This window comes from Acipenser ruthenus, chromosome 7 (assembly GCF_902713425.1).
Source record: "Acipenser ruthenus chromosome 7, fAciRut3.2 maternal haplotype, whole genome shotgun sequence".
NCBI lineage: Eukaryota > Metazoa > Chordata > Actinopteri > Acipenseriformes > Acipenseridae > Acipenser > Acipenser ruthenus.
In genome coordinates, this window is record NC_081195.1 from 30,143,837 (window position 1) to 30,215,925 (window position 72,089).

Here is a 72,089-nt window from a genome sequence, read left to right on the forward strand (position 1 = left end):
CTAATCTTTGAAGACAAATAAGTTTTGACCTGTGGCGATCTACTTGCATAGCTGCGATGACCTCTGGTGCTTGCCTTGACGAACTGTGTGCAGTGGATTATCACCTCCCATTACCACCCTCATTCACTTTATTCATTGTTTTCATCTAAATAAATAAAATGAATTGTTTTCACCGCAATTTGCTAGGCTGTCTTGCATTATTTCCATCCATCCTGTCACATTTACAGTATCGTAGATACAGATAATGCTTTAGAAGGCAACTCCATATATAGGAGAGTTGTATAGCTTTGCTTTTAGGAATGTGAGGTTTGTGTAATATAATGTGTGATATTAAACAGCATGCAGCAAATATTCTGTGTTACTTTTTGCCTAAGCTGTTACCCAGTGTATTAACATTATTTAGAAAACAATTGAGTGCCAACAGCCAATCAGCTTCCAGATCTAGCGGTCTTCAATTTTGCATAAATGCCCGCTAGAACGTTGAAGTGCTTAACTGTGAATTCAATTTTAAATCAGTCTGCACATCGACGGGCTCTATCGCTTAAATATATACTTTTCTATCACAAACAAATGTACAATGAATTTTAATTTCTAAGGAGACTTGTTTTATTTCTTTTATAATGGAAACTATAAGATATAAAGAGCCACTGAGGAAACAGTTTAATAATGTATTTATGTGTGTGTTATTTAGTTAAGAACATAAGAACATAAGAAAGTTTACAAACGAGAGGAGGCCATTCAGCCCATCTTGCTCGTTTGGTTGTTAGTAGCTTATTGATCCCAGAATCTCATCAAGCAGCTTCTTGAAGGATCCCAGGGTGTCAGCTTCAACAACATTACTGGGGAGTTGGTTCCAGACCCTCACAATTCTCTGTGTAAAAAAGTGCCTTCTATTTTCTGTTCTGAATGCCCCTTTATCTAATCTCCATTTGTGACCCCTGGTCCTTGTTTCCTTTTTCAGGTCAAAAAAGTCCCCTGGGGCTGCAATTGCATTTAAAGTAGGGCTGGGACGATAGTGTTTTTTTTTTTTTTTTTTTTTTACTATCGATGCATCGTTTTCATAAAGACCGATGCATCGTTTTTTCATAACTCAAAAGAAACGTGTAAATAATATCTACATATATTTTCATTAAATCTAATCACGAAAAGTAAACATTTCTCCAGTTAAACTTAAAACTACACATTTATAATTATTTATGCCTAGTCACACTGTCGGCGAGGTTCCCCACAAAAAGTTAATAAAACATTAAAAAATATTACTGTTTTACCTTAAGATGTCTTGACAGCAACTGGGGGGGGGGGGGGGACTCCAATGGGGAACACAAGAATAACTATTTAAAGTAACAAAGTCTGTGCTCTCTCCAGAGCTTATTTTCTGTTTTTATTCAGATATATACAGCATCCACATTCCCCGGTTTCAAAGAATGGAGTTTGCTCACAAGCATCCCTGCTTTGCTGAACTCTCGCTCGCTCGGGATTGATGTTGCAGGGATACTTAACATGCTCTTTGCCAAGGCTGCTAGGTTGGGAAAGCGCGTCTGGTTATTTTTGCACCAAATCAGGGGATCTTCACTGATATTTAATGGCGTTTCAGAAGCATAAATCGTCATCTCTTGTTGGATTAAGGTTTCCTTGGAAGTAGTGTGTGTTTGTTGCCGTCCACGAAGTAACAATTCCATTGCTTGTTCGGTCTTCGTTTTCTTTTTAACAGGTAAGTCCTCTGTGCTGCACTCACTTGTACAGGCACGATTTCTGTCATTTTCGAGGTTGTCCTTCACCAGCCTCACTAGTTTTGGAAGACTGTGCTTCAGACATGCAGGCTTTGGCTTGTTCGGATAGGAAATCCAGATGGCGAAATCGTGGGGTCAAGAAATGACACAAAAAGCAGTGGCATAATTTCATTAGTTGGGTCATTCAGCTGATGTAAACAGAATCGCTGAGACAAATTACGCACTAGCTTATCTCTCAAACTCTGTGCAACTGGAGTTGGCAAATCAGTTTAACTTGAAGAAGATGGTGTCTCCTCTTCATCAGGAACTTCGGTCAGTCTGTGTTTTATCCCTGTTGCAAGTGGGTATAAAGAACTAGCCGTCATGTTTTTCTCTGCAATCAAAAGTACTGTAGCCAGTTTGAATGGCTGTAGTAGAGGTAGTATCACAGCCATTAGCTTCCACTGCTCAGTCGTGAGATCTAAAGTAGCTGCGTCAGACTTTTTGGACAAAACAATGGCCATTTTAATTCAAGAAGGCGTTCAAACATATAATAAACCGTGTTCCACTTTGTTTGTACGTCCTGTATTAACTTGAGTGGTGCTTTTTATGTGTTCAGCATTTCTGTTTGTTTCCTATTTCAAGTGCTTGTTCCTGTCTCACTCTTTTTAAAATGTGCAACCAGTCTCCTTGCTGCTGTCACTAACGTATGGACTTGCCGTACATCCTCCAAGCTTTTCTGAACGCAGAGATTTATATTGTGCCCTGCACAGCTCACACTTGCCACGCTACCAAAAAGTAACACAGCGCGCTCGCGTGCAGAAAGCAAAGACATTGCTCTGCACGCGCTGGCTGTGTTGTCATGAACACAAGCTATTACTTTTGTAGCCACTTCAAACTCTGTGATTAACTGATTGATCGCTTCTGCTAAATTCACAGCTGTGTGTCTCTCGTGTAATTTTAGTGTCGCTAATACTTTTGACTCGAGTTCCTAGTTTTGTTAATGTAATGGCAGGTGATGCTTCTTGTGCCATGCTTGTCCATACATCGGTAGTGATGGACATTGAATTACACTCTTGACTTAAATCCTGTCTAAGCTTTTCCTTTGCATGTTCGTGATCCAGAGTTATGAATTTGGAGATTGTCTTTCGACAGGACATTTCATAGCCCGGAACAAGATTCGCAATCAGATTTTTAAACGCAGCTCCCTCTACTATACTAACAGGTCTGCTATCTTGTGTGACAACATCCACTATCAGGCCTGTTACTTCTTTTGCTCGAATGCTTTTTAGATCACCTTTCATTTCAAAATAAGCTGTCACTGAATGTGTTGATTCCTTTTGTTTTTCTACTTATGTTCCCGTTGTCGTATTTTGTCGGGTGCTGTCTTACTAAATGATCCCGCAGGTTGGTGGTATTGCCACAGAAGCTCATTAAAACAACACAAACAGCGCATTTTACCTTTCCATTTTGTTCTTTTGTAAAAAAAAAAAAATTCCAAACGTCTGACAGTATTATTTAAAAATAAAATTGACAATTTTACTAGCAAAATCTGATCCTGAAATACGGCCTACCTCTAGTCTCTTCTCTAGTTTTTTTTGTTTTTGTTTTTGTCAGGCTTATTACTCTGAAAACGTACCTGCTGCGTAGGGGGCAGGGAGTTTTTTAAAAAATTATTATTTAAAGGAACCAAAGGAAAGGCAAGGAATAAGAGTGTAGATTTAAATTTTGCCGGTCCTAATAAAAAAAAAAGCAGTCCTATTAATGAACTGATAGACGCTTTCCATAGGTTTACATATAATAGAAGTCAGGCTTATTGGTCTGTAGTTACCTGGTTTGGTTTTGTCTCCCTTTTTGTGGATCGGTATTACGTTTGCAATTCTCCAGTCTGTCGGTACAACCCCTGTGTCAAGACTGTTGCATGATCTTGGTTAGCGGTTTATTAAAAACTTCTTTCATTTATTTGAGTACTATTGGGAGGATCTCATCCAGCCCAGGAGATTTGTTTATTTTAAGAGCTCCTAGTCCCTTTAACAATCGTTAATAAATTTGCTATTTTTTCTTTTCATCTATGATTTTGCCATTTGTATTTCTGAGACATTTTATAATATTAGAAAAATTTGCTGTAAAAAACACAACTCAATCTTTTTAGTCTCTAAAGGGGATGGCCTAGCCCCTGCTGGACAGGGGGGAGGAGCCAATGAGACCCGGTCAAGCCCACAAAGAGAGGGTGGGTGGAGTGTGGTGCAGGTCCTGGGTTCAAATCACAGGTGGGACACTGGCGGTGTTTACATGCAAGTTTTAATCGCGCTACTATAGTGCATTCATGACGTGTCACGCGCAAATGACGCATGATTGTGCCCGTTCCTAAAGTGCACGGCAAAAAAGTGTGTGAGTCAAGTGTCATTACACTTTGGTAAAGCACGGTAAAGTGCGCGCTAATTGGCCTAATCAGTCCCATAGCAACAAACTCCACAGTCATGCAAAATACTTGATAGACTTTTAGACTTTCATGAAATAACACCATACCTCCGCCACTTCCCCTATGTAAAAGAACGCTCTTCTCTGGGATACGGTATTTCTGTCCTCTGTAGCGTAAGTAAGATTTTCCTTATCCCAGTCTTACTAATACAAATCAGTTAAATATACATCCATCCATTATTATCAATCCGCTTCTCCTGATGAAGATCGCGGCTAAATTATATATAAATTGCATATAGAGATGTTGATTTTATTCCATTATTTATTAATTTCAGTGTCAAAACTTGGCATTAATATACCACACCTCGTCACTAACAAGAAAAGTCAAAGTAATACAGTAAAATGTGCATGACCAGTCCTTATTCAATATTGCACTTGCCCTGGCTGGATTGTCAGTAGGGGACGTGGTTCCAATCTCCTGCCACCCCAAATTTCAAAACTGCTCAATTATCCCTTTCCCCAACAGGGGGCGTGTCACAAAGACGGCCAGAGTGGGTGGCGTCAGACCAGACAGGAATACACAGACAGAGACGGTGGTGATGATGAGCTGAGTGCAATGGCTGCACTCAGCGTTTATTAACAAAATAAAAAGGTTTAACAAACAGAACACAAAACAGGACACGGCACTTGAGCCAAAATAAACAGACAAACAAAACGAACTACACAGACAAACACGGTGAGCTTCTTTTACTATTATTATTTTTACAATACCCTCCGTCTCCTAACCCGTTCTCCACTCACCGAACACCAACCCCCAGTGAGTGAAAACATGCAGCTTTTATGCAGTTGTACCGAGATTCGATTGCTAGTCAATCATTCAATTGGAATCTCGGTACAACTGCACGTGAATTAATTAAAGTGCAATTCCCCGTGCTCACATATTACTTTTTACTTGCACGTGATGTGATGTGCCATCCCCGTGCCTAACTACAAATATACAATTTACACACACGTGAAACACAGACCGCTTATATCCCGTGTACCAATGCCTATACACCAACATTAACATACGCACGCATACATACATACACAGAACACACAAATGCACACAGGGGCGGGGCACTGCCACAGGGCGCCACTCCACCACTGAGTCCAAGCCAACAGACTAATAACACCAAGCCTTCCCCAAAGTCAATTGAGTTTAGAAAGAATGTTTCAATCTGCAACCGAGCAGGGCCTCCAGTCTCGATCTAAAATAAGATATTGCACACGACACAGGTTTCCTAATAAAAATAAAGCAAAAGGTCAGTGCACTACAAGACATTTCAATTCAACTACTAATTTATACAACAAATTAAAATAGTATAATCAAACCAGAGAGATTACCATTAAGCAAATTACTAATTAAAATTAATCACAAACACATATCTATAACCATATATCAATACACATATCTAGATCTATGTATAAATACAGTATAATCTAGTAACAGATATAACCTAATAGCATATACAACCTAGCAGCTTTATGTAGTTTAGCAACAGATACAGTCTAGCAGCGTTATATAATTTTAGCAGCAGATACAATTTAGCAGCATTGTCTAGTGTAGCAGCCAAGTATAATCTACCAGCATTTGTAGCAGTAAAATACAGCCCTGCATCAGTTTAATTCTGGCTGTAATGTAAAGCAGGGAACAGGGAAAAGACTCCGCTGATAAGTTATAATAAAAAGTAACAATAACTCAATGAAAAGGTGTGTGACTACTGCAGTTCGAGCATAATGCACCACAACAAAACACTTAACTGGTGGATGACGACCCACAACTCCCAATCCAGCGTCTCGGGCAGCTCTCGCTCTCAAAGTGCTCGTGCTTTTCACTTCTCTCCAACCAACGCCGCTCAGCTGGTCGTCTTCAACTCCTCACGTCCCGATTTCTCTTTAGTCTCGTTCCCAATACACCAAGTGTCCCGTGCTGCTACCTGCAACACTCCGATCTCCTTGCTTTCTTTAGTCTTATATTTGTTTTGTTCTTTTCTCTATCCCCGCGTTCTGCTTTCTCCCTGTCTTATTTCTTCCTCTTTCTTTTCACCTTGTTCTAACTTCGTTTATTCACTTTGTTTTCTGAACTCGTTTTTTGAACTCATTTTCTGAACTGCGTCTCTCTATATCCTCTTTTTTACTCCCTCTTTGTAGTGAACAGCTGATTAAATTATTGTCCACACCTGCGATCCAAACAGTGATTTCAAGCGGTAGACACCGGTGACGTTGCCATAGGAACAGGTAACACAGCGTGTGTACGAAAACGTAAAAAACAAAATAAATCAATACATCAATAACGTGCTTAAATTAAATCATTCCAACAACACAATGTGAAAAAAAGGAAAAATGAATAAAACATTCTAAAAATCACAACAATATAATTCAATAAATCACATACACTTTTGTCACCCGTGACACATGAGAACTACTAGATCGTTATGGCCAGCATTATTATCATAATAATAATAATAATAATAATAATAATAATAATAATAATAATAATAATAATAATAATAATAATACCAATAATGTAGCTTTTTTCCCCCTAGGATGTTTCAAGCTTCCACCCCTTCTGACAGCACGCAAAACCAGGACCTGGGGGTTATAGATGAACTGGATCGACCTCGCCAAATAAATGCCACCGTTTTCACCAGTATTACCGGTGCTCTGGTTGCACTTGATATAAATAGAACGCTCCTGCAAGTACGAGATAAATTCAGGGAATTGAAATATCTGTACCTGCAGGAGAGAAAACGCCTGCAGTCCTGCGGTCAAAGCTCGAGGTCCCAATTTCGGAAATGCACTGGTTAATGGGTGACCGGCCAGTGGCAGTGGCATCGGACCATTTGCTGGAGTCCTCAACATTCCAGACGTCCTGTGAAATACCAGCCCCATCAATACAATATGGTAATTGCGCCAGCCATCATTTACTTTTCTAAACTAAAATATGCTAGCTCGGTAAAGTTAGCTTGACGTTTGATATTCGTTTGATATTCGACTCAATCTAACCCGAAATGAATGAAAATGGCTGTATCTCGCCAACCACAGAAGCTAGAGTGCTCAAACCAACTTTAATTTAAAGGAGACCAATTGTGAATTGTGTCACAGTCTCTGTTTTACATGTGAGTCCTAAGACTAATTTATGGAAAATAATAACATACTGCACATACGCACACTTAGCCTCAGCCACGCGTAAAAGGGCTTTATCTCCTCAACCACAGTAGCTAGAGCGTCCAAACCAACTTTAATGTAAAGAAGACAAATTGTGACCTGTTGCACAAGCTCGCCTTGTGAAATCATGTGATACATGTGAATCAAACAAATACATTGTGAAAAACAATAACATACCGCATGTACGCACACAGCCTACCTGACACGCGTAAAATGGCTTTATCTCCGCAACCACAGCAGCTACAGCGCTCAAACCAACTTTAATTTAAAGGATGCCAAATGTGAATTATTTCACAGTCTGTGTTTTACCTGTGAAGCCTAAGAATAATTTGTGAATACAATAACATATCGCATAAACACACCACCGTCCCAGCGTCAATTAAAAGTGCTTGATATCCCCAACCACAGCAGCTAGCGTTTTCAAAACAACTTTAATTTAAAGAAGACAAGTTGTGAATTGTTTCACAGCTTCTGTTTTACATGTGAATCCTAATAATAATTTGTGAAAAAAAAAACAAATGATTGGGGATATCAAGTCATTTTACGCATGTCGGGCTAAGTGTGTGCGCATATGCGATATGTTTTATTTTTCACATATTATTCTTAGGATTCACATGTAAAACAAAAGCTTTGAAGCAATTCACAACTGTTCTTCTTTAAATTAATGTTGGTTTGAACGCTGTAGCTGCTGATCCAGGAGCATCGTCTGATCAACAGCACCAAGAGGTGGTTGCGTTGCACGCCGGATTTCTGCGCACAATACGATTCCTTTCCTGCAAACCCATTGCATGGGACTGAAGGAGTTCTTCCCATACAAGACTTAATCTAGCCAGTGTTTGTCTGCGTCTTCTCCATCCATCCATTTTTGTTGCAACTACGTTGTAAGTAGGCCTATGATTTTATATACCCTTATAACTAATTAACAAATACACACACATTAGGTATTTATTATATTAACAGCGTTTGTGTAAGTTTCCACATTTTCTGCATAATTAATTTTAATATTTCAACAAAGTACCTGTGTTTGAAACCAACACATCATGAGCTGTTTTTAATATATTTGTTCCACATTAACGCATATTTGTGATTATTGAACGCATAATACTTTTATTTAGCACATTAACAGTTACGCACTTGGCTAAGACTAATATATATGGGTGTGTGAAAGGACATCAGTAGCCTAAGAAGCATAAGAAAAGCAGTAATGGGAATTGGCGAGTGCTGTCGGTTTTTGTACACATGCTACGTCTACCATTTCTAGAACAACTAATTCTAAACAATAATAGTAATAACTATTAGTATTTTCTTCTTCTTGGCAGCATGAACCGTTTTAACTGCAAGCCTTTTGCATTCTAGACAGATGGGGGTAACCTTCTCTTCATCTCTGCTAGCGTGTAAAGCCTCATGTAAACCCCTACGCATTATTTGAACGATATCCTTTATCGCGCAGCATCTCTTTTCAGTGCGTTTGGTGATTTTTAAATAAACCCTCCTATTATTTTATTATTAATGAGGTTGTTTGCATTTGGACGACTAAATTCTCTCTCTAAAATAAACTCTCATGTAAACGTGGAAGCAGAACTGTCATGATCATAAAAGCGCGAGAGATCTGTTGTCACGCTTTTCAGTTTTTATTTGTAAACTGCCCCACTGAGTAAAAGACCAACTCCTCAAAATAAGCCTGGAAGTGGGTTTTTTAAATAAATAATTGACAGGTTTAGTGAAGCGTATTATACAACAAGGCAGGAGCCTATGTCAATTCCGTCAGACATCCCACCTATCAATCCACCAGAATACCAAATGGAGGACTGTGCACCTAAGTGGAAAGAAATAGAGCAAGCTGTGAAAAAAGCAAGGGCTTCATCATCTCCAGGGCCTAATGGAGTTCCGTACAGAGTGTACAAGAGTGCTTCAGGAGTTCTACGAATTCTGTGGAAATTGATGAAAGTGGCATGGGAAAAACAGGTTGTACCAAGAGCATGGCGCCGAGCAGGTGGAGTCTTTATACCTAAAGAAAAAGATTCTACAAGCATCAGTCAGTTTCGTCCCATTTCCCTATTAAACGTAGAAGGCAAGATTTTCTTCAGCATTATTGCTCAGAGATTGTCAGCTTACCTATTAAAGAACTGCTTCATTGACACTTCAATACAAAAAGCGGGCATTCCAGGTTTCCCAGGTTGCTTAGAACACATCAATGTGATCTGGCAACAAATTCAATCAGCTAAAAAGGAGAGGAAGGAGCTCCATGTGACATTCCTGGATTTGGCTAATGCATATGGTTCAGTGCCACATGAACTACTTTGGGCAGCATTTGATTTTTTCAGTGTACCGATGACAATAACAAATTTAGTGAAAGCCTATTTTGGAGATTTGCAATTCAGTTTTTCAACTTCAGAATTCAGCACTACATGGCAATGCCTAGAGGTTGGAATAATGGCAGGATGCACCATTTCTCCGCTGGCTTTTACCATGGCAATGGAAGTAATCATTAGGGCATCAAAATGGGTAGTAGGAGGAGAGCGCTTGGCTTCTGGAATGCGACTACCACCAATTCGAGCATACATGGATGACATGACAACCATGACTACAACAGTAGCCTGCACTAATCGATTATTGGGCAAATTAACCAATAACATTGAATGGGCACGAATGCAATTCAAGCCCACTAAATCAAGGAGCATCTCTATAATTAAAGGCAAAGTAGTAGATAAAACATTCTTCATTAATGGTGAGGCAATACCAACAGTGTCTGAGAAGCCAGTGAAGAGTCTTGGGAGATGGTACGACGGGGATCTAAAGGACACAGTTCGTGTGGGAGAAGTTAGACAACAAGCAGTGGAAGGGTTGAAGAGCATAGACAGCAGCGCTCTACCAGGTAAACTAAAACTCTGGTGCTTTCAGTTTGGTCTACTGCCGAGGTTGCTGTGGCCACTGACTGTGTACGAGGTTTCTTTGACAACAGTAGAGAAGCTGGAAGCTTTAATCAGTTCATACATCAGGAAATGGTTGGGAGTTCCACGCTGCCTCAGCAGAGTGGGACTTTATAGTAAAGGAATACTGCAGCTACCAGTCTCTGCTCTAACCGAGGAGTTTAAGTGCGCCAAGGTCAGATTGGAAATGACATTAGTAGAGTCACGCGATAAATGCGTAAGGGAGGCAGCACCTGTGTTGAAAACTGGAAGAATGTGGGCGGCAAAGAAAGCTGTGGAAGATGCAAAGGCTGCCCTTCGAATTGGTGATATCATGGGGCAAGTTCAGCATGGAAGAGGGGGTCTTGGTTTCAGTTCAACTCCTCCTACATGGCACAAGGCGCCCCCAGCTCAAAGAAGGAAGATGGTAGTCAACGAGGTGCAAAAGCAGGAGGAGAGGATGAGGTGTATAAAGGCCATTTCCCAGGCCAAACAGGGAGAATGGATGAGATGGGAGAGTGTGGAACAACGCAAGATTGGCTGGCAAGACCTATGGTCAATGGAACAGAGCAGGATCAGTTTCCTCATCAGGTCAACATATGATGTTCTCCCATCACCACAGAACCTAAACCTCTGGGTAGGAGAGGATCCCTCATGTCCTTTGTGTTCATCACCTGCAACATTAAGGCACATTTTGACAGGATGTAAGGTGGCTCTTAGCCAAGTACGGTTTACTTGGCGCCATGACCAGGTGCTGCGATGTTTGGCCTTAGCATTGGAAGACAAGCGTAACATGACCAATAAGTTGCCACCTGTTCCATCAAAACATTACACACAAAAGACAACATTCCTCCGCCCAGGAGAGCAACCACCAAGAAAAGGTGTTAAAACCAATCCTCGCCCAGGACAACTGGAAGCTGCTAGAGACTGGAAAATGCTGGCAGATGTTGGTCAACGGCTTATTTTTCCACCTGAGATTGCCACCACTAACCTTCGACCAGATATTGTCTTGTGGTCTGGATCAGCACGCCTTGTTCACCTGGTAGAGTTAACAGTGCCATGGGAGGATGCTGTAGATGAGGCGTATGAGAGGAAGAAACTGCGGTATGCTCAACTAGCCACTGAAGCGGAACAGCGAGGATGGAGAGTTCGGGTTTACCCAGTGGAAGTGGGTTGTCGAGGATTTGTGGCACACTCTACAACCCGGTTTCTCAGAGACGTCGGATTCAGTGGCCAAGAGTTGCGTCGCACAGTGAAGAACTTATCTGAAGCAGCAGAGAGGAGCAGCAACTGGCTGTGGTTGAGACGGAAAGATTCTGGCTGGGGACAGGTAAGTAAGCTGGGCTGAGTTGAGTGGGGGACGGAGGGGGGTGATGCTGGGACGCCAGAATCACCGTCGAGCCCTCTTGAGGTGTCGTGGGCTAGTCGACGAAACACTGAGGATGGAAGGTGCCCACTTGAAAACCCCAGAGATGTACCCTACTTAGCTCAATCCAGACGGTTGTCATGCTGATGCGCTGGGGAGGCCGCACTTTGGTTGATCCCCGGAGCCAGCATCGCAGCCGTTGTGTGTGCTGATGCGCCAGGGAGGCAAAATAAGCTGATCCCTGGAGCCAGCATTACACTTCAGCCATTAACACCAGTCAGAAGGATATCTACATCATCATATGGAAGGAAACGTAAATGGATGGAGACGCATATGGATCACATTAGTTTACTGTAAAGCTACGTCTTAGTTGGTGCTTATCTTGGCGAGAGCCGGGTTCAAATCAGCATGAAGTTTAACATCTACTCTCGTGTAATGGAAATCATAACAAAGTATATAACTATAAAAGTAATAATGTGAAAAATAATGCTTGTAATAATAAAATTAATTTTGTTTGTTTCTTATGTTCTTATGTTCTCCCTGGTGCATCAACACACACTACAGCCACGATGCCCTAAGGAACAACCAAATACAGTGGAGTGATTAAATCTAATCAAATAGGTCACAGAAGGCAATACATAACCATACAAGTGTCTGGCATACATACAGTCAGATTAAATCGACTACATAAGAACATAAGAAAGTTTACAAACGAGAGGAGGCCATTCGGTCCATCTTGCTTGTTTGGTTGTTAGTAGCTTATTGATCCCAGAATCTCATCAAGCAGCTTCTTGAAGGATCCCAGGGTGTCAGCTTCAACAACATTACTGGGGAGTTGGTTCCAGACCCTCACAATTCTCTGTGTAAAAAAGTGCCTCCTATCTTCTGTTCTGAATGCCCCCTTTATCTAATCTCCATTTGTGACCCCTGGTCCTTGTTTATTTTTTCAGGTGAAAAAAGTCCCCTGGGGCTGCAATTGCATTTAAAGTAGGGCTGGGACGATAGTGTTTTTTTTTTTTGTTTTTTTTTTACTATCGATGCATCGTTTTCATAAAGACCGATGCATCGTTTTTTCATAACTCAAAAGAAACGTGTAAATAATATCTACATATATTTTCATTAAATCTAATCACGAAAAGTAAACATTTCTCCAGTTAAACTTAAAACTACACATTTATAATTATTTATGTCTAGTCACACTGTCGGTGAGGTTCCCCACAAAATGTTAATAAAACATTAAAAATATTACTGTCTTACCTTAAGATGTCTTGACAGCAACTGGATGGGGGGGGGGGGGGAGGGGGGGGGGGGGGGACTCCGATGGGGAACACAAGAATAACTATTTAAAGTAACAAAGTCTGTGCCCTCTCCAGAGCTTATTTTCTGTTTTTATTCAGAAATATACAGCATCCACATTCCCCGGTTTCAAAGAAGAACGGAGTTTGCTCACAAGCATCCCTGCTTTGCTGAACTCTCGCTCGCTCGGGATTGATGTTGCAGGGATACTTAACATGCTCTTTGCCAAGGCTGCTAGGTTGGGAAAGCGCGTCTGGTTATTTTTGCACCAAATCAGGGGATCTTCACTGATATTTAATGGCGTTTCAGAAGCATAAATCGTCATCTCTTGTTGGATTAAGGTTTCCTTGGAAGTAGTGTGTGTTTATTGCCGTCCACGAAGTAACAATTCCATTGCTTGTTCGGTCTTCATTTTCTTTTTAACAGGTAAGTCCTCTGTGCTGCACTCACTTGTACAGGCACGATTTCTGTCATTTTCGAGGTTGTCCTCCACCACTAGTTTGGAAGACTGTGCTTCAGACACGCAGGCTTTGGCTTGTTCGGATAGGAAATCCAGATGGTGAAATCGTGGGGTCAAGAAATGACTCAAAAAGCAGTGGCATAACTTCATTAGTTGGGTCATTCAGCTGATGTAAACAAAATCGCTGAGACAAATTACGCACTAGCTTATCTCTCAAACTCTGTGTAACTGGAGTTGGCAAATCAGTTTAACTTGAAGAAGATGGTGTCTCCTCTTCATCAGGAACTTCGGTCAGTCTGTGTTTTATCCCTGTTGCAAGTGGGTACAAAGAACTAGCCGTCATGTTTTTCTCTGCACTCAAAAGTACTGTAGCCAGTTTGAATGGCTGTAGTAGAGGTAGTATCTCAGCCATTAGCTTCCACTGCTCAGTCGTGAGATCTAAAGTAGCTGCGTCAGACTTTTTGGACAAAACAGCAAGAACTGGCCATTTTAATTCAAGAAGGCGTTCAAACATATAATAAACCGTGTTCCACTTTGTTTGTACGTCCTGTATTAACTTGAGTGGTGCTTTTTATGTGTTCAGTATTTCTGTTTGTTTCCTATTTCAAGTGCTTGTTCCTGTCTCACTCTTTTTAAAATGTGCAACCAGTCTCCTTGCTGCTGTCACTAACGTATGGACTTGTCGTACATCCTCCAAGCTTTTTCTGAATGCAGAGATTTATATTGTGCCCTGCACAGCTCACACTTGCCACGCTACCAAAAAGTAACACAGCACGCTCGCGTGCAGAAAGCAAAGACATTGCTCTGCACGCGCTGGCTGTGTTGTCATGAACACAAGCTATTACTTTTGTAGCCACTTCAAACTCTGTGATTAACTGATTGATCGCTTTTGCTAAATTCACAGCTGTGTGTCTCTCGTGTAATTTTCGTGTCGCTAATACTTTTGACTCGAGTTCCTAGTTTTGTTAATGTAATGGCAGGTGATGCTTCTTGTGCCATGCTTGTCCATACATCGGTAGTGATGGACATTGAATTACACTCCTGACTAAATCCTGTCTAAGCTTTTCCTTTGCATGTTCGTGATCCAGAGTTATGAATTTGGAGATTGTCTTTCGACAGGACATTTCATAGCCCGGAGCAAGATTCGCAATCAGATTTTTAAACGCAGCTCCCTCTACTATACTAACAGGTCTGATATCTTGTGTGACAACATCCACTATCAGGCCTGTTACTTCTTTTGCTCGAATGCTTTTTAGATCACCTTTATTTTCAAAATAAGCTGTCACTGAATGTGTTGCGTCCTTTTGTTTTTTTTACTTATGTTCCCGTTGTCGTATTTTGTCGGGTGCTGTCTTACTAAATGATCCCGAAGGTTGGTGGTTTTGCCACAGAAGCTCATTAAAACAACACAAACAGCGTATTTTACCTTTCCATTTTGTTCTTTTGTAAAAAAAAAAAAAATAATAATAATTCCAAACGTCTGACGGTAATATTTAAAAATAAAATTGACAATTTTACTAGCAAAATCTGATCCTGAAATACGGCCTACCTCTAGTCTCTTCTCTAGTTTTTTTTTTTTGTTTTTGTCACGCTTATTACTCTGAAAACGTACCTGCTGCGTAGGGGGCAGGGAGTTTTTTTAAAAAAAATTATTATTTAAAGGAACCAAAGGAAAGGCAAGGAATAAGAGTGTAGATTTAAATTTTGCCGGTCCTAATAAAAAAAAAACAGTCCTATTAATGAACTGATAGACGCTTTCCATAGGTTTTCATATAATAGAAGTCAGGCTTATTGGTCTGCAGTTACCTGGTTTGGTTTTGTCTCCCTTTTTGTGGATCGGTATTACGTTTGCAATTCTCCAGTCTGTCGGTACAACCCCTGTGTCAAGACTGTTGCATGATCTTGGTTAGCGGTTTATTAAAAACTTATTTCATTTATTTGAGTACTATTGGGAGGATCTCATCCAGCCCAGGAGATTTGTTTATTTTAAGAGCTCCTAGTCCCTTTAACAATCGTTAATAAATTTGCTATTTTTTCTTTTCATCTATGATTTTGCCATTTGTATTTCTGAGACATTTTATAATATTAGAAAAACTTGCTGTAAAAAACACAACTCAATCTTTTTAGTCTCTAAAGGGGATGGCCTAGCCCCTGCTGGACAGGGGGGAGGAGCCAATGAGACCCGGTCAAGCCCACAAAGAGAGGGTGGGTGGAGTGTGGTGCAGGTCCTGGGTTCAAATCCCAGGTGGGGCACTGGCGGTGTTTACATGCAAGTTTTAATCGCGCTACTATAGTGCATTCATGACGTGTCACGCGCAAATGACGCATGATTGTGCCCGTTCCTAAAGTGCACGGCAAAAAAGTGTGTGACTCAAGTGTCATTACACTTTGGTAAAGCACGGTAAAGTGCGCGCTAATTGGCCTAATTAGTCCCATAGCAACAAACTCCACAGTCATGCAAAATACTTGATAGACTTTTAGACTTTCATGAAATAACACGATACCTCCGCCACTTCCCCTACACTGTAAATAAATGCTGTATTTTTAGGTGGGATTAACCTTATTTTTTACATACATTTTTCAGTTTTTTTTAATTAAATGCAAAACATTTCAATATTACTGCAAAATACTTTTTTAAAAAATATGTACTATTAATTTTACGGAAATATACACTGAAAAACATGTACGTATGTAATTTGCTTACAAAATGATAAATTCCGTTAAATTAAAGAAGATAACTTTTAAAAAACCGCACAAGCTGTATTTATAACGACACAAACTTTAATGTTAATGTATGTAACTGTTATTTAAAAAACTGTAAATTACTGCTAAATTAATTATTTAACAGGCTTATCTGAGTTGAATTAAATAATGAAAAAAGCTAAAAGTGTTTACTTTTCAATGTCGTTCAGATTTGTTAAAATGAGTTGTGCTTTAGTTTTCTTCCTAAAATAATAGGTCTACTTAATTTCAATGACTGGAAATAAACAAGAAAAGCTGCACATTTTAAACTCAATTCCCGGAGGTCCGTGTGTAGCCTACGCTTTTCGTTCCACCCAAGTCCTCAATGACTTAATTTGATTAATTATTCAATTAGCTAGATACATTTAACACCTATCCAGGCCCCAAACTAGTATATGAGGATCGGCAACTGTACCTTGAATCAAATCGAATGAATAATAAGTCAATTAAGTAATTAAGGATTGAGGACTTGTGTGAAATGAAAACTGAGTTTGACACTCCTCTTTTAAACCCTTCGATTTAAAAAGCGCTGCATTGATAACAAGCCAGCACTGCTGCACAGCCTCACTGACAAAGCCGACGAGCTGACGAAGCTCTGTTCACCACCACCCTGTTATCAGTAAACTTTCTTTTTTTTTTTTTAAATGTCATATTGATGATTAATTCATTCATTTCTAATATTAATTAATTATATATATATATATATATATATATATATATATATATATATATATATATATATATATATATATATATATAGTTGTATTAGTTGAACACTTATAAGAGAAGGAAATATTTCAAACTGTATCCCTCTACAAAGCGGAGCATGTGCTCCCTTTGCCAGACTACTAAGTACAGGCCTAAGCAATTTTATTTGTTGCATCAGATCTACATTAATGTAAGTGTGAAAGACTGACTAACAAGCGGCATGTGTGGAAGTAAGACTTAACTGCACATTTTTATTTTTCTTGTGTACAAAATTTTAATGTACGAATACTGTCAGCCCAGGAATATTTGCTAGCCTTTTATTACACGAATTTGACATCTGAAACATTTTTGGCGCGAATAATACTATTGTAAATGCTTTCAGGATAACAGGTCGTCTTGTGTAATTCACCAGATATTATGGCCACGATATTTCTGGACTTACAGTATTTAAATTTTACCCAATGAAGAAAAAAATACTACTGTGTAGGGCATGTTAAAAATTCTTGCATATTAAAAAAAAAAAAAAAAAAAAAAAATCCTAATTTTAGGGAAATTATTTTTAGAATTTAAAGTGGTCAAACTTAGGTAAGTATATTGCCATGTCGTTGTAATGTGGGTGAACAATACATAGTAAATATGAACATATTTTAAAGTACAACTATTATTACTCTACAGAATGTTCTTGGGGATTCACAGCAGCGTTGGAGGTGTAGTACTTTGATAATCTTGTTCAGACAACGCCATTTTCTCTCGCGGCATGTGCTCCATTTTGTGGGCATATTAGGAATTCTTAAACTCTTATGGAGGTAATTATGTGAACATTTAAAGAGTCCACGCCTATATAAGTGTGTGTGTGCATATATATATATATATATATATATATATATATATATATATATATATATATATATATATATATATATAGATAGAAAGAGATCTCTCTCCATTTGGTTGTATTGTTTTATGAACGATTACATAGTTAGGCACCCACTAAATGTTTGGATGTACATACATTGCTTATTGCTAATTTAATTAATAAAAAGCCGGTTAAAATTAACTAATTGTGTATTACGGACAAACTTAACCAATTACAAAACCTCTAAGATAATTTTGTAAGTTTAAAAAAATCTGGAATGTGTGTGGGGGGGTGGAAAACAAAAAACAAAAAAAAATGAAATAATAACTTAATGTTTTTTCTGTAATTCTGAAGGTGAAACCACGATTTCCAGCAGTCCGTGCTCATCCAGAACAGAGACCTCAACAGTCTCCAGCCCAGGGTGCTCTTTTACACAGAGTTGTATCGAGTTGGATGAATCACTTTCACCTTTGGAAGCTGACTGGTTCCTTCGGTTTGAGATACCATGGGAAAAACTCCCTACTGACCTCCTTTACAAGTTAGAAAGGCAAGAAAGGCCATCGCCAAAGCAACGCAAAGAAATGATACGACTCATTATTAATGAAGTCACGGGTCTGCAAGAGGCCTTCAAAAGAAACATCTTGCAGATATAGCAAGAAGAATTGTGGCAAAATATCCTAAATCTTTGCAGGATGTTATCGAAGGCCACATAGTTGGCAGTGGATATGATTCCTTGGTAAAACAGCTGCAGAGCAGAGCAGATAATGTGAAGAGTACACAGTTTTCTACCCCCAAAAGACAGTTTCAACACAGTAGTGGGAGCGACACGGAAGAAGTTCCTGCAAAGGAACGAGCTTTATCTCAAGACACTTACGGTTGCATAAACTGGGATCCCGAGCACCTGCCAATCACAGAGACACTTGCAAGTCAAAAACAGCAACAAGAAGAAATGAAAACCATGTTCAGAGAAAGAAACTGGGATACACAGATCATCACCAAAAAAATGATGGCAACGTACTACACTCAGAGAAAAGACATCATACGAGGTATGGAAACTGAAAAAATAAGGAGGGAGTGGCCATTTCTGTTTGAAATGCCAGGATTACAAGCACACTTCAGGGCACTTACAGGTGTACAATTAGAAGGGAAATTTTTTGAGACCGTAAAAAACAAATCGCACAGAATTCTGGCCTACATGGACACTCTCAACAATGAGAAACAAAGAAAAACTGCAAGAGTTTTGGCACAGATCGAAGTTGCAAAGGACGACACAAAGTCTAAATTACCGGAGATGCCTGGGTTGGTTTTGCTGCTGCTTGCTTACTTTGGTGAAGACGACAAGCAAATGTTTTTCCAGGTGGATGACACTTGCTTACCTTCTGAAGCTTGAGCATCCATTACTGCTTGAACATCCATTACCCATCAGAGTTGGGAGCAACACTTGAATTCCTTCAAAGGTACAGTATATAACACATGGATATGTACCTTGTTTTCGCTTTAACCTGTTTATAGTGGAGCGATTTAAACTTCTCAAACATTTGTGACACCAGTAATGATCAGTCTAATACAATGGTAATTTTCATATTTTGTATTTGAATGTTAAATTACCCACAGTTGACACTTCAAAGAGCATTTTAAGCATGTTTCACTGGGCGTGAGCTGGGGGGGGAAAGGATAAGGCAGAAGAAGTAGCAAGGAGCAGTTAGTAGGACAGAATGTGGTCACCGACTGGGGCCGACGCTGCCGACATCCCGGGGGCGGAGGACCCGGCAACCGGAAACAGGATAGAAAAGAGGTCACCGACTGGGGCCGACGCTGCCGACATCCCAGGGGCGGAGGACCCGGCAACCTGAAAACACATATGAGGGTTATGACTTGAAAAGCCGCCCCTCGGGAGGAGATGAGAGAGGTACCCAGCATCTGATGCTTCTGTAAGGGGCGCTCGTAAAACCCCTGATTGGCCGAGACATCACGCTGCCTGGGACCTGAAAATAAGGACAAAGCATTGAGGTTAGTATAGGACTCGGCACGAGTGACCACGTCCTGAAGAGGGGCAGAATAGAAGAGAGCCTCGAGTGAGATGAACGCAGGAGCTGCGACAGAACAGAGTTTGGCCGGGGGTCCGCTCTGACTCACGCGGTGAGAACCCCTGAAGGTAAGGGAGGCGGCTGCCTAGCCCTGAGGTCGGGGAAGTGAGCCTCACTTGCCCCCCAGAGATGACCGATGCGAAGGCATGTAGAAGGCGGAGGAGGGGAGGAGGAGGAAAAAACGAAACACTAGACAGAAAAGGTGCAGGTGATCAGGTCTTAAATAGTAAATCGAAACTAATTAACTGGAGATTAGAAAATTGAAAGATTAGAGATTAGCCGCCCCCCCAGCTCCACGCCCCCCGAACCTCGCAAGCTAACATTTCACTGGGCGTGAGCTGGGGGGGGAAAGGATAAGGCAGAAGAAGTAGCAAGGAGCAGTTAGTAGGACAGAATGTGGTCACCGACTGGGGCCGACGCTGCCGACATCCCAGGGGCGGAGGACCCGGCAACCGGAAACAGGATAGAAAAGAGGTCACCGACTGGGGCCGACGCTGCCGACATCCCAGGGGCGGAGGACCCGGCAACCGGAAACAGGATAGAAAAGAGGTCACCGACTGGGGCCGACGCTGCCGACATCCCAGGGGCGGAGGACCCGGCAACCTGAAAACACATATGAGGGTTATGACTTGAAAAGCCGCCCATCGGGAGGAGATGAGAGAGGTACCCAGCATCTGAGTCTTCTGTAAGGGGCGCTCGTAAAACCAGATTGGCCGAGACATCATGCTGCCTGGGACCTGAAAATAAGGACAAAGCATTGAGGTTAGTATAGGACTCGGCACGAGTGACCACGTCCTGAAGAGGGGCAGAATAGAAGAGAGCCTCGAGTGAGATGAACGCAGGAGCTGCGACAGAACAGAGTTTGGCCGGGGGTCCGCTCTGACTCACGCGGTGAGAACCCCTGAAGGTAAGGGAGGCGGCTGCCTAGCCCTGAGGTCGGGGAAGTGAGCCTCACTTGCCCCCCAAAGGATGGACCCCCGGCACCTCACGAAAACTCCCACACCGTGAAACAAACAAGACAGCACATGCCAACGCATAAAACATACACAAAAGACCAGAATGACGAACAGGACGAACAGAGGGAGATTAGTAAATTTGTTAGTAGGATGAGACTATGTGTATACCTGCCGCTCAGTGGAGAGGAAAAAACCCCTCGAGGCAGATTAGGGGAAAACCTCTGGTGGCCCCGGCGAACAGGTAGCCCCCACTCCGGGCATGCTAGCGATTTTAAAATGGGCTGCAACTATATCGGAGGAGCTGAATGAACGTAATAAGGCCCGCTCTGGTGGCGAGGTAGGTTGGAATCCAGTGACGAGTGATCCTAGGAGCGAGAGAAATCAATGAGGGGGTGGAGTAGAGGAGGGAGGCTTGCTCTGGAGGGTGGAAGGTGGGTTGAGAACCAGCAATGAGTGATGATAGGAGCGAGAGGAATCAATGAACTGAGGGTCCTGGGGAGGGGGGGGTTCTTGCTGGGGAGATACCTTGCTGATGAAAGGGGCAGATAGGGGACTCTTCTTGACTGCTGAATGGACTAACCACGTTGAAATTGATCCCTCTTGGAGGTACGACCGAATGGTGAAGTAAATTAGAAGCAGAAGAAACTGCGAGTTCTAAACGTAATAATCTACTGCGGAAGAGGACCAGCGGCCCATGGTCTTGATCAGACTGTGGTTGATGCTGGCTCTTGCAGCGGAGGTAGCTGCACCTATACGAAATGAATGGGGAGAATACAGCTGAGGAGGGAGGCCTGCTCTAGAAAGGAGGGTGGAGAGGTTGGCTGATTAGGAGATCTTCGTCGCTGCAGGGAAGCTTGAAGCTGAAGGAACTGTGAAGTCTGAGCTTCTGAGGAAGCCGAAGAAGGCCCGAGAAGCAGAGAGATACCTTGACATTGAAAATAAGGGTCAGATAGGGGAATCTGCTTGACAGCTGAATTAACTGACCGTGCTGAAATGGATCCGTCTGGAGGTACACAACTGAATGATGGAGTAAATTAGAACTGTGAATTCTGAGCTCCTAAGGAGACCGAAGAGGGCTCAGATGCAGATGATCTCCATAGGTAGATCCTTGTATGGGGAGAAGTGGCGTTTCAGAAGAGTAGAATGAGCAAACTGAGAATGGTCATTGATGCGGACAGCGGGAAGGTGAGGCAGAAGGGAAGGCTCTTAAGAATCAGCTGTTAGGCAGATGGTCTCCATGAGGAGATCTTCGTAAGGGGACAAGCAAACTTTCCAAAGAGTAGAGATGAGTGAATGGAGAATGTCTGTTGATATGGGCAGGCGGGAAGGTGCAGCGGGGGGGGACTTTGAAGATTCCGCAAAGAGTCAGACAAACTACTGGTATGGAGAGAATGGTGGGAAGAAAAATCCCTGGCTGGACGATGAAAGCCATGATCTGGTTTGATTTGAAGGAATAGGATGAATCCGATTCTGGCACAGAACGTTCAAAACACTGACCAAGCTGTACAATATGAAGCTGTCGAAGGAGGGAGAGAGCTGCAGATATGAAATGCTGAGCAGACTGAAGGAGGTTACTGAGAGTAAGATTCAGTCAGATGACGGCTGGTGAAGCGGGGGGGGGGGGGGGGGGTGGTCACACAGCAGACGGGACCAGTCGACGGAACTTGAATACTAAAAGTGGAGGCCGAAGGGGAGCTGTAACTGACAGTTGAGGTAGCAGCTGGAACTGAACGAATGTGTGTAAATCGACTGCTGGGGAAGCTCAGCGCGCTTTGTGCTACATTTTCTGAGAAAGACAAGCACCTCGTATTTTTGATTAGATGGGGATTAGCATTAGCCTTGACTGCGGAATGCTTCCTGATCTGCGTATTGGAGGAAAGTGGAAGCGTTGGAAGATCTGGAGTAGTGCAGGTACAGATTTATACTGAACTAAAGCAACTTGCATGCTATAATAGTGAGTAGATCTGAAGAGGGAGCAGAGATCTGCTGCAGTGAGGAGCATTTAACAGTAGAGGACGGGATCTGCTAAACGGTGCAGAGATCTGAGGAAGTAAACAAAGAAGTGCTGTCAATAATGAGCGGTGGTCTGCTGTAGAAAGAGAGAGAGAGATCTGCTGAAGCAGTGATCTGTTATTGTGAATGGTGGACTGCCATTGGTAGAGCATGGTGGTATGCTGCAGAACGCAGATATCTGCTGAAGCAGGGATCTGTAATAGTGAATGGTGGATTGCCATCGGTAGTGTGATAATCTGCTGTAGAGCACAGACATCTGCTGAATGTGGTGGATATTGGACTGTAAATTAAAGTGATTTAGATGAAGCCAGAGATGGAGAATACATAGAGCTGAGGCCGCTGTAGAACCCAAGAGGAGGAAGAATCCGCTGCTCTGAGGCTGTTGAAAAATCTATTGATTTGGTCGGGAGCAGTCCGCCTCAAAGGGGCGGGGGGAGGAGGGGGGGGTAAGAGTTGAAATTGAAGAATGTCATTTGATATAGATAGACGGGATGAGAACTCCCGAGAATCCATCCGAGTGAGAACTGCGTGAATAGATAGAAAAGCTGTAGTGTCCGAGCTTTGCAGCGAAACCAAAATGGTTTAATGTATAGAGAGAGAGCTTGTGGTATTATACTGCCATCCAGAGGTTATGATTGGAATTACATCATTGACTTGAGTGAATCAGGGTAGAATCTATGAAGTTATTACGATTAAAATCATTGTCTATGTAGAACAACATTTGCTTATTCCTTTAGATTTGAATAATAAATATTCTAGACATGTTTAGGACAGATAGTCATGAATATAAATAAGTTAACACAGTATTTAGATGTCATGGTTCGGCGCGTTGAATTCGTCTCCGCCAGTTGTGAAAGCGCAGTAACAGGAAGCCGGAAGAATGCAGTGCTGAGGCGCAGAGCACGCAGAGCCTGCTGAAGCTGCCTGGTCACCATGACGACTTACCACTCCCCGCAGTCACTCAATAAGGGCGTTGCCGTGGTAACCATAGTCTGTGAGGCGCCGGTGGAAAAGTTACAGAACAATAGTGTCGTTGGAGAATGTTGTGACTAGTCAAGTCACGAGCCGCCATTGGTTAAAAATGGAGTTTAGAATGGGCTGGATACGTCTTTAAAAGGTTGAACGTAGCTGATGGAGGTCCAGGGCAGGATCTTCTGATGAAACGGTAATTGTGCTGGCTCTGTGGGAGCGGGGGGAGGGGCGTCTGATTGCAGGCGAGGAGTAAAGAAAGATTCCGCCGACAAAACTTCGTAGTAGAATTAAATAGAGCTAAGGTAAGGCAATCGCAGACAACAGGAATGTCGATGTCATGTCGAAGGAGCTTGAAAGTTTAACGGAGGACCAGACTTTCTGATAAGGTTGCAGACAAGTTGAGTAATGAAGCTGCGCTTTGGACGGCTATGATGCCGAGGTGGAGACTGAATGGAACAGGAAAGAGTAACGTTGGAGCTCTGGAGCCGAAAAGAGAAGCTGAATGAAAAGAAAGATCACCTGAGCAGGTAAGAAAATGATTGATAATATCTTGGCAGCGATGTGCAGAGAAACGACCTGCGTGAGCGAGGCAACGAAGTTTAGATATTAGCGATGAAGCACGAAACGACGGCGTCTAAGCGTTTGCTACAAAAAAGGAAACACTAGACAGAAAAGGTGCAGGTGATCAGGGCTTAAATAGTAAATAGAAACTAATTAACTGGAGATTAGAAAATTGAAACATTAGAGATTAGCCGCCCCCCCAGCTCCACGCCCCCCGAACCTCGCTAGCTAACATGTAAAATAAAAAAAAATATATAGATTAAGCTATTCATTGTAAATACTATGCCCATGTTTTATCTTTTGTTATGGGTGTTTTAAAAGATAATGAATGTTCCCATATGTTGCTTCAACTGTTTAAGGTGTTAATTGTGTGGTGTGTGTGTGTTTTATTATTATTTATTTTTTTTACATCTCAACCACTTTACACTTTTGAATTGCAGCGTTCTCTTGTTCTGTTTCCAAGATGTCTTTGCATGGACTTGCATGTATTTCAGAACTACATTTCCACATCATCCTCCCAATCACTGGTAAATCCATCTCATTCACATTTTTTCTGAAATACATGCAAGGCCATACAAAGCCATCTTGGAAACGGAACAAGAGAACGCTGCAATTTAGAAGTGTAAAAAGGTGTTTGAGATGTTAACATAATACACACACCTTACCTAAACAGCTGTAGCAACACATGGGAACATGTAACACACACACACACACACAAATAAAATACCCTTTGTTACCCTTTAAGAATATATGAAATATTTGCATTTTTTTCCTTTCTGATAGATGCATCTTCAAAATAAATCCAGACAAAGGGACGAAGGTCGAACGGAAGCCACATAAGAGGCAATATGCTGTGAATCCAAGAGTTCTTTCCCTCATTTCTGCAATTGCTGATTTTGAATGGAGAGAATAAAATGCAATTGTTATGTCAAAAGTAAGTAATCTTGCAGTAAGCTGTAATGCTAGGTATGTCTTATTTATAGATCATATAAGCACTCTGAAATATGGGCTCCTGAGTGGCATATCTGGTAAAGGCCTCAACCTTGAGTGCAGGATAGGAGAGAGCGAGGTGGTCTCCTGTGCCATTGTCCAACATGGCAGAGAGTTTGCAGTGGGGGTGGCACACAATTGGCAGAGCATCACTGGGGTAGGGAGGGTTTGAATCAACTAGGGATCCCTCAATTCACAGAGCTCGAGCAACTCCTGTAGGTTCAGGGTGTTAGCAGTTTCCAGCTACATTGAATCCTTCGATCAAAGTGTTAGTTGGGCTGTGGCAGCTCTGGGCTTGCGGTGCGAAAAATAGGTATGGCTTTGACGTATGTACCGGGAGGACACATGCTTTGTCTCATCCCTCATGAGTGGCACGGAGTAGTTGAATTGGTAATTCCAAATTAGGGTGAAAAGAGGTAGAACAAAAATTGCCGGTTATTTAGAAAATATATAAATATATATACATTTTTTTTTTTTTTTTTTTTTTTTAAGCTAAGCCTGTTTAATTTTTTTTTCTCTTTTATACAGGTTTTCAGTCACCAGCATGTCAACTGCAGCACAAAGCTGCTTCTCCACATTTGACTCCTAGGCCGGGACCTGATCAAAACTTTGACGACCCACCAATCACACTTTACAAAACGGAATGTTATCGCTTTTTGGTTTTATGAGTAGGAGAAATTGGATATTTACAAAAACAACAAAAAGCGATAACATTCTGTTTTGTAAAGTGTGATTGGCGGGTCGTAACAGGTTTTTTTTTTTTTTTGATCAGGTCCCAGCCCTAGCCTGCTCAATCAAAAAACAGCAGTTTGAACACTATTTAAAAACAAAAACATCTGTTGTGCTACTGACTCCACTATTACGGCTGTGAAAGAACCATGGACTTGTTTGTGAGAACTGTCCGAGTCCAACAAGGCCTGGATCAACATTATTGCGGAAAACACTTGGTATCTGTTAATAGTTGATTTGTCTGTAGAAATATGCTAAGAGAAAGTGAGGGCACAGTTCGGTAGCCAGTTTTAGTATATTTAATATGGTTTTATTGTTTTACTGTGTACTAGGCTTACCATTGTTGGTATCCTAGCAGCTGGTATGTTAACATTTAAAATAATAACTCAGCTTGAGGAGTGATTGAGCATTTTTTGTTAATTTCTGCATTTTTGAAAAGGTTGTATAGGGGCTCCATGACACAGAAGCTATCATGCCTAATGAATATGTATATTTTGTATTTGCTCAGTAAAATGCTCAATGAAAAGTTGTAATAAAATTCTGAAAGCTTAAGGGATACTTGTTAATGTTTTTCATTATTTATTTTCTGCTGTTTAACACTTCGTGTAAATTACTAATAATTAAGCACATAGTTGAGCTTTTACAAATCGTACAGACACTATAACCTGAAAATGAATGTATTCCATAGTAAAATGACTAAACTTAACATTAATTATAACATATACAAACCATCATTCCACAGTAGAAAACTGCTAATTTAAAGTGTATAACCTATTTATTAATGAAGATTGAAGTAAAATGGAAGGGAAAAAACATTTATTTTACAGGAATTTCTCAATTAATTAACAATATAAGTATGTAAAACTAGGGTGAGGTAATGTTATATTAATGTTTTTTAAAGCAAATTTTATGAAGTTTTGCAGTAGAATCACGGAGAATTATATTTATTACATTTTTTACAGTACATTTACGGTTGTAAACTGTAGTGTTTCAATGAAAATAACCATTTATTTTACAAATTAAACCGTAATTCAATTTACGGTTCGGATTATTATTTTACAGTTATTCACCGTGCAGCTCGGCTGCCAGACAATTACCGTAAAATTACGGGGTTTTTTTACAGTGTATGTAATCGTTCATAAAACAATACAACCAAATGGAGAGAGATCTCTTTCTATCTATGCATCTATATATCTATATATATATATATATATATATATATATATATATATATATATATATATATATATATATATATATGCACACACACACACTTATATAGGCGTGGACTCTTTAAATGTTCAAATAATTACCTCCATAAGAGTTTAAGAATTCCTAATATGCCCACAAAATGGAGCACATGCCGCGAGAGAAAATGGCGTCTGAACAAGATTATCAAAGTACTACACCTCCAACGCTGCTGTGAATCCCCAAGAACATTCTGTAGAGTAATAATAGTTGTACTTTAAAATATGTTCATATTTACTATGTATTGTTCACCCACATTACAACGACATGGCAATATACTTACCTAAGTTTGACCACTTTAAATTCTAAAAATAATTTCTCTAAAATTAGGATTTTTTTTTTAATATGCAAGAATTTTTAACATGCCCTACACAGTAGTATTTTTTCTTCATTGGGTAAAATTTAAATACTGTAAGTCCAGAAATATCGTGGACAAAATATCTGGTGAATTACACAAGACGACCTGTTATCTTGAAAGCATTTACAATAGTATTATTCGCGCCAAAAATGTTTCATATGTCAAATTCGTGTAATAAAAGGCTAGCAAATATTCCTGGGCTGACAGTATTCGTACATTAAAATTTTGTACACAAGAAAAATAAAAATGTGCAGTTAAGTCTTACTTCCACACATGCCGCTTGTTAGTCAGTCTTTCACACTTACATTAATGTAGATCTGATGCAACAAATAAAATTGCTTAGGCCTGTACTTAGTAGTCTGGCAAAGGGAGCACATGCTCCGCTTTGTAGAGGGATACAGTTTGAAATATTTCCTTCTCTTATAAGTGTTCAACTAATACAACTATATATATATATATATATATATATATATATATATATATATATATATATATATATAATTAATTAATATTAGAAATGAATGAATTAATCATCAATATGACCTTTAAAAAAAAAAAAAAGAAAGTTTACTGATAACAGGGTGGTGGTGAACAGAGCTTCGTCAGCTCGTCGGCTTTGTCAGTGAGGCTGTGCAGCAGTGCTGGCTTGTTATCAATGCAGCGCTTTTTAAATCGATATAAAGTGACCACAAACCATATTTGAGAGAAGGGTTTAAAAGAGGAGTGTCAAACTCAGTTTTCATTTCACACAAGTCCTCAATCCTTAATTACTTAATTGACTTATTATTCATTCGATTTAACATATATATATATATATATATATATATATATATATATATATATATATATATATATATATATTGTTTTTAAATTGCGAGGTATTTTAAATTGATGGTTGAAATGTGCATTTGATTCAAGGTACAGTTGCCGATCCTCACATACTAGTTTGGGGCCTGGATAGGTGTTAAATGTATCTAGCTAATTGAATAATTAATCAAATTAAGTCATTGAGGACTTGGGTGGAACGAAAAGCGTAGGCTACACACGGCCCTCCGGGAATTGAGTTTGAAATGTGCAGCTTTTCTTGTTTATTTCCAGTCATTGAAATTAAGTAGACCTATTATTTTAGGAAGAAAACTAAAGCACAACTCATTTTAACAAATCTGAACAACATTAAAAAGTAAACACTTTTAGCTTTTTTCATTATTTAATTCAACTCAGATAAGCCTGTTAAATAATTAATTTAGCAGTAATTTACAGTTTTTTAAATAACAGTTACATACATTAACATTAAAGTTTGTGTCGTTATAAATACAGCTTGTGCGGTTTTTTAAAAGTTATCTTCTTTAATTTAACGGAATTCATCATTTTGTAAGCAAATTACATACGTACATGTTTTCCAGTGTATATTTCCGTAAAATTAATAGTACATATTTTTAAAAAAAAGTATTTTGCAGTAATATTGAAATGTTTTGCATTTAAATAAAAAAAACTGAAAAATGTATGTAAAAATTAAGGTTAATCCCACCTAAAAATACAGCATTTATTTACAGTGTAGTTAGGCACCCACTAAATGGCGTAACCAAACATTTGAATTATAAATTTGTAGAAAATGATATACTGTAAAATGTAGACAGCTAATATGTTTATTTATTACAGAATAGATATTTTTCAATCAAAATGCAGACGGTAATATACCCCACACACACTTGCTTCTGTATTTTATTTTAATTGACAGATGGTACAGGAAAGCACTGGGGATTCTGTTTTAAACTCCCACATTTTGGACACACTCAAAAACCTGGGTGTAGAAACCCTGGATGATTTCAGATTTGTAAAAGATGATGATCTCCTGATGGTCCTCAAGCCAATAGAAGTTCGAAAAACTCCTAGCCAGCTTTACAGTCACATGTGAGTATATTACAGTTCAGTCAATTGTCTTCAAGTGCTTAATTGGCAGTAAACCTATTTATTTATTTTATATTTATATATATATATATATATATATATATATATATATATATATATATATATATATATATAGTGTATATATACATACATAAAACCTGCATTTTGTATTTTGTCTCTTGCCTATATCATTGTGTATACTTTTATTTAGAATTGTTGAATGAGAGAAAATAATGTGGCAATTACATCACATAATCCTTTAACAAATGACAGAAATGTTTACTGTTTGGATGTACATACATTGCTTATTGCTAATTTAATTAATAAAAAGCCGGTTAAAATTAACTAATTGTGTATTACGGACAAACTTAACCAATTACAAAACCTCTAAGATAATTTTGTAAGTTTAAAAAAATCTGGAATGTGTGTGGGGGGGTGGAAAACAAAAACAAAAAAAAATGAAATAATAACTTAATGTTTTTTCTGTAATTCTGAAGGTGAAACCACGATTTCCAGCAGTCCGTGCTCATCCAGAACAGAGACCTCAACAGTCTCCAGCCCAGTGTGCTCTTTTACACAGAGTTGTATCGAGTTGGATGAATCACTTTCACCTTTGGAAGCTGACTGGTTCCTTCGGTTTGAAATACCATGGGAAAAACTCCCTACTGACCTCCTTTACAAGTTAGAAAGGCAAGAAAGGCCATCGCCAAAGCAACGCAAAGAAATGATACGACTCATTATTAATTAAGTCACGGGTCTGCAAGAGGCCTTCAAAGAAACATCTTGCAGATATAGCAAGAAGAATTGTGGCAAAATATCCTAAATCTTTGCAGGATGTTATCGAAGGCCACATAGTTGGCAGTGGATATGATTCCTTGGTAAAACAGCTGCAGAGCAGAGCAGATAATGTGAAGAGTACACAGTTTTCTACCCCCAAAAGACAGTTTCAACACAGTAGTGGGAGCGACACGGAAGAAGTTCCTGCAAAGGAACGAGCTTTACCTCAAGACACTTACGGTTGCATAAACTGGGATCCCGAGCACCTGCCAATCACAGAGACACTTGCAAGTCAAAAACAGCAACAAGAAGAAATGAAAACCATGTTCAGAGAAAGAAACTGGGATACACAGATCATCACCAAAAAAAATTATGGCAACGTACTACACTCAGAGAAAAGACATCATACGAGGTATGGAAACTGAAAAAATAAGGAGGGAGTGGCCATTTCTGTTTGAAATGCCAGGATTACAAGCACACTTCAGGGCACTTACAGGTGTACAATTAGAAGGGAAATTTTTTGAGACCGTAAAAAACAAATCGCACAGAATTCTGGCCTACATGGACACTCTCAACAATGAGAAACAAAGAAAAACTGCAAGAGTTTTGGCACAGATCGAAGTTGCAAAGGGCGACACAAAGTCTAAATTACCGGAGATGCCAGGGTTGGTTTTGCTGCTGCTTGCTTACTTTGGTGAAGACGACAAGCAAATGTTTTTCCAGGTGGATGACACTTGCTTACCTTCTGAAGTGCCAACATCTGATCTGCCTGCATCACCTTGCATTATTTTCTGTGGTATGTGTTTTGGTAATCCATGCATTTGTTTGACACATGCTGAATAGTTTTGTTTTATTTTATTTACTTTTGGCTGAGGAATAAGGGGACGAAGTATAATCTGAATTTAATCAGCATTTTTAGTATCCCAGAGAAATGACTGAAGAGAAATGCTTTGTGAACAATCTGCTTACATCCAAATTACATTTAAAATAATTGTGTAAGGTTCATGAGCAGTTTTGAGTGTTTTTTAATTTAGTTTCTTCTCGCATACTAAATAACTTAGAGTCCAAAAATCATATCCAGGTTCTTTTAAATACGTAAGTGTTTTGTACACAACTCTCTTGCTAGAATTACCTGGCGCATTATGTAAACTGCTAAGGAATGATTTAATATGACATTTCAGCAGCCCTAAGGCTTTCTGTAAATTATATGATTAATTGTAGCGGGTTTGAGTGTTTTTATGTACGTATGTTTGAAAATGTTTGTCTTCAGAATGAAAATAATGAAGTCAATTTAACAAACGTCTTGAATTTTATTTTTATATTTTTCCTGCTGCAGGAGATTCCCTTCTGACTGCATCCCGCTTAATGCTGAGCATTGATAAAGTTGTTGTTACAGAACAACAAACTAACTTTGTGGAAGCTTTGCTTATGATGTTTGCATCCTGCTACTGCTTGAACATCCATTACCCGTCAGAGTTGGGAGCAACACTTGAATTTCTTCAAAGGTACAGTACATAACACATGGATATGTACCTTGTTTTCGCTTTAACCTGTTTATAGTGGAGCGATTTAAACTTCTCAAACATTTGTGACACCAGTAATGATCAGTCTAATACAATGGTAATTTTCATATTTTGTATTTGAATGTTAAATTACCCACAGTTGACACTTCAAAGAGCATTTTAAGCATGTGTAAAATAAAAAAAAAATATATAGATTAAGCTATTCATTGTAAATACTATGCCCACGTTTTATCTTTTGTTATGGGTGTTTTGAAAGATAATGAATGTTCCCATATGTTGCTTCAACTGTTTAAGGTGTTAATTGTGTGGTGTGTGTGTGTTTTATTATTATTATTTTTTTTTACATCTCAACCACTTTACACTTTTGAATTGCAGCGTTCTCTTGTTCTGTTTCCAAGATGTCTTTGCATGGACTTGCATGTATTTCAGAACTACATTTCCACATCATCCTCCCAATCACTGGTAAATCCATCTCATTCACATTTTTTCTGAAATACATGCAAGGCCATACAAAGCCATCTTGGAAACGGAACAAGAGAACGCTGCAATTTAGAAGTGTAAAAAAGTGTTTGAGATGTTAACATAATACACACACCTTACCTAAACAGCTGTAGCAACACATGGGAACATGTAACACACACACACACACACAAATAAAATACCCTTTGTTACCCTTTAAGAATATATGAAATATTTGCATTTTTTTCCTTTCTGATAGATGCATCTTCAAAATAAATCCAGACAAAGGGACGAAGGTCGAACGGAAGCCACATAAGAGGCAATATGCTGTGAATCCAAGAGTTCTTTCCCTCATTTCTGCAATTGCTGATTTTGAATGGAGAGAATAAAATGCAATTGTTATGTCAAAAGTAAGTAATCTTGCAGTAAGCTGTAATGCTAGGTATGTCTTATTTATAGATCATATAAGCACTCTGAAATATGGGCTCCTGAGTGGCATATCTTTTAAAGGCCTCAACCTTGAGTGCAGGATAGGAGAGAGCGAGGTGGTCTCCTGTGCCATTGTCCAACATGGCAGAGAGTTTGCAGTGGGGGTGGCACACAATTGGCAGAGCATCGCTGGGGTAGGGAGGGTTTGAATCAACTAGGGCTCCCTCAATTCACAGAGCTCGAGCAACTCCTGTAGGTTCAGGGTGTTAGCAGTTTCCAGCTACATTGAATCCTTCGATCAAAGTGTTAGTTGGGCTGTGGCAGCTCTGGGCTTGCGGTGCGAAAAATAGGTATGGCTTTGACGTATGTACCGGGAGGACACATGCTTTGTCTCATCCCTCATGAGTGGCACGGAGTAGTTGAATTGGTAATTCCAAATTAGGGTGAAAAGAGGTAGAACAAAAATTGCCGGTTATTTAGAAAATATATAAATATATATACATTTTTTTTTTTTTTTTTTTTTTTTTTAAGCTAAGCCTGTTTAATTTTTTTTTCTCTTTTATACAGGTTTTCAGTCACCAGCATGTCAACTGCAGCACAAAGCTGCTTCTCCACATTTGACTCCTAGGCCGGGACCTGATCAAAACTTTGACGACCCACCAATCACACTTTACAAAACGGAATGTTATCGCTTTTTGGTTTTATGAGTAGGAGAAATTGGATATTTAAAAAAACAACAAAAAGCGATAACATTCTGTTTTGTAAAGTGTGATTGGCGGGTCGTAACAGGTTTTTTTTTTTTTTTTGATCAGGTCCCAGCCCTAGCCTGCTCAATCAAAAAACAGCAGTTTGAACACTATTTAAAAACAAAAACATCTGTTGTGCTACTGACTCCACTATTATGGCTGTGAAAGAACCATGGACTTGTTTGTGAGAACTGTCCGAGTCCAACAAGGCCTGGATCAACATTATTGCGGAAAACACTTGGTATCTGTTAATAGTTGATTTGTCTGTAGAAATATGCTAAGAGAAAGTGAGGGCACAGTTCGGTAGCCAGTTTTAGTATATTTAATATGGTTTTATTGTTTTACTGTGTACTAGGCTTACCATTGTTGGTATCCTAGCAGCTGGTATGTTAACATTTAAAATAATAACTCAGCTTGAGGAGTGATTGAGCATTTTTTGTTAATTTCTGCATTTTTGAAAAGGTTGTATAGGGGCTCCATGACACAGAAGCTATCATGCCTAATGAATATGTATATTTTGTATTTGCTCAGTAAAATGCTCAATGAAAAGTTGTAATAAAATTCTGAAAGCTTAAGGAATACTTGTTAATGTTTTTCATTATTTATTTTCTGCTGTTTAACACTTCGTGTAAATTAACTAATAATTAAGCACATAGTTGAGCTTTTACAAATCGTACAGACACTATAACCTGAAAATGAATGTATTCCATAGTAAAATGACTAAACTTAACATTAATTATAACATATACAAACCATCATTCCACAGTAGAAAACTGCTAATTTAAAGTGTATAACCTATTTATTAATGAAGATTGAAGTAAAATGGAAGGGAAAAAACATTTATTTTACAGGAATTTCTCAATTAATTAACAATATAAGTATGTAAAACTAGGGTGAGGTAATGTTATATTAATGTTTTTTAAAGCAAATTTTACAAAGTTTTGCAGTAGAATCACGGAGAATTATATTTATTACATTTTTTTACAGTACATTTACGGTTGTAAACTGTAGTGTTTCAATGAAAATAACCATTTATTTTACAAATTAAACCGTAATTCAATTTACGGTTCGGATTATTATTTTACAGTTATTCACCGTGCAGCTCGGCTGCCACAATTACCGTAAAATTACGGGTTTTTTTTTTACAGTGTATGTAATCGTTCATAAAACAATACAACCAAATGGAGAGAGATCTCTTTCTATCTATGCATCTATATATATATATATATATATATATATATATATATATATATATATATATATATATATATATATATTATATACATATATATATGCACACACACACTTATACAGGCGTGGACTCTTTAAATGTTCAAATAATTACCTCCATAAGAGTTTAAGAATTCCTAATATGCCCACAAAATGGAGCACATGCCGCGAGAGAAAATGGCGTTGTCTGAACAAGATTATCAAAGTACTACACCTCCAACGCTGCTGTGAATCCCCAAGAACATTCTGTAGAGTAATAATAGTTGTACTTTAAAATATGTTCATATTTACTATGTATTGTTCACCCACATTACAACGACATGGCAATATACTTACCTAAGTTTGACCACTTTAAATTCTAATTCACGGGGCGTGAGCTGGGTTGAAGAGTAAGGCAGAAGAAGCAGCAAGGAGCTGTTAGTAGGACAGAAGGTGGTCACTGACTGAGGGCGACGATGCCGACACATCCCAGGGGTAGAGGACCCAGCAACCGAAATGAGATAGACAAGATGATCGCTGACTGAGGGCGACGATGCCGACACATCCCAGGGGCAGAGGACCCAGCAACCGAAAACACTGATGAGGGTTATGACTCGAAAAGCCGCCCCTCGAGTGGAGATTGGAGAGGTACCCAGCATCTGAGACTTCTGTAAGAGGCGCTCGTAAAACCCCTGATAGGCCGAGACGTCACGCTGCCTGGGACCTGAAATAAGGACTAAGCATTGAGGTTAGTATAGGACTCGGCACGAGTGACCACGTCCTGAAAGAGAGGCAGAATAGAACAGAGCCTCGAGTAAGGCAAGATGAGCGCAGGAGCTGCGACAGAAAAGAGTTTGGCCGGGGGTCCGCTCTGACTCACATGGTGAGAACCCCCCTGAAGGTAAGGGAGGCGGATGCCTAGCCCTGAGGTCGGGGAAGTGAGACTCACTTGCCCCCCAGAGACGACCGATGCGAAGGCATGTAAGAAGGAGGAGGAGGGGAGGAGGAGGAAAACGAAACACTAGACAGAAAAGGTGCAGGTGATCAGGGCTTAAATAGAAAATAGATGCTAATTAAGAGGAAATTAGAAAATTGGGAGATTGAAGGATTGGAAGCACCCAGCTCCACGCCCCCTGAACCACGCAAGCTAACATTTCACGGGGCGTGAGCTGGGTTGAAGAGTAAGGCAGAAGAAGCAGCAAGGAGCTGTTAGTAGGACAGAAGGTGGTCACTGACTGAGGGCGACGATGCCGACACATCCCAGGGGTAGAGGACCCAGCAACCGAAATGAGATAGACAAGATGATCGCTGACTGAGGGCGACGATGCCGACACATCTCAGGGGCGAAGGACCCAGCAATCGAGGACAGGATAGAAAAGAGGTCGCTGACTGAGGGCGACGATGCCGACACATCCCAGGGGCAGAGGACCCAGCAACCGAAAACACTGATGAGGGTTATGACTCGAAAAGCCGCCCCTCGAGTGGAGATTGGAGAGGTACCCAGCATCTGAGACTTCTGTAAGAGGCGCTCGTAAAACCCCCGATAGGCCGAGACGTCACGCTGCCTGGGACCTGAAATAAGGACAAAGCATTGAGGTTAGTATAGGACTCGGCACGAGTGACCACGTCCTGAAAGAGAGGCAGAATAGAACAGAGCCTCGAGTAAGGCAAGATGAGCGCAGGAGCTGCGACAGAACAGAGTTTGGCCGGGGGTCCGCTCTGACTCACATGGTGAGAACCCCCCTGAAGGTAAGGGAGGCGGATGCCTAGCCCTGAGGTCGGGGAAGTGAGACTCACTTGCCCCCCAAAGGATGGACCCCCGGCACCTCACGAAAACTCCCACACCGTGCGACAAACAAGAGACAGTACATGCCTACGCATAACATAAACAAAAGACCAGAAGGACAAACAGGACAAACAGAGGGAGATTAGTAATTTGTTAGTAGGATGCGACTATGTGTATACCTGCCACTCAGTGGAGAGGAAAAAACCCCTTGAGGCCGATTAGGGGAAAACCTCTGGTGGCTCCGGCAGACAGGTAGCCCCCACTCCGGGCATGCTAGCGATTTTAAAATGGGCTGCAACTTTATGAGAGGAGAATGAATGAATGAAAGAATCCACTGCAGAAGAGGGCCAACTCCCCACACTCATGATCTGACTGTGATTGATGTTGGCCCTTGCAGTAGAGGGGGCTGTGCCTACAGAATGATTTGGGGGGTGGGGTAGGGGAGGCGTGCTCTGGAGGCGAGGTAGGTTGAGATCCAGTGACGAGTGATCCGAGGAGTGGGGTAGAGTAGAGGAGGGAGGCTTGCTCTGGAGGGTGGAGAGATGGGTTGAGAACCAGTGATGAGAGATGATAGGAGCGAGAGGAATCAATTAACTGAGGGTCCTTAGGGGGGCTGAGGAAGGAGGCTTGTTCTGGAGGGTGGAGAGGTGGGTTGAGAACCAGCGATGAGAGATGATAGGAGTGAGAGGAATCGATGAACCGAGGGTCTAGGGGGCGGGGGGGGGTTAAGGTTTCTTGCTGGGGAGATACCTTGATGTTGAAAAGAAGGGAAGATAGTGGATTCTACTTGACAGCTGAATGAACTAACCATGCTGAAATTGATCCATCTTGGAGGTACGGCCAAATGATGAAGTAAATTAGAAGCAGAAGAAACTTCGAGTTCTGAGGAGACTGAAGAAGGCTGAGATGCAGAGAAATACCTTGACATTGAAAAGAATGGGCAGATAGGGGACTCTGCTTGACCGCTGAATGAAGTGACCACGCTGAAATGGATCCGTCGTGGAGGTACACAACTGAATGATGGAGTAAAATTAGAAGTAGAAGAAACTGTGGATTCTGAGCTCCTGAGAAGACAGAAGAGGGCTCAGATGCAGATGATCTCCATAGGTAGATCCTTGTATGGGGTGAAGTGGCGTTTCCGAAGAGTAGAATGAGCAAACAGAGAATGTTCATTGATGTAGACAGGCGGGAAGGGGAGGCAGAAGGGAAGGCTCTTAAGAATCTCACGGAGGGTCAGGCGAACTGCTGGTATGGAGAAAATGGGGGGGGGGGGGGGGAGAGAGAGAATCCCTACCATGGATGATGAAAGCCAGGATCTGGTTTGTTTGAAGGAATAGGATGAATCTGATTCTGGGCACAGAAGGCTGAACACACTGATCAAGCTGTCGAATATGAAGCTCTCGAAGAAGGGCGAGGGATGCAGACATGAAATGCGGAGCAGATTGAAGCAGGTTACTGAGAGTAGGATTCAGTCAAATAGCAGCTGATGAAGCTGAGGAGTCTGGAGGGGGGGGGGGGGGCAGCAGATGGGACCAGCTGACGGAACTTGGATACCGAAAGTAGAGGCCGAAGGGGAGCTGGAATTGAGGGTTGAGGTAGCGGCTGGAACTGAACGAACATTGTAAATTGACTGCTGGGGAAGCTCAGCACCCTTTGTGCTCCATTTTCTGGAAACAAGGGAAGAGAGGAGATGTCGACCATCCTATGTGTTAGTTAATACAGGATCGATCAGCGGTCTGCTACTATCCTGTCTGCTTGAAATGGAAAAGGTGAACTCACATTCAGAGATTGGGTTTCACAACTCCAGTCATTCTCCTAGTAGTGGAACTCCTTAACTCATAATCAAGACAGATTTCCAGTCTCATACCACGTCTCTCACCATGCATTAATGCTGTAATATTTGAGAGGATGTGAGGACATCCGAATAGATTGCCGAGAAGGTCAAGCACCTCGTATTTTGATAATATGGGGATTAGCATTAGCCTTGATTGTGGAATGCTGCCGTGATCTGCATATTGGAGGAAAACGGAAGCGTTGGAAGCTCTGGAGTTGTGCAGGTACAGATTTAAACTGTAAACTAAAGCAACTTTGCATGCTATAATAGTGAGTAGATCTGAAGAGGGAGCAGAGATCTGCTGCAGTGAGGAGCAATTAACAGAGGGGACGGGATCTGCTGAATGGTGCAGAGATCTAAAGAAGTAACGATGAAGCGCGGTCAATGATGAGCAGTGGTCTGCTGCAGAAAGAGAGATCTGCTGAAGCAGTGATCTGTTATTGTGAATGGTGGACTACCATTGGAAGAGTGTGGTGGTCTGCTGCAGAGCGCAGAGATCCGCTGAAGCAGTGATCTGTAATGGTGAACTGCCATCGGTAGTGTGGTGGTCTGCTGTAGAGCACAGAGATCTGCTGAATGCGGTGGATATTGGTCTTTGAGTGAAAAGTGATTTAGATAAAGCCAGAGATGAAGAATGCATAGCTGAGGCCGCTGTAGAACCTGAGAGGATAAAGAATGCGTTGCTCTGAGGCTATTGCAAAATCTATTGATTTGGTCGGAAGCAGTCTGAGTGTATTGTCTAATCGCAGGGTAGGAGGACACTTGACTGAAATGATGATAGTTGTAGGACATGGTTTCCGTTTCTGACTGGCAGCTCACGTTGCTGAAATGAAAACTTGAAGGTTGAATAAAGTGCCTTGGTGAAATTTGTCAGTTTGAAGGAGAGGAGCCAGATGAGGAAGCACGAATCCGGGAACAGGAAGAGGTTGCTGGGATGGAAGCCTGGTGCAGGGAAGCTGGAAGTTAATGTGACGGTAGATTCGGAGCATCACAGAAAGCCGACAAGTGCGTGGCTTCATGAGCATGTCCTCGAAGGGTGGGGGTGGTAGGTAGAGTTGAAATTGAAGAATGTCAGTTGATATAGATAGACAAAGGATGAGGCAGGAGTGGAAATCCGAGAATAACTGCGAGAATAAATAGAAAAGCAGTAGTGTCGGAGCTTCGCAGCGATACCAAACTCGTTTAATATATAGAGAGAGAACTTGTGGTATTATACTGCCATCCAGAGGTTATGATTGGAATTAAACCATTGACTTGAGTGAAGCAGGGTAGAATCTATGAAGTTATTACGATTAAACTCCTTGTCTATGTAGAACAACATTTGCTTATTCCCTTAGATTTAAATAATAAATGTTCTAGAGATGTTAGGACAGTTAGTCATGTATATAAATAAGTAAACGCAGTACTTAGAGGTCATGATTCGTCGCGTTGAATTCGTCTCCACCAGTTGTGAAAGCGCAGCAACAGGAAGCCGGAAGACAGCAGTACTGAGTCACAGAGCACGCAGAGCCTGATGAAGCTGCCTGGTCACCATCGCAACAAACCACTCCCCGCAGTCACTCAAATGAGGGCGTTGCCGTGGTAACCATGGTCTGTAAGGCGCGGGTGGAAAAGTTGCAGTGCAGCACTGTCGTTGGAACATGTTGTGACCAGTCAAACCACGAGCCGCCACTGGTTGAAAAGGGCAGGATACGTCTTTTAAAAGGTTGAACGTAGCTGATGGAGGTCCAGGGCAGGATCTTCCGATGGAACGGTAATTGTGCTGGCTCTGTGGGAGCGGGGGGAGGGGCGTCTGATTGCGGGCGAGGAGTAAAGAAAGATTCCGCAGCCAAAGCTTAAAGGTGGATTTAACAGATTTAAAGTAAGGCAATCGCTGACAACGTGAATGTCGATGTCTTGTCGAAGGAGCTTGAAAGTTTAGCAGAGGACTAGTCTTTCTGATAAAGTTGCAGACAGGTTGAGTAATGAAGCTGCGCTTGAACGGCGCTGTTGCTGGATGGAACAGGAAAGACAAACGTTGGAGCTCTTGAAGCCGAAAAGAGACGCTGTCTGAAAAGAAGGATCACCTGAGCAGGTAGGAAAATGATTGATAATATATCTTGGCAACGCTGTGCAGAGAAATGACCTGCAGAGCGAGGCAACGAAGTTTAGATATTTAGAGGTGGAGCACGAAACGACGGCGTCTGAGCGTTTGCTACAAAAACGAAACACTAGACAGAAAAGGTGCAGGTGATCAGGGCTTAAATAGAAAATAGATGCTAATTAAGAGGAAATTAGAAAATTGGGAGATTGAAGGATTGGAAGCACCCAGCTCCACGCCCCCTGAACCACGCTAGCTAACATAAATAATTTCCCTAAAATTAGGATTTTTTTTTTAATATGCAAGAATTTTTAACATGCCCTACACAGTAGTATTTTTTTCTTCATTGGGTAAAATTTAAAAACTGTAAGTCCAGAAATATCGTGGCCAAAATATCTGGTGAATTACACAAGACGACCTGTTATCCTGAAAGCATTTACAATAGTATTATTCGCGCCAAAAATGTTTCATATGTCAAATTCGTGTAATAAAAGGCTAGCAAATATTCCTGGGCTGACAGTATTCGTACATTAAAATTTTGTACACAAGAAAAATAAAAATGTGCAGTTAAGTCTTACTTCCACACATGCCGCTTGTTAGTCAGTCTTTCACACTTACATTAATGTAGATCTGATACAACAAATAAAATTGCTTAGGCCTGTACTTAGTAGTCTGGCAAAGGGAGCACATGCTCCGCTTTGTAGAGGGATACAGTTTGAAATATTTCCTTCTCTTATAAGTGTTCAACTAATACAACTATATATATATATATATATATATATATATATATATATATATATATATATATATATAATTAATATTAGAAATGAATGAATTAATCATCAATATGACCTTTAAAAAAAAAAAAAAAAAAGTTTACTGACAACAGGGTGGTGGTGAACAGAGCTTCGTCAGCTCGTCGGCTTTGTCAGTGAGGCTGTGCAGCAGTGCTGGCTTGTTATCAATGCAGCGCTTTTTAAATCGATATAAAGTGACCACAAACCATATTTGAGAGAAGGGTTTAAAAGAGGAGTGTCAAACTCAGTTTTCATTTCACACAAGTACTCAATTACTTAATTGATCTAATTATTCATTCGATTTAACATATATATATATATATATATATATATATATATATATATATATATATATATATATATATATATATATAAATAATATATATAATATATATATATATATATATATATATATATATATATATATATATATATATATATATATATATATAGTTTTTAAATTGTGAGGTTATTTTAAATTGATGGTTGAAACGTGCATTTGATTCAAGGTACAGTTGCCGATCCTCATATACTAGTTTGGGGCCTGGATAGGTGTTAAATGTATCTAGCTAATTGAATAATTAATCAAATTAAGTCATTGAGGACTTGGGTGGAACGAAAAGCGTAGGCTACACACGGCCCTCCGGGAATTGAGTTTGAAATGTGCAGCTTTTCTTGTTTATTTCCAGTCATTGAAATTAAGTAGACCTATTATTTTAGGAAGAAAACTAAAGCACAACTCATTTTAACAAATCTGAACGACATTAAAAAGTAAACACTTTTAGCTTTTTTCATTATTTAATTCAACTCAGATAAGAATGTTAAATAATTAATTTAGAAGTAATTTACAGTTTTTTAAATAACAGTTACATACATTAACATTAAAGTTTGTGTCGTTATAAATACAGCTTGTGCGGTTTTTTAAAAGTTATCTTCTTTAATTTAACGGAATTTATCATTTTGTAAGCAAATTACATACGTACATGTTTTTCAGTGTATATTTCCGTAAAATTAATAGTACATATTTTTTTAAAAAGTATTTTGCAGTAATATTGAAATGTTTTGCATTTAATTAAAAAAAACTGAAAAATGTATGTAAAAATTAAGGTTAATCCCACCTAAAAATACAGCATTTATTTACAGTGTAGTTAGGCACCCACTAAATGGCGTAACCAAACATTTGAATTATAAATTGGTAGAAAATGATATACTGTAAAATGTAGACAGCTAATATGTTTATTTATTACAGAATAGATATTTTTCAATCAAAATGCAGACGGTAATATACCCCACACACACTTGCTTCTGTATTTTATTTTAATTGACAGATGGTACAGGAAAGCACTGGGGATTCTGTTTTAAACTCCCACATTTTGGACACACTCAAAAACCTGGGTATAGAAATCCTGGATGATTTCAGATTTGTAAAAGATGATGATCTCCTGATGGTCCTCAAGCCAATAGAAGTTCGAAAACTCCTAGCCAGCTTTACAGTCACATGTGAGTATATTACAGTTCAGTCAATTGTCTTCAAGTGCTTAATTGGCAGTAAACCTATTTATTTATTTTTTATATATATATATATATATATATATATATATATATATATATATATATATATATATATATATATTGTGTATATATACATACATAAAACCTGCATTTTGTATTTTGTCTCTTGCCTATATCATTGTGTATACTTTTATTTAGAATTGTTGAATGAGAGAAAATAATGTGGCAATTACATCACATAATCCTTTAACAAATGACAGAAATGTTTACTGTTTGGATGTACATACATTGCTTATTGCTAATTTAATTAATAAAAAGCCGGTTAAAATTAACTAATTGTGTATTACGGACAAACTTAACCAATTACAAAACCTCTAAGATAATTTTGTAAGTTTAAAAAAATCTGGAATGTGTGTGGGGGGGTGGAAAACAAAAACAAAAAAAAATGAAATAATAACTTAATGTTTTTTCTGTAATTCTGAAGGTGAAACCACGATTTCCAGCAGTCCGTGCTCATCCAGAACAGAGACCTCAACAGTCTCCAGCCCAGGGTGCTCTTTTACACAGAGTTGTATCGAGTTGGATGAATCACTTTCACCTTTGGAAGCTGACTGGTTCCTTCGGTTTGAAATACCATGGGAAAAACTCCCTACTGACCTCCTTTACAAGTTAGAAAGGCAAGAAAGGCCATCGCCAAAGCAACGCAGAGAAATGATACGACTCATTATTAATTAAGTCACGGGTCTGCAAGAGGCCTTCAAAGAAACATCTTGCAGATATAGCAAGAAGAATTGTGGCAAAATATCCTAAATCTTTGCAGGATGTTATCGAAGGCCACATAGTTGGCAGTGGATATGATTCCTTGGTAAAACAGCTGCAGAGCAGAGCAGATAATGTGAAGAGTACACAGTTTTCTACCCCCAAAAGACAGTTTCAACACAGTAGTGGGAGCGACACGGAAGAAGTTCCTGCAAAGGAACGAGCTTTACCTCAAGACACTTACGGTTGCATAAACTGGGATCCCGAGCACCTGCCAATCACAGAGACACTTGCAAGTCAAAAACAGCAACAAGAAGAAATGAAAACCATGTTCAGAGAAAGAAACTGGGATACACAGATCATCACCAAAAAAATGATGGCAACGTACTACACTCAGAGAAAAGACATCATACGAGGTATGGAAACTGAAAAAATAAGGAGGGAGTGGCCATTTCTGTTTGAAATGCCAGGAATACAAGCACACTTCAGGGCACTTACAGGTGTACAATTAGAAGGGAAATTTTTTGAGACCGTAAAAAACAAATCGCACAGAATTCTGGCCTACATGGACACTCTCAACAATGAGAAACAAAGAAAAACTGCAAGAGTTTTGGCACAGATCGAAGTTGCAAAGGGCGACACAAAGTCTAAATTACCGGAGATGCCAGGGTTGGTTTTGCTGCTGCTTGCTTACTTTGGTGAAGACGACAAGCAAATGTTTTTCCAGGTGGATGACACTTGCTTACCTTCTGAAGTGCCAACATCTGATCTGCCTGCATCACCTTGCATTATTTTCTGTGGTATGTGTTTTGGTAATCCATGCATTTGTTTGACACATGCTGAATAGTTTTGTTTTATTTTATTTACTTTTGGCTGAGGAATAAGGGGACGAAGTATAATCTGAATTTAATCAGCATTTTTAGTATCCCAGAGAAATGACTGAAGAGAAATGCTTTGTGAACAATCTGCTTACATCCAAATTACATTTTAAATAATTGTGTAAGGTTCATGAGCAGTTTTGAGTGTTTTTTAATTTAGTTTCTTCTCGCATACTAAATAACTTAGAGTCCAAGAATCATATCCAGGTTCTTTTAAATACATAAGTGTTTTGTACACAACTCTCTTGCTAGAATTACCTGGCGCATTATGTAAACTGCTAAGGAATGATTTAATATGAAATTTCAGCAGCCCTAAGGCTTTCTGTAAATTATATGATTAATTGTAGCGGGTTTGAGTGTTTTTATGTACGTATGTTTGAAAATGTTTGTCTTCAGAATGAAAATAATGAAGTCAATTTAACAAACGTCTTGAATTTTATTTTTATATTTTTCCTGCTGCAGGAGATTCCCTTCTGACTGCATCCCGCTTAATGCTGAGCATTGATAAAGTTGTTGTTACAGAACAACAAACTAATTTTGTGGAAGCTTTGCTTATGATGTTTGCATCCTACTACTGCTTGAACATCCATTACCCGTCAGAGTTGGGAGCAACACTTGAATTCCTTCAAAGGTACAGTACATAACACATGGATATGTACCTTGTTTTCGCTTTAACCTGTTTATAGTGGAGCGATTTAAACTTCTCAAACATTTGTGACACCAGTAATGATCAGTCTAATACAATGGTAATTTTCATATTTTGTATTTGAATGTTAAATTACCCACAGTTGACACTTCAAAGAGCATTTTAAGCATGTGTAAAATAAAAAAAAATATATATAGATTAAGCTATTCATTGTAAATACTATGCCCACGTTTTATCTTTTGTTATGGGTGTTTTGAAAGATAATGAATGTTCCCATATGTTGCTTCAACTGTTTAAGGTGTTAATTGTGTGGTGTGTGTGTGTTTTATTATTATTATTTTTTTTTACATCTCAACCACTTTACACTTTTGAATTGCAGCGTTCTCTTGTTCTGTTTCCAAGATGTCTTTGCATGGACTTGCATGTATTTCAGAACTCCATTTCCACATCATCCTCCCAATCACTGGTAAATCCATCTCATTCACATTTTTTCTGAAATACATGCAAGGCCATACAAAGCCATCTTGGAAACGGAACAAGAGAACGCTGCAATTTAGAAGTGTAAAAAGGTGTTTGAGATGTTAACATAATACACACACCTTACCTAAACAGCTGTAGCAACACATGGGAACATGTAACACACACACACACACACACACATAAAATACCCTTTGTTACCCTTTAAGAATATATGAAATATTTGCATTTTTTTCCTTTCTAATAGATACATCTTCAAAATAAATCCAGACAAAGGGACGAAGGTCGAACGGAAGCCACATAAGAGGCAATATGCTGTGAATCCAAGAGTTCTTTCCCTCATTTCTGCAATTGCTGATTTTGAATGGAGAGAATAAAATGCAATTGTTATGTCAAAAGTAAGTAATCTTGCAGTAAGCTGTAATGCTAGGTATGTCTTATTTATAGATCATATAAGCACTCTGAAATATGGGCTCCTGAGTGGCATATCTGGTAAAGGCCTCAACCTTGAGTGCAGGATAGGAGACAGCGAGGTGGTCTCCTGTGCCATTGTCCAACATGGCAGAGAGTTTGCAGTGGGGGTGGCACACAATTGGCAGAGCATCGCTGGGGTAAGGAGGGTTTTCAATCAACTAGGGCTCCCTCAATTCACAGAGCTCGAGCAACTCCTGTAGGTTCAGGGTGTTAGCAGTTTCCAGCTACATTGAATCCTTCGATCAAAGTGTTAGTTGGGCTGTGGCAGCTCTGGGCTTGCGGTGCGAAAAATAGGTATGGCTTTGACGTATGTACCGGGAGGACACATGCTTTGTCTCATCCCTCATGAGTGGCACGGAGTAGTTGAATTGGTAATTCCAAATTAGGGTGAAAAGAGGTAGAACAAAAATTGCCGGTTATTTAGAAAATATATAAATATATATACTTTTTTTTTTTTTTTTTTTTTTTTTAAGCTAAGCCTGTTTAATTTTTTTTTCTCTTTTATACAGGTTTTCAGTCACCAGCATGTCAACTGCAGCACAAAGCTGCTTCTCCACATTTGACTCCTAGGCCGGGACCTGATCAAAACTTTGACGACCCACCAATCACACTTTACAAAACGGAATGTTATCGCTTTTTGGTTTTATGAGTAGGAGAAATTGGATATTTAAAAAAACAACAAAAAGCGATAACATTCTGTTTTGTAAAGTGTGATTGGCGGGTCGTAACAGGTTTTTTTTTTTTTTTTTGATCAGGTCCCAGCCCTAGCCTGCTCAATCAAAAAACAGCAGTTTGAACACTATTTAAAAACAAAAACATCTGTTGTGCTACTGACTCCACTATTATGGCTGTGAAAGAACCATGGACTTGTTTGTGAGAACTGTCCGAGTCCAACAAGGCCTGGATCAACATTATTGCGGAAAACACTTGGTATCTGTTAATAGTTGATTTGTCTGTAGAAATATGCTAAGAGAAAGTGAGGGCACAGTTCGGTAGCCAGTTTTAGTATATTTAATATGGTTTTATTGTTTTACTGTGTACTAGGCTTACCATTGTTGGTATCCTAGCAGCTGGTATGTTAACATTTAAAATAATAACTCAGCTTGAGGAGTGATTGAGCATTTTTTGTTAATTTCTGCATTTTTGAAAAGGTTGTATAGGGGCTCCATGACACAGAAGCTATCATGCCTAATGAATATGTATATTTTGTATTTGCTCAGTAAAATGCTCAATGAAAAGTTGTAATAAAATTCTGAAAGCTTAAGGGATACTTGTTAATGTTTTTCATTATTTATTTTCTGCTGTTTAACACTTCGTGTAAATTAACTAATAATTAAGCACATATTTGAGCTTTTACAAATCGTACAGACACTATAACCTGAAAATGAATGTATTCCATAGTAAAATGACTAAACTTAACATTAATTATAACATATACAAACCATCATTCCACAGTAGAAAACTGCTAATTTAAAGTGTATCACCTATTTATTAATGAAGATTGAAGTAAAATGGAAGGGAAAAAACTTTTATTTTACAGGAATTTCTCAATTAATTAACAATATAAGTATGTAAAACTAGGGTGAGGTAATGTTATATTAATGTTTTTAAAGCAAATTTTACGAAGTTTTGCAGTAGAATCACGGAGAATTATATTTATTACATTTTTTTACAGTACATTTACGGTTGTAAACTGTAGTGTTTCAATGAAAATAACCATTTATTTTACAAATTAAACCGTAATTCAATTTACGGTTCGGATTATTATTTTACAGTTATTCACCGTGCAGCTCGGCTGCCAGACAATTACCGTAGAATTACGGGGTTTTTTTTACAGTGTATGTAATCGTTCATAAAACAATACAACCAAATGGAGAGATATCTCTTTCTATCTATGCATCTATATATATATATATATATATATATATATATATATATATATATATATATATATATATATATATATATATGCACACACACACTTATATAGGCGTGGACTCTTTAAATGTTCAAATAATTACCTCCATAAGAGTTTAAGAATTCCTAATATGCCCACAAAATGGAGCACATGCCGCGAGAGAAAATGGCGTTGTCTGAACAAGATTATCAAAGTACTACACCTCCAACGCTGCTGTGAATCCCCAAGAACATTCTGTAGAGTAATAATAGTTGTACTTTAAAATATGTTCATATTTACTATGTATTGTTCACCCACATTACAACGACATGGCAATATACTTACCTAAGTTTGACCACTTTAAATTCTAAAAATAATTTCCCTAAAATTAGGATTTTTTTTTTAATATGCAAGAATTTTTAACATGCCCTACACAGTAGTATTTTTTTCTTCATTGGGTAAAATTTAAAAACTGTAAGTCCAGAAATATCGTGGCCAAAATATCTGGTGAATTACACAAGACGACCTGTTATCCTGAAAGCATTTACAATAGTATTATTCGCGCCAAAAATGTTTCATATGTCAAATTCGTGTAATAAAAGGCTAGCAAATATTTCTGGGCTGACAGTATTCGTACATTAAAATTTTGTACACAAGAAAAATAAAAATGTGCAGTTAAGTCTTACTTCCACACATGCCGCTTGTTAGTCAGTCTTTCACACTTACATTAATGTAGATCTGATACAACAAATAAAATTGCTTAGGCCTGTACTTAGTAGTCTGGCAAAGGGAGCACATGCTCCGCTTTGTAGAGGGATACAGTTTAAAATATTTCCTTCTCTTATAAGTGTTCAACTAATACAACTATATATATATATATAATTAATATTAGAAATGAATGAATTAATCATCAATATGACATTTAAAAAAAAAAAAAAAGAAAGTTTACTGATAACAGGGTGGTGGTGAACAGAGCTTCGTCAGCTCGTCGGCTTTGTCAGTGAGGCTGTGCAGCAGTGCTGGCTTGTTATCAATGCAGCGCTTTTTAAATCGATATAAAGTGACCACAAACCATATTTGAGAGAAGGGTTTAAAAGAGGAGTGTCAAACTCAGTTTTCATTTCACACAAGTACTCAATTACTTAATTGATCTAATTATTCATTCGATTTAACACATATATATATATATATATATATATATATATATATATATATATATATATATATATATATAATTATTATTATTATTATTTATTTCTTAGCAGACGCCCTTATCCAGGGCGACTTACAATTGTTACAAGATATCACATTATACAGATATCACATTATTTTTACATACAATTACCCATTTATACAGTTGGGTTTTTACTGGAGCAATTTAGGTAAAGTACCTTGCTCAAGGGTACAACAGCAGTGTCCCCCACTGGGGATTGAACCCACAACCCTCCGGTCAAGAGTCCAGAGCCCTAACCACTACTCCACACTGCTGCCCTGATATATATATATATATATATATATATATATATATATATATATATATATATATATATATATATATATATATATATATATATATATATATATATATATATATATATATATATATATATATAGTTTTTAAATTGCGAGGTATTTTAAATTGATGGTTGAAACGTGCATTTGATTCAAGGTACAGTTGCCGATCCTCACATACTAGTTTGGGGCCTGGATAGGTGTTAAATGTATCTAGCTAATTGAATAATTAATCAAATTAAGTCATTGAGGACTTGGGTGGAACGAAAAGCGTAGGCTACACACGGCCCTCCGGGAATTGAGTTTAAAATGTGCAGCTTTTCTTGTTTATTTCCAGTCATTGAAATTAAGTAGACCTATTATTTTAGGAAGAAAACTAAAGCACAACTCATTTTAACAAATCTGAACGACATTAAAAAGTAAACACTTTTAGCTTTTTTCATTATTTAATTCAAATCAGATAAGCCTGTTAAATAATTAATTTAGCAGTAATTTACAGTTTTTTAAATAACAGTTACATACATTAACATTAAAGTTTGTGTCGTTATAAATACAGCTTGTGCGGTTTTTTAAAAGTTATCGTCTTTAATTTAACGGAATTTATCATTTTGTAAGCAAATTACATACGTACATGTTTTTCAGTGTATATTTCCGTAAAATTAATAGTACATATTTTTTTAAAAGTATTTTGCAGTAATATTGAAATGTTTTGCATTTAATTAAAAAAAACTGAAAAATGTATGTAAAAATTAAGGTTAATCCCACCTAAAAATACAGCATTTATTTACAGTGTAGTTAGGCACCCACTAAATGGCGTAACCAAACATTTGAATTATAAATTGGTAGAAAATAATATACTGTAAAATGTAGACAGCTAATATGTTTATTTATTACAGAATAGATATTTTTCAATCAAAATGCAGACGGTAATATACCCCACACACACTTGCTTCTGTATTTTATTTTAATTGGCAGATGGTACAGGAAAGCACTGGGGATTCTGTTTTAAACTCCCACATTTTGGACACACTCAAAAACCTGGGTGTAGAAACCCTGGATGATTTCAGATTTGTAAAAGATGATGATCTCCTGATGGTCCTCAAGCCAATAGAAGTTCGAAAACTCCTAGCCAGCTTTACAGTCACATGTGAGTATATTACAGTTCAGTCAATTGTCTTCAAGTGCTTAATTGGCAGTAAACCTATTTATTTATTTTATATATATATATATATATATATATATATATATATATATATATATATATATATATATATATATTGTGTATATATACATACATAAAACCTGCATTTTGTATTTTGTCTCTTGCCTATATCATTGTGTATACTTTTATTTAGAATTGTTGAATGAGAGAAAATAATGTGGCAATTACATCACATAATCCTTTAACAAATGACAGAAATGTTTACTGTTTGGATGTACATACATTGCTTATTGCTAATTTAATTAATAAAAAGCCGGTTAAAATTAACTAATTGTGTATTACGGACAAACTTAACCAATTACAAAACCTCTAAGATAATTTTGTAAGTTTAAAAAAATCTGGAATGTGTGTGGGGGGGTGGAAAACAAAAACAAAAAAAAAATGAAATAATAACAATGTTTTTTTCTGTAATTCTGAAGGTGAAACCACGATTTCCAGCAGTCCGTGCTCATCCAGAACAGAGACCTCAACAGTCTCCAGCCCAGGGTGCTCTTTTACACAGAGTTGTATCGAGTTGGATGAATCACTTTCACCTTTGGAAGCTGACTGGTTCCTTCGGTTTGAGATACCATGGGAAAAACTCCCTACTGACCTCCTTTACAAGCTAGAAAGGCAAGAAAGGCCATCGCCAAAGCAACGCAGAGAAATGATACGACTCATTATTAATGAAGTCACAGGGGTCTGCAAGAGGCCTTCAAAGAAACATCTTACAGATATAGCAAGAAGAATTGTGGCAAAATATCCTAAATCTTTGCAGGATGTTATCAAAGGCCACATAGTTGGCAGTGGATATGATTCCTTGGTAAAACAGCTGCAGAGCAGAGCAGATAATGTGAAGCGTACACAGTTTTCTACCCCCAAAAGACAGTTTCAACACAGTAGTGGGAGCGACACGGAAGAAGTTCCTGCAAAGGAACGAGCTTTACCTCAAGACACTTACGGTTGCATAAACTGGGATCCCGAGCACCTGCCAATCACAGAGACACTTGCAAGTCAAAAACAGCAACAAGAAGAAATGAAAACCATGTTCAGAGAAAGAAACTGGGATACACAGATCATCACCAAAAAAAATGATGGCAACGTACTACACTCAGAGAAAAGACATCATACGAGGTATGGAAACTGAAAAAATAAGGAGGGAGTGGCCATTTCTGTTTGAAATGCCAGGATTACAAGCACACTTCATGGCACTTACAGGTGTACAATTAGAAGGGAAATTTTTTGAGACCGTAAAAAACAAATCGCACAGAATTCTGGCCTACATGGACACTCTCAACAATGAGAAACAAAGAAAAACTGCAAGAGTTTTGGCACAGATCGAAGTTGCAAAGGGCGACACAAAGTCTAAATTACCGGAGATGCCAGGGTTGGTTTTGCTGCTGCTTGCTTACTTTGGTGAAGACGACAAGCAAATGTTTTTCCAGGTGGATGACACTTGCTTACCTTCTGAAGTGCCAACATCTGATCTGCCTGCATCACCTTGCATTATTTTCTGTGGTATGTGTTTTGGTAATCCATGCATTTGTTTGACACATGCTGAATAGTTTTGTTTTATTTTATTTACTTTTGGCTGAGGAATAAGGGGACGAAGTATAATCTGAATTTAATCAGCATTTTTAGTATCCCAGAGAAATGACTGAAGAGAAATGCTTTGTGAACAATCTGCTTACATCCAAATTTCATTTTAAATAATTGTGTAAGGTTCATGAGCAGTTTTGAGTGTTTTTTAATTTAGTTTCTTCTCGCATACTAAATAACTTAGAGTCCAAAAATCATATCCAGGTTCTTTTAAATACGTAAGTGTTTTGTACACAACTCTCTTGCTAGAATTACCTGGCGCATTATGTAAACTGCTAAGGAATGATTTAATATGAAATTTCAGCAGCCCTAAGGCTTTCTGTAAATTATATGATTAATTGTAGCGGGTTTGAGTGTTTTTATGTACGTATGTTTGAAAATGTTTGTCTTCAGAATGAAAATAATGAAGTCAATTTAACAAACGTCTTGAATTTTATTTTTATATTTTTCCTGCTGCAGGAGATTCCCTTCTGACTGCATCCCGCTTAATGCTGAGCATTGATAAAGTTGTTGTTACAGAACAACAAACTAATTTTGTGGAAGCTTTGCTTATGATGTTTGCATCCTACTACTGCTTGAACATCCATTACCCGTCAGAGTTGGGAGCAACACTTGAATTCCTTCAAAGGTACAGTATATAACACATGGATATGTACCTTGTTTTCGCTTTAACCTGTTTATAGTGGAGCGATTTAAACTTCTCAAACATTTGTGACACCAGTAATGATCAGTCTAATACAATGGTAATTTTCATATTTTGTATTTGAATGTTAAATTACCCACAGTTGACACTTCAAAGAGCATTTTAAGCATGTGTAAAATAAAAAATATATATATAGATTAAGCTATTCATTGTAAATACTATGCCCACGTTTTATCTTTTGTTATGGGTGTTTTAAAAGATAATGAATGTTCCCATATGTTGCTTCAACTATTTAAGGTGTTAATTGTGTGGTGTGTGTGTGTGTTTTATTATTTTTTTTTTTTTTTTACATCTCAACCACTTTACACTTTTGAATTGCAGCGTTCTCTTGTTCTGTTTCCAAGATGTCTTTGCATGGACTTGCATGTATTTCAGAACTCCATTTCCACATCATCCTCCCAATCACTGGTAAATCCATCTCATTCACATTTTTTCTGAAATACATGCAAGGCCATACAAAGCCATCTTGGAAACGAAACAAGAGAACGCTGCAATTTAGAAGTGTAAAAAAGTGTTTGAGATGTTAACATAATACACACACCTTACCTAAACAGCTGTAGCAACACATGGGAACATGTAACACACACACACACACACAAATAAAATACCCTTTGTTACCCTTTAAGAATATATGAAATATTTGCATTTTTTTCCTTTCTAATAGATGCATCTTCAAAATAAATCCAGACAAAGGGACGAAGGTCGAACGGAAGCCACATAAGAGGCAATATGCTGTGAATCCAAGAGTTCTTTCCCTCATTTCTGCAATTGCTGATTTTGAATGGAGAGAATAAAATGCAATTGTTATGTCAAAAGTAAGTAATCTTGCAGTAAGCTGTAATGCTAGGTATGTCTTATTTATAGATCATATAAGCACTCTGAAAAATGGGCTCCTGAGTGGCATATCTGGTAAAGGCCTCAACCTTGAGTGCAGGATAGGAGAGAGCGAGGTGGTCTCCTGTGCCATTGTCCAACATGGCAGAGAGTTTGCAGTGGGGGTGGCACACAATTGGCAGAGCATCGCTGGGGTAGGGAGGGTTTGAATCAACTAGGGCTCCCTCAATTCACAGAGCTCGAGCAACTCCTGTAGGTTCAGGGTGTTAGCAGTTTCCAGCTACATTGAATCCTTCGATCAAAGTGTTAGTTGGGCTGTGGCAGCTCTGGGCTTGCGGTGCGAAAAATAGGTATGGCTTTGACGTATGTACCGGGAGGACACATGCTTTGTCTCATCCCTCATGAGTGGCACGGAGTAGTTGAATTGGTAATTCCAAATTAGGGTGAAAAGAGGTAGAACAAAAATTGCCGGTTATTTAGAAAATATATAAATATATATACATTTTTTTTTTTTTTTTTTTTTTTTTTAAGCTAAGCCTGTTTAATTTTTCTTTTATATAGGTTTTCAGTCACCAGCATGTCAACTGCAGCACAAAGCTGCTTCTCCACATTTGACTCCTAGGCCGGGACCTGATCAAAACTTTGACGACCCACCAATCACACTTTACAAAACGGAATGTTATCGCTTTTTGGTTTTATGAGTAGGAGAAATTGGATATTTAAAAAAACAACAAAAAGCGATAACATTCTGTTTTGTAAAGTGTGATTGGCGGGTCGTAACAGGTTTTTTTTTTTTTTTTTGATCAGGTCCCAGCCCTAGCCTGCTCAATCAAAAAACAGCAGTTTGAACACTATTTAAAAACAAAAACATCTGTTGTGCTACTGACTCCACTATTATGGCTGTGAAAGAACCATGGACTTGTTTGTGAGAACTGTCCGAGTCCAACAAGGCCTGGATCAACATTATTGCGGAAAACACTTGGTATCTGTTAATAGTTGATTTGTCTGTAGAAATATGCTAAGAGAAAGTGAGGGCACAGTTCGGTAGCCAGTTTTAGTATATTTAATATGGTTTTATTGTTTTACTGTGTACTAGGCTTACCATTGTTGGTATCCTAGCAGCTGGTATGTTAACATTTAAAATAATAACTCAGCTTGAGGAGTGATTGAGCATTTTTTGTTAATTTCTGCATTTTTGAAAAGGTTGTAAACTGTAGTGTTTCAATGAAAATAACCATTTATTTTACAAATTAACCCGTAATTCAATTTACGGTTCGGATTATTATTTTACAGTTATTCACCGTGCAGCTCGGCTGCCAGACAATTACCGTAGAATTACGGGGTTTTTTTTACAGTGTATGTAATCGTTCATAAAACAATACAACCAAATGGAGAGAGATCTCTTTCTATCTATGCATCTATATATATATATATATATATATATATATATATATATATATATATATATATATATATATATATATATATGCACACACACACTTATATAGGCGTGGACTCTTTAAATGTTCAAATAATTACCTCCATAAGAGTTTAAGAATTCCTAATATGCCCACAAAATGGAGCACATGCCGCGAGAGAAAATGGCGTTGTCTGAACAAGATTATCAAAGTACTACACCTCCAACGCTGCTGTGAATCCCCAAGAACATTCTGTAGAGTAATAATAGTTGTACTTTAAAATATGTTCATATTTACTATGTATTGTTCACCCACATTACAACGACATGGCAATATACTTACCTAAGTTTGACCACTTTAAATTCTAAAAATAATTTCCCTAAAATTAGGATTTTTTTTTTAATATGCAAGAATTTTTAACATGCCCTACACAGTAGTATTTTTTTCTTCATTGGGTAAAATTTAAAAACTGTAAGTCCAGAAATATCGTGGCCAAAATATCTGGTGAATTACACAAGACGACCTGTTATCCTGAAAGCATTTACAATAGTATTATTCGCGCCAAAAATGTTTCATATGTCAAATTCGTGTAATAAAAGGCTAGCAAATATTCCTGGGCTGACAGTATTCGTACATTAAAATTTTGTACACAAGAAAAATAAAAATGTGCAGTTAAGTCTTACTTCCACACATGCCGCTTGTTAGTCAGTCTTTCACACTTACATTAATGTAGATCTGATACAACAAATAAAATTGCTTAGGCCTGTACTTAGTAGTCTGGCAAAGGGAGCACATGCTCCGCTTTGTAGAGGGATACAGTTTAAAATATTTCCTTCTCTTATAAGTGTTCAACTAATACAACTATATATATATATATAATTAATATTAGAAATGAATGAATTAATCATCAATATGACATTTAAAAAAAAAAAAAAAGAAAGTTTACTGATAACAGGGTGGTGGTGAACAGAGCTTCGTCAGCTCGTCGGCTTTGTCAGTGAGGCTGTGCAGCAGTGCTGGCTTGTTATCAATGCAGCGCTTTTTAAATCGATATAAAGTGACCACAAACCATATTTTAGAGAAGGGTTTAAAAGAGGAGTGTCAAACTCAGTTTTCATTTCACACAAGTACTCAATTACTTAATTGATCTAATTATTCATTCGATTTAACACATATATATATATATATATATATATATATATATATATATATATATATAATTATTATTATTATTATTTATTTCTTAGCAGACGCCCTTATCCAGGGCGACTTACAATTGTTACAAGATATCACATTATACAGATATCACATTATTTTTACATACAATTACCCATTTATACAGTTGGGTTTTTACTGGAGCAATTTAGGTAAAGTACCTTGCTCAAGGGTACAACAGCAGTGTCCCCCACTGGGGATTGAACCCACAACCCTCCGGTCAAGAGTCCAGAGCCCTAACCACTACTCCACACTGCTGCCCTGATTGATATATATATATATATATATATATATATATATATATATATATATATATATATATATATATATATATATATATATATATATATATATATATATATATATATATATATATATATATATATATATATATATATATATATATATATATATATATATATATATATATATATATATATATATATATATATATATATAGTTTTTAAATTGCGAGGTATTTTAAATTGATGGTTGAAACGTGCATTTGATTCAAGGTACAGTTGCCGATCCTCACATACTAGTTTGGGGCCTGGATAGGTGTTAAATGTATCTAGCTAATTGAATAATTAATCAAATTAAGTCATTGAGGACTTGGGTGGAACGAAAAGCGTAGGCTACACACGGCCCTCCGGGAATTGAGTTTAAAATGTGCAGCTTTTCTTGTTTATTTCCAGTCATTGAAATTAAGTAGACCTATTATTTTAGGAAGAAAACTAAAGCACAACTCATTTTAACAAATCTGAACGACATTAAAAAGTAAACACTTTTAGCTTTTTTCATTATTTAATTCAAATCAGATAAGCCTGTTAAATAATTAATTTAGCAGTAATTTACAGTTTTTTAAATAACAGTTACATACATTAACATTAAAGTTTGTGTCGTTATAAATACAGCTTGTGCGGTTTTTTAAAAGTTATCGTCTTTAATTTAACGGAATTTATCATTTTGTAAGCAAATTACATACGTACATGTTTTTCAGTGTATATTTCCGTAAAATTAATAGTACATATTTTTTTTAAAAGTATTTTGCAGTAATATTGAAATGTTTTGCATTTAATTAAAAAAAAACTGAAAAATGTATGTAAAAATTAAGGTTAATCCCACCTAAAAATACAGCATTTATTTACAGTGTAGTTAGGCACCCACTAAATGGCGTAACCAAACATTTGAATTATAAATTGGTAGAAAATGATATACTGTAAAATGTAGACAGCTAATATGTTTATTTATTACAGAATAGATATTTTTCAATCAAAATGCAGACGGTAATATACCCCACACACACTTGCTTCTGTATTTTATTTTAATTGGCAGATGGTACAGGAAAGCACTGGGGATTCTGTTTTAAACTCCCACATTTTGGACACACTCAAAAACCTGGGTGTAGAAACCCTGGATGATTTCAGATTTGTAAAAGATGATGATCTCCTGATGGTCCTCAAGCCAATAGAAGTTCGAAAACTCCTAGCCAGCTTTACAGTCACATGTGAGTATATTACAGTTCAGTCAATTGTCTTCAAGTGCTTAATTGGCAGTAAACCTTTATTTATTTATATATATATATATATATATATATATATATATATATATATATATATATATATATATATATATATATATATTGTGTATATATACATACATAAAACCTGCATTTTGTATTTTGTCTCTTGCCTATATCATTGTGTATACTTTTATTTAGAATTGTTGAATGAGAGAAAATAATGTGGCAATTACATCACATAATCCTTTAACAAATGACAGAAATGTTTACTGTTTGGATGTACATACATTGCTTATTGCTAATTTAATTAATAAAAAGCCGGTTAAAATTAACTAATTGTGTATTACGGACAAACTTAACCAATTACAAAACCTCTAAGATAATTTTGTAAGTTTAAAAAAATCTGGAATGTGTGTGGGGGGGTGGAAAACAAAAACAAAAAAAAATGAAATAATAACAATGTTTTTTTCTGTAATTCTGAAGGTGAAACCACGATTTCCAGCAGTCCGTGCTCATCCAGAACAGAGACCTCAACAGTCTCCAGCCCAGGGTGCTCTTTTACACAGAGTTGTATCGAGTTGGATGAATCACTTTCACCTTTGGAAGCTGACTGGTTCCTTCGGTTTGAGATACCATGGGAAAAACTCCCTACTGACCTCCTTTACAAGCTAGAAAGGCAAGAAAGGCCATCGCCAAAGCAACGCAGAGAAATGATACGACTCATTATTAATGAAGTCACAGGGGTCTGCAAGAGGCCTTCAAAGAAACATCTTACAGATATAGCAAGAAGAATTGTGGCAAAATATCCTAAATCTTTGCAGGATGTTATCAAAGGCCACATAGTTGGCAGTGGATATGATTCCTTGGTAAAACAGCTGCAGAGCAGAGCAGATAATGTGAAGCGTACACAGTTTTCTACCCCCAAAAGACAGTTTCAACACAGTAGTGGGAGCGACACGGAAGAAGTTCCTGCAAAGGAACGAGCTTTACCTCAAGACACTTACGGTTGCATAAACTGGGATCCCGAGCACCTGCCAATCACAGAGACACTTGCAAGTCAAAAACAGCAACAAGAAGAAATGAAAACCATGTTCAGAGAAAGAAACTGGGATACACAGATCATCACCAAAAAAAATGATGGCAACGTACTACACTCAGAGAAAAGACATCATACGAGGTATGGAAACTGAAAAAATAAGCAGGGAGTGGCCATTTCTGTTTGAAATGCCAGGATTACAAGCACACTTCAGGGCACTTACAGGTGTACAATTAGAAGGGAAATTTTTTGAGACCGTAAAAAACAAATCGCACAGAATTCTGGCCTACATGGACACTCTCAACAATGAGAAACAAAGAAAAACTGCAAGAGTTTTGGCACAGATCGAAGTTGCAAAGGGCGACACAAAGTCTAAATTACCGGAGATGCCAGGGTTGGTTTTGCTGCTGCTTGCTTACTTTGGTGAAGACGACAAGCAAATGTTTTTCCAGGTGGATGACACTTGCTTACCTTCTGAAGTGCCAACATCTGATCTGCCTGCATCACCTTGCATTATTTTCTGTGGTATGTGTTTTGGTAATCCATGCATTTGTTTGACACATGCTGAATAGTTTTGTTTTATTTTATTTACTTTTGGCTGAGGAATAAGGGGACGAAGTATAATCTGAATTTAATCAGCATTTTTAGTATCCCAGAGAAATGACTGAAGAGAAATGCTTTGTGAACAATCTGCTTACATCCAAATTACATTTAAAATAATTGTGTAAGGTTCATGAGCAGTTTTGAGTGTTTTTTAATTTAGTTTCTTCTCGCATACTAAATAACTTAGAGTCCAAAAATCATATCCAGGTTCTTTTAAATACGTAAGTGTTTTGTACACAACTCTCTTGCTAGAATTACCTGGCACATTATGTAAACTGCTAAGGAATGATTTAATATGACATTTCAGCAGCCCTAAGGCTTTCTGTAAATTATATGATTAATTGTAGCGGGTTTGAGTGTTTTTATGTACGTATGTTTGAAAATGTTTGTCTTCAGAATGAAAATAATGAAGTCAATTTAACAAACGTCTTGAATTTTATTTTTATATTTTTCCTGCTGCAGGAGATTCCCTTCTGACTGCATCCCGCTTAATGCTGAGCATTGATAAAGTTGTTGTTACAGAACAACAAACTAATTTTGTGGAAGCTTTGCTTATGATGTTTGCATCCTACTACTGCTTGAACATCCATTACCCGTCAGAGTTGGGAGCAACACTTGAATTCCTTCAAAGGTACAGTATATAACACATGGATATGTACCTTGTTTTCGCTTTAACCTGTTTATAGTGGAGCGATTTAAACTTCTCAAACATTTGTGACACCAGTAATGATCAGTCTAATACAATGGTAATTTTCATATTTTGTATTTGAATGTTAAATTACCCACAGTTGACACTTCAAAGAGCATTTTAAGCATGTGTAAAATAAAAAAAATATATATAGATTAAGCTATTCATTGTAAATACTATGCCCACGTTTTATCTTTTGTTATGGGTGTTTTAAAAGATAATGAATGTTCCCATATGTTGCTTCAACTATTTAAGGTGTTAATTGTGTGGTGTGTGTGTGTGTTTTATTATTATTTTTTTTTTTTTACATCTCAACCACTTTACACTTTTGAATTGCAGCGTTCTCTTGTTCTGTTTCCAAGATGTCTTTGCATGGACTTGCATGTATTTCAGAACTCCATTTCCACATCATCCTCCCAATCACTGGTAAATCCATCTCATTCACATTTTTTCTGAAATACATGCAAGGCCATACAAAGCCATCTTGGAAACGAAACAAGAGAACGCTGCAATTTAGAAGTGTAAAAAAGTGTTTGAGATGTTAACATAATACACACACCTTACCTAAACAGCTGTAGCAACACATGGGAACATGTAACACACACACACACACACAAATAAAATACCCTTTGTTACCCTTTAAGAATATATGAAATATTTGCATTTTTTTCCTTTCTAATAGATGCATCTTCAAAATAAATCCAGACAAAGGGACGAAGGTCGAACGGAAGCCACATAAGAGGCAATATGCTGTGAATCCAAGAGTTCTTTCCCTCATTTCTGCAATTGCTGATTTTGAATGGAGAGAATAAAATGCAATTGTTATGTCAAAAGTAAGTAATCTTGCAGTAAGCTGTAATGCTAGGTATGTCTTATTTATAGATCATATAAGCACTCTGAAATATGGGCTCCTGAGTGGCATATCTGGTAAAGGCCTCAACCTTGAGTGCAGGATAGGAGACAGCGAGGTGGTCTCCTGTGCCATTGTCCAACATGGCAGAGAGTTTGCAGTGGGGGTGGCACACAATTGGCAGAGCATCGCTGGGGTAGGGAGGGTTTGAATCAACTAGGGCTCCCTCAATTCACAGAGCTCGAGCAACTCCTGTAGGTTCAGGGTGTTAGCAGTTTCCAGCTACATTGAATCCTTCGATCAAAGTGTTAGTTGGGCTGTGGCAGCTCTGGGCTTGCGGTGCGAAAAATAGGTATGGCTTTGACGTATGTACCGGGAGGACACATGCTTTGTCTCATCCCTCATGAGTGGCACGGAGTAGTTGAATTGGTAATTCCAAATTAGGGTGAAAAGAGGTAGAACAAAAATTGCCGGTTATTTAGAAAATATATAAATATATATACATTTTTTTTTTTTTTTTTTTTTTTAAGCTAAGCCTGTTTAATTTTTTTTTCTCTTTTATACAGGTTTTCAGTCACCAGCATGTCAACTGCAGCACAAAGCTGCTTCTCCACATTTGACTCCTAGGCCGGGACCTGATCAAAACTTTGACGACCCACCAATCACACTTTACAAAACGGAATGTTATCGCTTTTTGGTTTTATGAGTAGGAGAAATTGGATATTTAAAAAAACAACAAAAAGCGATAACATTCTGTTTTGTAAAGTGTGATTGGCGGGTCGTAACAGGTTTTTTTTTTTTTTTTGATCAGGTCCCAGCCCTAGCCTGCTCAATCAAAAAACAGCAGTTTGAACACTATTTAAAAACAAAAACATCTGTTGTGCTACTGACTCCACTATTATGGCTGTGAAAGAACCATGGACTTGTTTGTGAGAACTGTCCGAGTCCAACAAGGCCTGGATCAACATTATTGCGGAAAACACTTGGTATCTGTTAATAGTTGATTTGTCTGTAGAAATATGCTAAGAGAAAGTGAGGGCACAGTTCGGTAGCCAGTTTTAGTATATTTAATATGGTTTTATTGTTTTACTGTGTACTAGGCTTACCATTGTTGGTATCCTAGCAGCTGGTATGTTAACATTTAAAATAATAACTCAGCTTGAGGAGTGATTGAGCATTTTTTGTTAATTTCTGCATTTTTGAAAAGGTTGTATAGGGGCTCCATGACACAGAAGCTATCATGCCTAATGAATATGTATATTTTGTATTTGCTCAGTAAAATGCTCAATGAAAAGTTGTAATAAAATTCTGAAAGCTTAAGGGATACTTGTTAATGTTTTTCATTATTTATTTTCTGCTGTTTAACACTTCGTGTAAATTAACTAATAATTAAGCACATATTTGAGCTTTTACAAATCGTACAGACACTATAACCTGAAAATGAATGTATTCCATAGTAAAATGACTAAACTTAACATTAATTATAACATATACAAACCATCATTCCACAGTAGAAAACTGCTAATTTAAAGTGTATAACCTATTTATTAATGAAGATTGAAGTAAAATGGAAGGGAAAAAACTTTTATTTTACAGGAATTTCTCAATTAATTAACAATATAAGTATGTAAAACTAGGGTGAGGTAATGTTATATTAATGTTTTTAAAGCAAATTTTACGAAGTTTTGCAGTAGAATCACGGAGAATTATATTTATTACATTTTTTTACAGTACATTTACGGTTGTAAACTGTAGTGTTTCAATGAAAATAACCATTTATTTTACAAATTAACCCGTAATTCAATTTACGGTTCGGATTATTATTTTACAGTTATTCACCGTGCAGCTCGGCTGCCAGACAATTACCGTAGAATTACGGGGTTTTTTTTACAGTGTATGTAATCGTTCATAAAACAATACAACCAAATGGAGAGATATCTCTTTCTATCTATGCATCTATATATATATATATATATATATATATATATATATATATATATATATATATATATATATATATATATGCACACACACACTTATATAGGCGTGGACTCTTTAAATGTTCAAATAATTACCTCCATAAGAGTTTAAGAATTCCTAATATGCCCACAAAATGGAGCACATGCCGCGAGAGAAAATGGCGTTGTCTGAACAAGATTATCAAAGTACTACACCTCCAACGCTGCTGTGAATCCCCAAGAACATTCTGTAGAGTAATAATAGTTGTACTTTAAAATATGTTCATATTTACTATGTATTGTTCACCCACATTACAACGACATGGCAATATACTTACCTAAGTTTGACCACTTTAAATTCTAAAAATAATTTCCCTAAAATTAGGATTTTTTTTTTAATATGCAAGAATTTTTAACATGCCCTACACAGTAGTATTTTTTTCTTCATTGGGTAAAATTTAAAAACTGTAAGTCCAGAAATATCGTGGCCAAAATATCTGGTGAATTACACAAGACGACCTGTTATCCTGAAAGCATTTACAATAGTATTATTCGCGCCAAAAATGTTTCATATGTCAAATTCGTGTAATAAAAGGCTAGCAAATATTCCTGGGCTGACAGTATTCGTACATTAAAATTTTGTACACAAGAAAAATAAAAATGTGCAGTTAAGTCTTACTTCCACACATGCCGCTTGTTAGTCAGTCTTTCACACTTACATTAATGTAGATCTGATACAACAAATAAAATTGCTTAGGCCTGTACTTAGTAGTCTGGCAAAGGGAGCACATGCTCCGCTTTGTAGAGGGATACAGTTTAAAATATTTCCTTCTCTTATAAGTGTTCAACTAATACAACTATATATATATATATATATATATATAATTAATATTAGAAATGAATGAATTAATCATCAATATGACATTTAAAAAAAAAAAAAAAGAAAGTTTACTGATAACAGGGTGGTGGTGAACAGAGCTTCGTCAGCTCGTCGGCTTTGTCAGTGAGGCTGTGCAGCAGTGCTGGCTTGTTATCAATGCAGCGCTTTTTAAATCGATATAAAGTGACCACAAACCATATTTGAGAGAAGGGTTTAAAAGAGGAGTGTCAAACTCAGTTTTCATTTCACACAAGTACTCAATTACTTAATTGATCTAATTATTCATTCGATTTAACACACATATATATATATATATATATATATATATATATATATATATATATATATATATATATATATATATATATATATATATATAATTATTATTATTATTATTTATTTCTTAGCAGACGCCCTTATCCAGGGCGACTTACAATTGTTACAAGATATCACATTATACAGATATCACATTATTTTTACATACAATTACCCATTTATACAGTTGGGTTTTTACTGGAGCAATTTAGGTAAAGTACCTTGCTCAAGGGTACAACAGCAGTGTCCCCCACTGGGGATTGAACCCACAACCCTCCGGTCAAGAGTCCAGAGCCCTAACCACTACTCCACACTGCTGCCCTGATTGATATATATATATATATATATATATATATATATATATATATATATATATATATATATATATATATATATATATATATATATATATATATATATATATATATATATATATATATATATATATATATATATATATATATATATATAGTTTTTAAATTGCGAGGTATTTTAAATTGATGGTTGAAACGTGCATTTGATTCAAGGTACAGTTGCCGATCCTCACATACTAGTTTGGGGCCTGGATAGGTGTTAAATGTATCTAGCTAATTGAATAATTAATCAAATTAAGTCATTGAGGACTTGGGTGGAACGAAAAGCGTAGGCTACACACGGCCCTCCGGGAATTGAGTTTAAAATGTGCAGCTTTTCTTGTTTATTTCCAGTCATTGAAATTAAGTAGACCTATTATTTTAGGAAGAAAACTAAAGCACAACTCATTTTAACAAATCTGAACGACATTAAAAAGTAAACACTTTTAGCTTTTTTCATTATTTAATTCAAATCAGATAAGCCTGTTAAATAATTAATTTAGCAGTAATTTACAGTTTTTTAAATAACAGTTACATACATTAACATTAAAGTTTGTGTCGTTATAAATACAGCTTGTGCGGTTTTTTAAAAGTTATCGTCTTTAATTTAACGGAATTTATCATTTTGTAAGCAAATTACATACGTACATGTTTTTCAGTGTATATTTCCGTAAAATTAATAGTACATATTTTTTTTAAAAGTATTTTGCAGTAATATTGAAATGTTTTGCATTTAATTAAAAAAAACTGAAAAATGTATGTAAAAATTAAGGTTAATCCCACCTAAAAATACAGCATTTATTTACAGTGTAGTTAGGCACCCACTAAATGGCGTAACCAAACATTTGAATTATAAATTGGTAGAAAATGATATACTGTAAAATGTAGACAGCTAATATGTTTATTTATTACAGAATAGATATTTTTCAATCAAAATGCAGACGGTAATATACCCCACACACACTTGCTTCTGTATTTTATTTTAATTGGCAGATGGTACAGGAAAGCACTGGGGATTCTGTTTTAAACTCCCACATTTTGGACACACTCAAAAACCTGGGTGTAGAAACCCTGGATGATTTCAGATTTGTAAAAGATGATGATCTCCTGATGGTCCTCAAGCCAATAGAAGTTCGAAAACTCCTAGCCAGCTTTACAGTCACATGTGAGTATATTACAGTTCAGTCAATTGTCTTCAAGTGCTTAATTGGCAGTAAACCTTTATTTATTTTATACATATATATATATATATATATATATATATATATATATATATATATATATATATTGTGTATATATACATACATAAAACCTGCATTTTGTATTTTGTCTCTTGCCTATATCATTGTGTATACTTTTATTTAGAATTGTTGAATGAGAGAAAATAATGTGGCAATTACATCACATAATCCTTTAACAAATGACAGAAATGTTTACTGTTTGGATGTACATACATTGCTTATTGCTAATTTAATTAATAAAAAGCCGGTTAAAATTAACTAATTGTGTATTACGGACAAACTTAACCAATTACAAAACCTCTAAGATAATTTTGTAAGTTTAAAAAAATCTGGAATGTGTGTGGGGGGGTGGAAAACAAAAACAAAAAAAAAAAATGAAATAATAACAATGTTTTTTTCTGTAATTCTGAAGGTGAAACCACGATTTCCAGCAGTCCGTGCTCATCCAGAACAGAGACCTCAACAGTCTCCAGCCCAGGGTGCTCTTTTACACAGAGTTGTATCGAGTTGGATGAATCACTTTCACCTTTGGAAGCTGACTGGTTCCTTCGGTTTGAGATACCATGGGAAAAACTCCCTACTGACCTCCTTTACAAGCTAGAAAGGCAAGAAAGGCCATCGCCAAAGCAACGCAGAGAAATGATACGACTCATTATTAATGAAGTCACAGGGGTCTGCAAGAGGCCTTCAAAGAAACATCTTACAGATATAGCAAGAAGAATTGTGGCAAAATATCCTAAATCTATGCAGGATGTTATCAAAGGCCACATAGTTGGCAGTGGATATGATTCCTTGGTAAAACAGCTGCAGAGCAGAGCAGATAATGTGAAGCGTACACAGTTTTCTACCCCCAAAAGACAGTTTCAACACAGTAGTGGGAGCGACACGGAAGAAGTTCCTGCAAAGGAACGAGCTTTACCTCAAGACACTTACGGTTGCATAAACTGGGATCCCGAGCACCTGCCAATCACAGAGACACTTGCAAGTCAAAAACAGCAACAAGAAGAAATGAAAACCATGTTCAGAGAAAGAAACTGGGATACACAGATCATCACCAAAAAAAATGATGGCAACGTACTACACTCAGAGAAAAGACATCATACGAGGTATGGAAACTGAAAAAATAAGGAGGGAGTGGCCATTTCTGTTTGAAATGCCAGGATTACAAGCACACTTCAGGGCACTTACAGGTGTACAATTAGAAGGGAAATTTTTTGAGACCGTAAAAAACAAATCGCACAGAATTCTGGCCTACATGGACACTCTCAACAATGAGAAACAAAGAAAAACTGCAAGAGTTTTGGCACAGATCGAAGTTGCAAAGGGCGACACAAAGTCTAAATTACCGGAGATGCCAGGGTTGGTTTTGCTGCTGCTTGCTTACTTTGGTGAAGACGACAAGCAAATGTTTTTCCAGGTGGATGACACTTGCTTACCTTCTGAAGTGCCAACATCTGATCTGCCTGCATCACCTTGCATTATTTTCTGTGGTATGTGTTTTGGTAATCCATGCATTTGTTTGACACATGCTGAATAGTTTTGTTTTATTTTATTTACTTTTGGCTGAGGAATAAGGGGACGAAGTATAATCTGAATTTAATCAGCATTTTTAGTATCCCAGAGAAATGACTGAAGAGAAATGCTTTGTGAACAATCTGCTTACATCCAAATTACATTTTAAATAATTGTGTAAGGTTCATGAGCAGTTTTGAGTGTTTTTTAATTTAGTTTCTTCTCGCATACTAAATAACTTAGAGTCCAAAAATCATATCCAGGTTCTTTTAAATACGTAAGTGTTTTGTACACAACTCTCTTGCTAGAATTACCTGGCGCATTATGTAAACTGCTAAGGAATGATTTAATATGAAATTTCAGCAGCCCTAAGGCTTTCTGTAAATTATATGATTAATTGTAGCGGGTTTGAGTGTTTTTATGTACGTATGTTTGAAAATGTTTGTCTTCAGAATGAAAATAATGAAGTCAATTTAACAAACGTCTTGAATTTTATTTTTATATTTTTCCTGCTGCAGGAGATTCCCTTCTGACTGCATCCCGCTTAATGCTGAGCATTGATAAAGTTGTTGTTACAGAACAACAAACTAATTTTGTGGAAGCTTTGCTTATGATGTTTGCATCCTACTACTGCTTGAACATCCATTACCCGTCAGAGTTGGGAGCAACACTTGAATTCCTTCAAAGGTACAGTATATAACACATGGATATGTACCTTGTTTTCGCTTTAACCTGTTTATAGTGGAGCGATTTAAACTTCTCAAACATTTGTGACACCAGTAATGATCAGTCTAATACAATGGTAATTTTCATATTTTGTATTTGAATGTTAAATTACCCACAGTTGACACTTCAAAGAGCATTTTAAGCATGTGTAAAATAAAAAATATATATATAGATTAAGCTATTCATTGTAAATACTATGCCCACGTTTTATCTTTTGTTATGGGTGTTTTAAAAGATAATGAATGTTCCCATATGTTGCTTCAACTATTTAAGGTGTTAATTGTGTGGTGGTGTGTGTGTGTTTTATTATTATTTTTTTTTTTTTACATCTCAACCACTTTACACTTTTGAATTGCAGCGTTCTCTTGTTCTGTTTCCAAGATGTCTTTGCATGGACTTGCATGTATTTCAGAACTCCATTTCCACATCATCCTCCCAATCACTGGTAAATCCATCTCATTCACATTTTTTCTGAAATACATGCAAGGCCATACAAAGCCATCTTGGAAACGAAACAAGAGAATGCTGCAATTTAGAAGTGTAAAAAAGTGTTTGAGATGTTAACATAATACACACACCTTACCTAAACAGCTGTAGCAACACATGGGAACATGTAACACACACACACACACACACAAATAAAATACCCTTTGTTACCCTTTAAGAATATATGAAATATTTGCATTTTTTTCCTTTCTAATAGATGCATCTTCAAAATAAATCCAGACAAAGGGACGAAGGTCGAACGGAAGCCACATAAGAGGCAATATGCTGTGAATCCAAGAGTTCTTTCCCTCATTTCTGCAATTGCTGATTTTGAATGGAGAGAATAAAATGCAATTGTTATGTCAAAAGTAAGTAATCTTGCAGTAAGCTGTAATGCTAGGTATGTCTTATTTATAGATCATATAAGCACTCTGAAAAATGGGCTCCTGAGTGGCATATCTGGTAAAGGCCTCAACCTTGAGTGCAGGATAGGAGAGAGCGAGGTGGTCTCCTGTGCCATTGTCCAACATGGCAGAGAGTTTGCAGTGGGGGTGGCACACAATTGGCAGAGCATCGCTGGGGTAGGGAGGGTTTAGAACATAAGAACATAAGAAAGTTTACAAACGAGAGGAGGCCATTCGGCCCATCTTGCTCGTTTGGTTGTTAGTAGCTTATTGATCCCAGAATCTCATCAAGCAGCTTCTTGAAGGATCCCAGGGTGTCAGCTTCAACAACATTACTGGGGAGTTGGTTCCAGACCCTCACAATTCTCTGTGTAAAAAAGTGCCTCCTATTTTCTGTTCTGAATGCCCCTTTATCTAATCTCCATTTGTGACCCCTGGTCCTTTTTTCTTTTTTCAAGTCAAAGAAGTCCCCCGGGTTGACATTGTCTATACCTTTTAGGATTTTGAATGTTTGAATCAGATCGCCGCGTAGTCTTCTTTGTTCAAGACTGAATAGATTCAATTCTTTTAGCCTGTCTGCATACGACATGCCTTTTAAACCTGGGATAATTCTGGTTGCTCTTCTTTGCACTCTTTCTAGAGCAGCAATATCCTTTTTGTAACGAGGTGACCAGAACTGAACACAATATTCTAGGTGAGGTCTTACTAATGCATTGTAGAGTTTTAACATTACTTCCCTTGATTTAAATTCAACACTTCTCACAATATATCCAAGCATCTTGTTAGCCTTTTTTATAGCTTCCCCACATTGTCTAGATGAAGACATTTCTGAGTCAACATAAACTCCTAGGTCTTTTTCATAGTTCCCTTCTTCAATTTCACTATCTCCCATATGATATTTATAATGCACATTTTTACTGCCCGCATGCAATACTTTACACTTTTCTCTATTAAATTTCATTTGCCATGTGTCTGCCCAATTTTGAATGCTGTCTAGATCATTTTGAATGACCTTTGCTGCTTCAACAGTGTCTGCCACTCCTCCTATTTTTGTGTCGTCTGCAAATTTAACGAGTTTGCTTACTATATCAGAGTCTAAATCATTAATGTAGATTAGGAATATCAGAGGACCTAATACTGATCCCTGTGGTACACCACTCACTCCATTTTGAGGTTTCTCCTCTAATCAGTACTTTCTGTTTTCTACCTGTTAACCACTCCCTAATCCATGTGCATGCATTTCCTTGAATCCCTACTGCGTTCAGTTTGAGAATTAATCTTTTATGCGGGACTTTGTCAAAAGCTTTCTGGAAATCTAAATAAACCATGTCGTATGCTTTGCAGTTATCCATTTTCAATGTTGCATCCTCAAAAAAGTCAAGCAGGTTAGTTAGACATGATCTCCCTTTCCTAAAACCATGCAGGCTGTCTCCCAGGATATTGTTACCATATAAGTAATTTTCCATTTTGGATCTTATTATAGTTTCCATAAGTTTACATATAATAGAAGTCAGGCTTATTGGTCTGTAGTTACCTGGTTCGGTTTTGTCTCCCTTTTTGTGGATCAGCATTACATTTGCAATTTTCCAGTCTGTCGGTACAGCCCCTGTGTCAAGAGACTGTTGCATGATCTTGGTTAACGGTTTGTAAATAACTTCTTTCATTTCTTTGAGTACTATTGGAAGGATCTCATCCGGCCCAGGGGATTTGTTTATTTTAAGAGCTCCTAGTCCCTTTAACACTTCTGCCTCTGTTATGCTAAAGTTATTTAAAACTGGATAGGAACAGGTCGACATGTGGGGCATGTTGTCCTTGTCCTCCTTTGTAAATACCTGTGAAAAGTAATCATTTAATATATTTGCTATTTTTTTTTCTTCATCTATGATTTTGCCATTTGTGTCTCTTAGACATTTAACCTCCTCTTTGAATGTTCTCTTGCTGTTATAATATTGGAAAAACATTTTGGAATTGGTTTTAGCCCCCTTAGCAATATTGATTTCTATCTCTCTCTTGGCCTTTCTAACTTCCTTTTTGACTTGTGTTTGCAGTTCCAAGTACTCTTTCTGTGTGCTTTGTTTTTGGTCCCTTTTAAATGCTCTGTAAAGTGCCTTTTTTCGCTGAATATTTTTTTAAATTGATCTATTAAAGCATTTTGGCCATTTTGTTTTAGATTTAGATTTGTCTACTTTTGGGATGTAATTGTTTTGTGCCTCTAGTACTACATTTTTAAAAAACAGCCACCCTTTTTCTGTGGATGTTTTCTCTATTTTACTCCAATCTACTTCTGTTAGTCTCTGTTTCATACCTTTGTAGTTTGCTTTTCTAAAATTGTAAACCTTAGCTTTAGTCATTACTTTTGGGGTTTTAAAAAATACTTCAAATGAGACCATGTTGTGGTCTGAGTTTGCCAATGGCTCTCTGACCTCTGTTTTAGTTATTCTGTCTTCATTATTTGAAAAGACTAAGTCAAGGCATGCCTCCCCTCTAGTCGGTGCCTTGACAAATTGCGTTAGGAAGCAGTCATTTGTCATTTCCACCATTTCAATTTCGTCCGTCGTGCCCCCCATTGGGTTTTCCCATTTTATACAGGGGAAGTTGAAATCCCCCATTAGTATGGCTTCTCCTTTTCTACACGCATTTCGAATGTCATTGTATAACAGATTATTTTGCTCAGCGTCTGAATTTGGCGGTCTATAGCATGCTCCTATTATTACGCCCTTTGAATTTGTGTCCATTATTCTGACCCATATTGATTCTGCATTGTTTTCTTTGTCCTGATTTAACACCTGGGCTTCAAGGCTATTTCTTATGTATAGCGCTACCCCTCCGCCTCTTCTGTCCTGCCTGTCTTTCCTATACAGTGTGTACCCACTAATATTATATTCGTCTCCATCACTCTCAGACAACCAAGTTTCTGTAACACCTATCACATCGTAGTTACTTGTTAGTGCAGTAGCTTCAAGTTCTAACATTTTGTTTTTGTTTTTGAATCAACTAGGGCTCCCTCAATTCACAGAGCTCGAGCAACTCCTGTAGGTTCAGGGTGTTAGCAGTTTCCAGCTACATTGAATCCTTCGATCAAAGTGTTAGTTGGGCTGTGGCAGCTCTGGGCTTGCGGTGCGAAAAATAGGTATGGCTTTGACGTATGTACCGGGAGGACACATGCTTTGTCTCATCCCTCATGAGTGGCACGGAGTAGTTGAATTGGTAATTCCAAATTAGGGTGAAAAGAGGTAGAACAAAAATTGCCG

At 37.8% G+C, this 72,089-nt stretch overlaps 3 long non-coding RNA genes across 3 annotated transcripts; all 3 read left to right on the plus strand.

Annotated features, from left to right (window-relative positions):
* Nucleotides 1–42,213: 42,213 nt before the first annotated feature.
* On the plus strand, nt 42,214–44,894 carry LOC131737634 (uncharacterized). The gene is made up of 3 exons (XR_009329279.1): nt 42,214–42,639; nt 43,136–44,210; nt 44,751–44,894. It is a non-coding gene; the product is annotated as an uncharacterized LOC131737634 (long non-coding RNA).
* Nucleotides 44,895–50,171: 5,277 nt separating this feature from the next.
* Nucleotides 50,172–52,711, plus strand: LOC117969978 (uncharacterized). The gene is made up of 3 exons (XR_009329280.1): nt 50,172–50,441; nt 50,936–52,013; nt 52,554–52,711. It is a non-coding gene; the product is annotated as an uncharacterized LOC117969978 (long non-coding RNA).
* A 4,674-nt stretch (nt 52,712–57,385) lies between these two features.
* LOC131737635 (uncharacterized) lies at nt 57,386–60,050 on the plus strand. The gene is made up of 3 exons (XR_009329281.1): nt 57,386–57,771; nt 58,270–59,347; nt 59,888–60,050. It is a non-coding gene; the product is annotated as an uncharacterized LOC131737635 (long non-coding RNA).
* The last annotated feature ends 12,039 nt before the right edge of the window (nt 60,051–72,089 follow it).